The sequence below is a fragment of the Salvia hispanica genome, chromosome 6, assembly GCF_023119035.1.
Source record: "Salvia hispanica cultivar TCC Black 2014 chromosome 6, UniMelb_Shisp_WGS_1.0, whole genome shotgun sequence".
NCBI lineage: Eukaryota > Viridiplantae > Streptophyta > Magnoliopsida > Lamiales > Lamiaceae > Salvia > Salvia hispanica.
The window spans coordinates 23,643,750-23,715,838 of NC_062970.1; the positions used below are offsets into that span (position 1 = coordinate 23,643,750).

A 72,089-nucleotide genomic window follows, 5' to 3' on the forward strand; every position below is an offset into this window, starting at 1 on the left:
CAAAACCCGAGGGGAAAGAGGAAGACAAAACAACAAAATCCAAGGGGAAAGAGGAAGAATATGTATAAAATCAATCCAAAATCAATCGGATCATGGCTGCTGCTATCAAAATCTAAACGAGAAAAATGAAATGAGATTAGAAATTAAATTACATGTGTGTCCAAATACGATCTGCGAATTCCAGAAAGCGCGAGAGGAGAAAGTTGATGATCTGAGTATAGAGGTCGATCTGAGTACGGAGGTTCGGCGCCGGCAAGGGGCTGGATTTGACGGCGACGACGAATTTGAGGGGAGAAGTTGCTGGAGAAGTTGCTGCTCTTCGTTTTCAATTGGGGGTTTTCATTTGTTTCAACTGAAATTACCATTATGTCCTTTCATAATTAATTAATTCAAAAATAAATTTTATGTGACAAATTCTGGACCACTCATTTAATAAAAATGAGTGGCTGAAAATGAATCTCAATTCTCAATTAGGCTAAAAGTTCTCAATATATATATATATATATATATATAGAGTCCTATTATCCACAAATCCACTCTTAAAGACCGAACCACCGAACCCTACCAAATTAGGGCTTTTAGATCTAGTTTTTTATGAATAAAATACAGAAATTTATAAATTATTTTCGCCTTCATCACGAGCCTATTTTAATTCATCCGAAGGTAAATAAGTCATACTAACATGTTACGAAGATTTAACTTCGTTCCAGAATATATTACTTCATTCTAGTAGGTTTTTACTTCATTCTAGTAGAGTTTTTACTTCATTCCAGTAGGTTTTTACTTCATTTCAGTACGTAAATGTGGTTTTGCCGTCGCGTGTCGGTCTTTCTCTCTACAATATCTATCACCAACGCCATGGCGCTAATATGGTTTAATAAACACATTGAATAATGTAATAAATTGTTGGAATGAAGTATGTGTAGAAGCATTTGAAGTACAGAATGAAGTAATAAACCTATATAATGAAGTAACATGGGCTAGTAATGAAGAAGAAAAAAATTTCGCAGCAGCACATCTCATCAAAAAAACTAGATCTAATGGCCCAGATTTGGTCTCTAGTTCGGTCTTTAAAATTGGTTCGACATTGATCACAACTCTATATATATATATATATATAGGATTGTGATCAATTGAGATTATTTAGGCTAATTGAGAAATGAGATGTAATATCAGCCACTCATTTCTATTAAATGAGTGGTCCAGATTTTGCCACACAATAAATATTATTAGATTAATTTAATATGAAAGGGTATAAGGGTCTTTTCGCGTTTTAATTTAGGGTTCTTCATCATATTTCATCTTTGATCGGCGATTCTGGTGAGAATTTCATGATTCAATCCTATCATTGATTGAATCTATTTTAACGATTTATGATTCAATTGATTCGCAAAATTAGACTCAGCCGGTTTCAACGATTTCAACGATAGCAGATTTGCGATTCAATTTTCGAAAAATAGACGACCAGTTCGACTGATTTCTGTGTTGATTTTGAAGTTTTTCGGTCGATTTTTCCGACTTTGATTCTGTTTTTATGTTCTATTTGTTTATCTCCAGTCGAATTTGTTCCTAATCAATTTTTTCTTTTTTTGATTTTCTCATCTCTAGGTTCGATTTCAGTTCGTAATCAACCGCTAAGTGTTCTTTGATGGATTCTTCATCTTATTCCGAGTCTACGTCGACGAATGGTGGAGGTAGTCTGGTTTGATTTTCGTTAACATGAATTTTTTGTGTTATGTTGGTGATTTATGCTCTGTTGACATGATTTGAAAATCTGTTGACATGATTTATGTTACTTGGTAAATATTCTATGTTGTTGTTATGCTCTTTGTGGACATTCTGTTTGATTAACATTATTTTGTTGTGTTATGTTGGTGATTTATGCTCTGTTGACATGATTTATGTGTACTTGTTAAATATTCTGTTGACATCGTGTGTTTGAATTGGTGTATTCTAATTAAACTGGACATTTTGATCTGGTAATTTGAAGCATTTCTGATATTTTGCCTTACATAACTTATAACAATTGTCTAAGAATTTTACAAGAGTGGAGCCACCTCTTTAGATATAACTATAGGGGTAATTTTCTGTTTTAATTGAAGCTACTTGAGAAATCAGCTCATTAATTCTTGACCGAGGAAGTAAACGTTAGTCTAAGTGGATCAATGTTTTGTTGGATTTTCTTGAATGTAAAAGTCCATATGATATAACCATGATGAGAGTCCTTAATTTGACATAAAAAAATTGGTTAGTTATTGGCTAAGCAAATGATCACAAGGCCTGATAAGGTTAAGAATCATGGCTGAGTTTGGAATCCATGGATACTTTAGGTACAGACTGTTTAACCCTTTTTTCTTAATCAGTTCTGAGCTTTCAAGGGAGAAGTATGGGTTATGAGCTCTTTGTTGACATTCTGTTTCATGGGATGTAATTAATTGCTAACTAATTACCAATCCCAAATTGAGACCAATTTTCAACCATTAGATTAGAAGATCTTGTGGTTAATATAATGCCAAGTGTAATATATTTTAAATTTAAATAATTATTAATTAAATTAAAAGGGTATTAATGTCAAATCCTATATGTAGTAATTATAACTAACTACTTTCTCTCTCCTCAAAATCATCTCAAATCTTTAAATTTACGTAACTCTCTCAATTTAAATTATTTTTTCGCAAAAAATATATCAAATTAAAGATAATTTAATAAGGATTCCAACGAGATCTCAATTGCATATGTTCCGACGATGTTCGGGTGATGAAATTTGATAAATTATATTTCAATTTTCGTACATGTTGATAAGCAGCTATTTATCAACAAATGCAACAAAAAATCTCAATATATTGTAGGCAAAATCTCAATATTATGCATGTCCAATCTCAATAAAAATGTGTTGATATTCCAATGTCATATTGTTGATATTTGTAATACACAATGTTGATATAAAAAAAACACTCACGAAAATTATCATATGATAACATAATGACGATATTACCCTTTTGTTGATATTTTGTCTACTTTATACCTGCTGTCACTCCTCATAACTGCTTTCTCTCTCCATTTAACATACAAAATAAAGTTGCATAAAATCCGTCTTTGCTTGAAAATTAAATGCTTCATGGGACGTAGGGGCTCTGTTATTGAGATTTGTGACTTTAATCGCGCATTTTAAAATCGAGGGTGGAGATTTAGTCTTGATTTTGGATTAGGGTGCTATAAGCATTAAAAGCGGAATACTTTATAGGGTATATATATATATAAGTGGTGCGATCATATCATAATGCTTCATATTTATGTGATAGCACTGAATAACCTTATCGTTTTATGGGTCAAAAGTGATCATTATGACTAAAAATGATACTTATACATGATAAAATGATACTTTTTCAACATGCATAAAATGATACTTTTATTCCATAAAATGATATTCTGTTCCATAAAATGATATTTTTCATTCCATAAAATGAGGGTTATTAGGTTATCACCATAAATATGGGTTATGATATGATCACATCCCTATACAGAACAACATACCTATATTTTTGAAAATGTAGAGTCCTATTAACCACAAATCCACCCTTAAAGACCGAACTAGAGACCAAATTAGGGCCACTCATTTTTCTTAATCTTATGGTTATGATTAATTTATAATTAATTTAATATTTTATTAAATAAAAATATTTTTATTTAGATTTTTTTTAAATTTTTCATTTTTTTATTTTTTAAATTTTTTTTTGTTTTTAATTTTAATTTTTTTATTCGATAAAAACTTGTTGGAGTAAATAATGAACTATATTCACTACATAATGAACTAAATGAATGTATGTTATGAACTTATTACTTCATTCAGTCGTGTTATTACTTCATTACGTTAGTTTATTACTTCATTTATTCATGCTTATTACTTCATTCTATTAGTTTATTACTTCATTAGTTAGTTTATTACTACGTTCGATCGTGCTATTCTTACGTTAAATTAGTTTATTCTTTACCATAATGTGTTATGATATAATTATCTTTCAGTTGGGTTTGGGGTTATTACTTCATTCCGTTAGTTTATTACTTCATTCAGTCATGTTATTACTTCATTCTGTTAGTTTATTACTTCATTCAGTCATGTTATTGTTATGAGCTTATTACTTCATTCCGTTAGTTTATTACTTCATTTATTCATGCTATTACTTCATTCCGTTAGTTTATTACTTCATTCCGTTAGTTTATTACTTCATTCAATCATGTTATTACTTCATTCCATTAGTTTATTACTTCATAATGTGTTATGACATAATTATCTTTCAGTTGGGTTTAGGGTTATTATTTCATTCCGTTAGTTTATCACTTCATCCAATCATGTTATTACTTCATTCTATTAGTTTAGTACTTCATTCTGTTAGTTTATTACTTCATTCAGTCATGCTATTACTTCATTCCGTTAGTTTATTACTTCATTCAGTTATGTTATTACTTCATTTCATTAGTTTACTACTTCATTTCATTAGTTTACTACTTCATTTCATTAGTTTATTACTTCATTTTATTATTTTATTACTTCACAATGTGTTATGACATAATTATCTTTCAGTTGAAGTAAATTCAGTATATAATGAATGCGAAAAATTATTTCATAACATACATTCATTTAGTTCATTATGTAGTGAATATAGTTCATTATTTACTCCGGCAAGTTTTTATCGAATAAAAAATATTTCTAAAAAAAAATTAAAAATAAGAAAATTTTAAAAAATTAAAAAAATATATAAAATAAAATTTTAAAAAATTTTAAAAAAAATTTAAAAAAAATAATTTTTTTTAAAATTAAAAAAAAGTTAAAAAAAATAAATTAAAAACGTTTTTATTTATTAAAATATTAAATTAATTCTAAATTAATCACAACCATAAGATAAAGAAAAATGAGTGGCCCAAATTTGGTCTCTAGTTCGGTCTTTAAGAAGGGTTCGACATTGATCACAACCCTATATATATATATATATAGGGTCTCATTATCCACAAATCCACTCTTATATTCTAATGCTTATAGCACCCTAATCCAAAATCAAGACCAAATCTCCACCCTTAGATTTTAAAATGAGTGGATGAGATTAAATCTTACGAATCTCAATAAATAGTAGACAAAATATCAACAAAAGGGTAATATCGTCATTATGTTATCATATGATAATTTTCGTGAATGTTTTTTTATATCAACATAGTGTATTACAAATATCAACAATATGACATAAGAATATCAACACTAGTACAAGAAAATATCAACACATATTTATTGAGATTTTTACATGGTTTTATTGAGATTTTTTGATGTATTTGTTGATAAAAATCTGGTTATCAACATTTACGAAAACTAAAATAAAAAATATCAAATTTCATCATCCGAACGTCGTCGGAACATATGCAATTGAGATCTCGTTGGAATCCTTATAAAATTATCTTTAATTTGATATATTTTTTGCGAAAAAATAATTTAAATCGAGAGAGTTACGTAAATTTAAAGTTTTAAGATGATTTTAATGAGAGAGAATTGACATTAATACCCTCTAATTTTATTTATTAATTTTCTTAATTAAAAATATAATCCATGTGGCATTATTTCAACCACTAGATCTTCTAATCTAATGGCTAAGATTTAGTCTTAGTTTGGGATTGCTAATTAGTTAGCAATTGATCACTTTTATAAAACGAGTGCGCAAAAGTGATTGGAACTCCTAATGGCTGGCGGAGGGAGTAATTAAGAATTTGGCAGTTTGATCGATAATTAAACCATTATTGCTGATGAACAATTTGTTCAGAATCAACTCATCTCACTAATGAGCGGGCATATCTAGATTTTTAGCTCATGGGATTGGACGGTGGAGGTGGTTGATGACTCGAGACAAGTCCTACATGTCAAAGTCATGACTGCCATTTTCCCTTTCCCGCTCCACATTTCTATCGTTTATGGCAGACACACGAGCGAGACGAGACAGGAGCTATGGGAAAAGCTTGGGGACATCTCCCTGGCTGTGGAGGGGGGACCGTGGCTAGTGGGAGGTGACTTCAACATATTCCTTAATAATGAAGAGAGACAAGGAAGTGATACAAACAGATACAGAGATATGATGGAGTTTGCAGATACTATAGTTGATTGCCAGTTGATTGATCTGGGGTTCGATGGGCCAATGTTTACATGGTACAGGGCAGGGCTTTGGGAGAGGTTGGATAGGATCTTGATCGGGGAGCATTGGACATCGGTGTTTGCGACGACCAGAGTGACCCACTTAGCGAGATTCAGCTCTGATCATGCTCCCTTACTTGTGCAGTGTCAATTCTCTGTTCAGACCACAAGGCCGGCTTTCAGATTTCAGAACATGTGGGTGAGGCATGAGACCTACAAGACCGAGATTGCGAGAGTTGGGAGGCAGGAACAGGTTACAATGGTATGATGAACCTCCAGCTCAAGCTTATTAGAATTAAGAAGTTCTTAAAGGTGTGGAACAGAGCAGTTTTTGGAAATATACATCAGAACCTAAAGGCGGCCGAGGAGGCAGTCCTACACGCTCAGATGATGTTTGACAACACACCTACACCAGCACACAGGGCCAACTTGAACAAGGCCTCGGCGGAGCTCACAGTTGTGACAAAGATAGAAGAGGAGTTTTGGAGGCAGAAGACGGCTATTAGATGGGCAGCGGATGGAGAGAGGAATTCTAAGTTTTTTCATGGCTGGGTCAAGCAGAAGAGAGTCAAGTCGAGGATACACAGTATTGAGGCAGGAGGGCAGATCTTGACAAAGGAGACGGTGATTAGGGACTCTGCGGAAACCTTCTTCCAACAGCTCTTGACGTCTGATGTTGGATTCCTTGAGCAGCCAGATTTGACACTTATTCACAGCCTTCCAGAATCAGTGGACCAAGTGGCATTGTGCTTGGCACCACAGGAGAAGGAAGTTTGGGAGACAGTCTTTGGGATTAGTGGGGATAGCGTATCGGGACCGGATGGGTTCACCTCTTTGTTCTTCAAGCATTGTCGGGACATTGTAGGGGGCGATGTGATTGCAGCAGTTGGGGACTTTTTCAGTGGGGCTTTCATGCCTCGGAGCTTCACAGCGGCTATGATTATTCTCATACCGAAGACGCCAGATCCAGTCACGTGGGGGGATTATAGGCCGATAAGTCTCTGCAATGTCACGAATAAGATCATCACAAAGATCTTGGCATCTAGACTTGCACCTCTACTACCCCTCGTCATTGCACCGAATCAGAGTGGTTTTATTCAGGGGCGGTTACTTAGTGATAATGCCTTACTTGCCCAAGAGCTGATACATGATTTGGGGAAGGAGCTCAATAGCTGAGGTAGATCGCCTAACCTAGCTCTCAAGCTAGATATGGCGAAGGCATATGATAGAGTACAGTGGCCTTTTTTGCTGAAGATACTTGAGAAGATGGGGTTCTCACCGGCTTGGGTGGGAATGATTAGTAGATGTATTTCGTCATGCTGGTTTTCGGTCTTGGTGAATGGTGGCCCGGCAGGTTTCTTTCAATCCTCTAGGGGGTTGAGGCAGGGGGATCCATTATCACCTTCCCTTTTTGTGCTTGCAGTTGACTACCTATCGAGATGTCTGGATAGGTTGATCAAGGGGGATAAGGAGATGATATACAGATGTCGCAAGAAGGCACCGATCATCACTCACCTTTCTTATGCTGATGACATCATCATCTTTACCCGAGCTCACAGGGAGGCGATGGAGAAGATGGTGGGGTACTTGAACCATTATATTGCAGTGTCCGGTCAGATGGTGAATAATGGGAAGACACACTTTTATTTGGTTGATGAGCATATGGAGTTTGCGTCAATGGAGGAAGTTGGTGGCTTCCAGCGAGGAGAGATGCCCTTTACATACCTGGGAGTACCGATATTTAGAGGGGCGAGAAGAGCTGATCATCTTTTGCCACTCAGGCAACGGATGTTGGACAAGATACACACTTGGTCCCATCGTCACACTGGCAGCTATCCCACTTCATATTTTACAGATTATGAGTCCGCTGGTTGGGTTTCTTGATGAGTTGGAGCGGATTCTCGCCAGATATTTTTGGGGTAGGGGAGAAGAGAAAGCTACATTGGATCTCGTGGAAACAGATTTGTCTTCCTGTGGCGGAGGGGGGTTTGGGCATTCGCCGATTTCGGGAGGTAGCAGTGGCTTTTGGGTTCAAGCTGTGGTGGAGGCTCCTTGCGCAGGATTCTCTCTGGGCCCAGTTCATGACCCAGAAGTACAGTATACTTCCTTGTCATTTTCATACATATGCATGTTGGTCACATGATAGTCCTACTTGGCGTCGTTTGCGTCGTATTTGGTCATTTATGCATGATTATATTCGTTGGTCCTTGGGTAAGGGGAAGATCAGCTTCTGGGATGACGTCTGGCTTGGGGCGAGCTCCATCAAGAGTCTGTACGTCCTGGGATATGATCCTACTCAATCTCAGGCCGTTGCACCATACTGGCATGAGCATGCATGGGATGAGGATATGCTGCATGACTTGTATTTCGGGTTTGGCGTACCTCTCGACAAGACCGATCAGATCAGAGCCATGCCGATCGAGGTGGGGGCGAAGGATGTGAGGCGTTGGAGTCTGACTAGCCATGGCGAGTTCTCTATGACCTCTGCCTGGGAGAGCATCCGGACGAGACTGCCGAAGTATGAAATTTTGGGACTGATTTGGAACGAGGGGCTGACCCCCACCATCTCGATTTTTATTTGGAGGTTGTTGTATGGTAGGTTACCGGTGGATGAGAAGTTGCAGCATCGGGGTATTGAGTTAGCGTCTAGGTGTCAGTGTTGTCGGTCTCCTTCTCTTGAGTCTTTTAGTCATGTCTTTCTTTCGAGTCAGTCGGCGATTTCTGTGTGGGAGTATTTCAATGCCTGGTTCCCTCCCCCCCTCGCACACACCGATTCACACGCGCACCGATATTGCTCTTAGACTAGGTCACTGGCGGATGTCCTCTTTCTCTAGGGCTCCTGCCATGCACATTAGTTTTATTGTTCCGTGGTTGCCCTTTCCGTCACACTCATGTTATTTGGTAGGTCACTCATCATCTACATATGTTCGTGTTGGCCGGCAAGATCACCCCGTTACATTGGAGGGGTTGCTCGACGTTGGTGGATTTCATGCCTTCTTCTTCCAGACAGCATGTTCTGCGATCACTCATGGTCCTTTGGCATCCCCCCGATGCCCCTTGGGTGAAGCTGAATACAGATGGTGCCTTCTCCTCAGCGACTTTGGAGGCGGGAGAAGGAGGATTGGTTCGTGGTACTGATGGAGGCCTTCTGCGGTCCTTCTGTTCTCCGGTGGATGCATCTTCGAGCTTTGAGGCGGAGCTTATGGCTCTCATTCGAGGCTTAGAGATGGCCATGGAGTTATCTACACACATTTGGATAGAGCTTGACTCTGCGGCTCTGGTTACTTTACTCACATCTGGACGGCCTAGTTCTGCCGATTTTAGACATCATATGGCTTTGATCCGGAGGATGACATCTCAGCGGCATGTTCGATTCTCACACATCTACGGAGAAGGAAACCGCGCTGCCGACTTTCTTGCAGGTAGGGGGTTCAGACCCCTACTATGACATATTATGATTCTGTCTCTGCGCCTCGATGCCTGAAGGCGCTTGTTAGGATGGACCAGCTAGGATATCCTAACTTCCGTTTCCAACACAGAGATGTGGATTGATCCTGATTTTTTGATAGTTCTACTTTGTTTATTTCTTCTTTTTGTTCATTTGGCTACTAGTTTAGTTTTGATAGCATGGAGCATCCCGGCTTGTGGGAGCTCCAATCTGTTTCTCCTTCATGTTCTTGCTTTTGGAACATTATATTTTGATTTATTCACGGGTTGGGGGTCAGCCTAACCTCCCGCCCACTTTGGGCGTTTTAGATATATATATAAAAAAAAAAAAAACTCATCTTCACTAATCTATCTCCAAATATCTGTGGTCAAATAATTAAAATATAATTAGAATTAACAATAATTAAACACTAATTAATGAATAAAATGGTAAGACACTTGAAATTTGATGAATTCATGATTGGTAAATTGTCAAAATTTGTTTCTTGACATCTAATTACAAAATATTAATTAACTAAATAAATTGAAAAAACATTTAATTATAAAATTTCATATAACTATAAGGACAAAAAATGTCATTGCAAATCTTATCTATAATTCAGTCCAATCTATCAACCACTTTTATTATTTATTTTTTATATTTTATCTAACCTACCAAACAATAACACTAAATTCTTATCCAAATTTGTATATTAATTCTGATATCTTAACATCTCTACCAAACAAACACTCAGTATTTATATAATACGTTAGGGTTAATATCATCTTATTTTGATCAATTTACAGTAATTTTTAAAAATTTTGATATGGTTAAAAGGTTTTTAAGTTTTGAAGTAAAATAGTGTTAAAAGGGATAAAAGATGAAAATGCTCAAACCTGGAGTCTATAAAAGGAAGAGATGGTCGCATAGGTTGCGTGTGAGCAAACAGTGTCGCGCGAACCATTCTGATGGCATAGGTTGCGTGTGGAGCCAACAACTTCCGGCACATGCCGTGCAGTGGTACAGAGCCAGCTAGCGGGCCAATGCCGAGATTTTCGTGTGAGCTGCGCGATTCATTTTCTAGATGTGTGGCCCTTGCCTACATGTTGGGTTTTGATCTCTAGGTCCGTTTTTAGGAGGTCTAAAATATTTCTTAACGTTGCATTAGGATTTTGTAATTTTACTCTTGCAGAGTGAAAGCAATTGATTGGATAATTTAAAGAATATTAAGCAAAGCCAAGATTAATTCTCCGAGTATTGTCTAGTTTTTTAGATTGAATATGTTTTGCTTTATTTTATTTTTTAGTTTATCCATCTATAGTAAAAGTCTTACAATTTAAAGAATCGCAAATAATTCACTCATTTGTTTTACCGTTTAATGTTCAAACTCATTTTACTTTAATTATTTCTGAACTTGTACATGATAATTGGTTACAACTTTCATTGGTTTATATATAAGTTAGATGCAAAATTTGAGAGATTAGAATTGATACTCCCTTCGTCCCATAAAAGATGTCTCACTTCCTTTTTAGTTTGTCTCACTAAAGATGTCACATTTCCATTTTTAGAAAAAAAAGTTCTATCTCATAATAATATAAATATTATATTTTCTCTTTCCATCTACACCCAAAATAAAGCCTCCTAAAATCTCGTATCGTCCCACAAGTATGACATCTTTTGTGGGACGAAGGGAGTATATGTTAGGGGTAGCAAATCGTGCGTATTGGGTCGTTATCGGATCAACCTGTTAACGGCACAACACGACCCAATAAGGACAAACACGAGCATGACCTATTAAGGAAACCTCAAACCCGAACACGAACCCGACCTGCTATCCTCAAACTCGAACACAACACAAACTCATTAACGACACGAACCACATTGGGTCAACATGGCATGACACTATAACAACACGATCTGATAACACGATAAGAATCCGAAAATAACTAATTTTTGGGCATGGATCCCCTGCTGTGGCAAAATGCACGGCAGGGGAGGGATGTTGTGCTCATCCATACCACACATAATGTAAATAAATGAAAATAATCTAAGTGTATAAAATTAATGGAGGGTGTAGATGAGCACAACATCCCCTGCTGTGCATTTTGCTACAGGGGATCCTTGCCTCTTCTTTTGATTAACAAAAGTTACAGAACCTTGTCTTTAAGAGTCTAATTAAAAACCTAAAATTTGATTATACAATCTGATCTTTTGAACAATAACATCAATAGATGCTTAGTAACAAAATCCAATCAAATCCAACAAAAAAAAATATCATTTTTAAAATACTAAAAATTAATAATATTATAATATTACTTCTTAACGGGTAACCCGAACCCAACACGAACATGACACGATACGGAATTTTTGTGTTCTTAACGGGTCGATCCGATAAGGACACGAACCCAATAAGCTTTGACCTAAACCAATTAATTTCATGCGGATTCGTGTCAGGTTATCATTAATGGACGTGTATGCAACTTTAACACTCAAAACGAACCAAATAAAGGACTTAAAACAGTGCAAAAGCCCAGCGTATCAATATTATTGATTCAGATTTTATTGCATAAATAACTTCACTTTTCCATATTTTTTGTTGTTTCTCAATAAATTTCCTACATGATATAACTAGTATATTTTGACCACTAACTAGAAATAGAGGGATATAAGAAGTTTTTTTCAGTACAAATATTGACAAAACTTTAATCACGTATGAAGCACTAGAACTTGTAGGAAATCACATTAGAAGTTGATGACAAAAATATGACAGAATTCATATGTCAGCGAGTTTAGGAATTGTCAAAAATACCCTTCAAGATATTTGGGCATTTTCATTTGAAAGGTGGCTAGGAACTTTATTCGTAGTTATATTTAATGTTAGAATCCTCTTTTTGTTAAAGGTCAATGGTGTCACAACCCAAAAAGTTAGAGACTAACGATGAAATTCACTCTTTATTACACTTATAATAATATTGATAGATGTGCATAATAACAATTGAAATAATTAACAAAAGTTTGAATCAACGAGATATCAATATAATAATAAACATATATAAAATAATAATTATATTTTGACATATTAGATCCAAAGCAAATAATTGCCAATAATCTAAATCTAAAATATGTATTTATATATGAAATCATCCACTATTGTCATCTCATCCTTAAAAAAAAATTATTACAATTAAATTTATTGATTGAAATGAACTATAAATTATAGTTGATTGATCTATTTAGTAGTACTAATTAACTAAGCACAATATAATTAAAATCAATGATGATGAGTAGATATATATTAGTAGGGATGTCAGCTAATTTATTAGAGTTCAAGCCAATCATTCGGATTTTCAAACTATTTGAGTTATAGATTTTTCGGGTTATAAATTTTCAACCTTAACCTTAATTCATCAAATTTCGGGTTCTATCGAGCTATTCGGACCAAAAAGCTTTTGAAAATAAACCTATGTAATCAAAATTTTCATCAGTAAAGTTTCATGACTTAACTCAATAATAGTTGGAAAAGAAGTATTTTATCTTGATCAACTATAACATAAACAATAATAAATTAAAATTAGACCAATCAATTTCAAATTAAGCTTATGTTCGTGCCATTTTGGCATTATTATGTTATAACGATAAATATATTGGAGTTTTGATGGGCTAATCCTCAATTTTGTCCTGGTTGACCTTGGCGGTGGATAAACCAACAGTGACATATGACGGAACAACGGAATTAATGAGTTAAAAGTGGAACTTGAAAATAATGTGTTAAAGTGGAACTTGAAAGTTGGTAAAGTGGAACCCTATGGAAATGTGTAGAATAAAGATTGAGGAAAAACTAGTGAAAAACTAGTGGAACCAACGGAATAATGAGTTCACTGAAATGCGATGCATGAAATCCAAATTAAAAAAAAAACTCTCTAAAACTTTAAATTAGAGATGTCAGTGCAACCACCACATTTAACTTTTCATGCGAACTACCAAACTAGTCTATCTGAAAAATATACGAAATAGAACTCCCTTCGTCCACGAAAAATAGCCCAATTTGGCCATTTTGGTATGTCTACGAAAAATAGTCTCATTTCTAAAAACAGAAAGTTTCTCGATCATACTTTTCTTACTTTTTCCCCTCTCTCTTACTTATACTTTATCCATTTTTTCCTCACATCTCTTACTCTATCTATTTTTTCTCATCTTCACTCTTACTTTATCAATTAATACTCATTAAAAGACTATTTTTTATGGACGGAGGAAGTATTAGTTTTATTATGAATTCTTTCTCTGTTTAGTCTATTTTTTTTCTATGCCAGTCATTAAATATTTTTTACTAATAATTAATTTAATACTTCTATTGTTTTAAGTAAATAAATTTTATGCTTGTATACTTTTATTAATTTTATACTTTTATATTCAACTAATTTAATTCATTCATACTCCGTATTTTATTTTTATTAATACCATAAAAATAGGATTCGTATTTCATTATTTTTCTCCACTAACTTTGTTTTACAAATTTAAAACCTCGAAATCCCTAGGGTTTATCTCTCCCCCATTTTCCAGTGCACTCTTCCTTTTCTCAAATCTCAAGTTCAAGGTATGCATCGAATTCGCAAATGAAATTCGTCTCTTAATTTTCTGGATGATAATTGGAATTGAATTCCTAAATTGGAGCTAAGAATGGAGGGTGTGTGATAACAGTGGAAAGATGGGCGAAGTAAAAGACAACGAAGTGTACGAGGAAGAGCTTTTTGACTATGAGGAAGAAGACGAGAAAGCTCCCGACTCCGTCAACGGCAAGCCCGCTGGAGAAACCGTCAAAAAGTAATTGCTATTTTTACGCTGATTTGAATGTTTGATTCCTGTTTTGGTTGAGTAGGAGCTGTTTTTGCTGAATAATGGTTGTTGAATCTGTAACTGCATAACTTTCGAAGCTTTACTAGTTTGTGAAGGAGGTTGTTAATATTGCACGTCGAATTGAGTCGCTGTTTGAGGGAGATTTGAGAATTTTGAAACTAGAGCTTTCAGAAACTCCTTAGTTGCATTTCCTAACTGATGTATTAAATGTAGTGAATCCAGTGATAGACAGTCGGTTGAGATTTCGTACTTATGTTTCGGAAGATTGGCTCTGTAGAGTTTGTAGCTTTTTGATGATTCTGCATTCTTTGATGATTTCAGTAGCTCCGTACATCTATTTAGGAAATAAACAGAGTCTCTGTGTATGTGTCTCTGCACAGTATCTAATAACTTGAACTTATGTCTGGTTGGTGGTGGTGGGGTGTTATATATTTCCTTTCACGTCTGCCCTGATGTCTGGTCGGTGGTGGTTGGGGGGGGGGGATGTTATATATTTCCGTCCTCGTCTGCCCTTATTTTACTCGTTCCTTGCATTGTAACTGATAATTTTAATCATTTTATGACTTTCTTACTGTGTTTTGTTATATGTATCCTTTTGGTCAATGCAGGGGTTATGTGGGAATTCATAGCTCGGGTTTCAGAGATTTTTTGTTGAAGCCAGAGCTTCTTCGAGCTATTGTGGATTCAGGGTTTGAACATCCATCAGAAGGTAGAACACTTTGTCCATTGTATGAAGATGAAAAACATGACCTTGATTAGCTTTTGGAGCACTGGTATGTTTTGCACCGAACGGTTCACCAAAATTATCTTACCTTTGACCTGGTTGGTCGACCAAAAAATCCACATTTCAAAGCATCAAGATAACATCTCGAATACTTTTTTACACATTTTACCCATGCATTTGAAAATAATTTCTTAACATAGGGCATTGCAGGGTTAATCACTTTTAATCCTCCATAACAACCCAATGCTTTGGTTTCTGCTTTAAGTTTTTTCTTGTTGCAGTTTGTGACTTCCTTTTCCAGTTGTCCTTAATGGAAAATTCTTGTAAATATATTATGCGCATATAATCTTTGTACCTTATATATACCATTGAAGATTATATTTACATTAGAATTTTTGTAGCTGACAGACCATATGTTTATTTTTCTTTTTCAGGTAAAACATAATCTAACTGTCTTGATTTCCATCAGAAAATTGGTCTAGTTCACCACTTTCAGTTACACGACTCATGAAGAACATCTTAACTAATTGAGGATTCGTTCGGATTTTCCTTGTACGTACTTCTCAGTGCAACATGAATGTATACCTCAAGCTATCCTGGGAATGGATGTCATTTGTCAAGCGAAGTCTGGGATGGGAAAAACTGCGGTCTTTGTTCTCTCTACCTTACAACAGATTGAACCTGTTTCCGGCCAAGTAGCTGCCCTTGTTCTCTGCCATACAAGAGAGCTAGCATATCAGGTAACTATGAGAATGCATATTCATGTTTTTTGACATCGAGTTTGGCACATTATTATTTATATCTGTGAACACATGTAGATTCATATCTCGATGCTGAAGTCAAACTCCCTAATTTTCAAATCACTTATTTTTGGCAGATTTGCAATGAGTTTCAGCGATTTAGTACCTATTTGTCCGATCTAAAAGTTGCTGTGTTCTATGGTGGTGTCAACATTAAGACCCACAAGGATTTATTGAAAAATGAATGCCCCCATATTGTTGTCGGAACACCTGGAAGGATATTGTCTCTTGCTAGAGATAAGGATCTTTGTTTAAAAAATGTGAGGGCATTTCATTCTTGATGAGTGTGATAAGATGCTCGAGTCACTTGGTATGTTTGTTTTTATATTGAGTTATACTAAGTTCTAGAATAGTGACTATGATATCATACTGAAATAGTGACTTTTTATCGGACATGAGAAGAGATGTTCAAGAGATTTTCAAGATGACCCCACATGATAAGCAAGTGATGATGTTTTCAGCTACTCTGAGTAAAGAGATCCGCCCTATTTGCAAGAAGTTCATGCAAGATGTAATTTTCTTTAACCTTATTCTTCAGATATATAACTTACCTCTATTCGGGCAGCACTATTTAATGTTTTGTGATTTTAGTTGCCTCTGGGAATTGGTGGTGGTTGAGGCACGTGCATTTTAAAGAATTTGGGTTCTTGTTACTGAATGTAATTGGACATCCTTGAATCCTAAATCCAATCAGATGAGCAGATAGTTCAAGCATTTGCTGCTATGGTTGTTATCACTTATATGTTAAATGGACACATCATTCAACCCTATAAACCAATATGATGAGATAATGAGGCCACCATTAGATACTGCACAACTTACACTGATTGTACATGTAGTCTATGTAATTTTGGTTGGTACCCTGCTTACTCTTTACTTTTTCCACTACTTATGTACAACTTTGTGTGCACTCCTCTTTTCGCAGCCAATGGAAATTTATGTGGATGATGAGGCAAAATTGACTCTCCATGGGCTTGTACAGGTGCAGTGACTTGCATAGTTATGGAGCATATATGTTAATCGTTGCCCCTCTTAATGGAATTTTTAAATATGTTTCTTTTGTTTATTTTCCAGCATTACATCAAGCTGACAGATATGGAAAAGAACAGGAAGTTAAATGACCTTCTTGATGCCCTGGATTTCAACCAGGTTGTCATTTTTGTTAAAAGTGTCAGTCGGGCAGCCGAACTAAACAAGTTACTTGTAGAGTGCAACTTTCCATCTATATGCATACACTCTGGAATGTCGCAGGAAGAAAGGCAAGTTTATTTTTTAATACCAAAACAGACTTGCAATTACATATTTTTTGTCCTAATTTTTCTTACATGGAATTTGATCATAGATTTCTGTGCTTCCCCTTTCAGGTTAACACGTTACAAAGGTTTTAAAGAGGGTTTGAAGAGAATCTTAGTTGCAACTGATTTAGTTGGAAGAGGAATTGACATCGAGCGTGTAAACATTGTCATAAATTATGATATGCCTGATTCTGCAGATACCTACTTGCACAGGGTATGTCCATCTCTAAGACTTCACTAACATTATTGTGGACCCGATCACCTTATTGAATTTGCTGCTACTACAGGTGGGCCGAGCTGGTCGATTTGGTATCAAAGGACTTGCTATTACATTTGTATCATCCGCATCAGATTCTGATGTTCTCAATCAGGTATGATAAGAACATACCGTTCCCCAACTTCCATGGGTTCCTAGAGCTTCTGGGTTTGAAATGTGCTTTTTTTATGGAATAGGTTCAAGAGAGGTTTGAAGTTGATATAAAGGAGCTCCCTGAACAAATTGATACTGCTACATACAGTATGCCTTCATCTTACTCTATATTTTTTAATCATATGCTATTCCTTTTGTTGTCCCACTGTGCCTTCTGTTTTAATGTATATCAGTAGGACTTCTAATTAACTCTTAACATGATCAAATGCATTTTTTCACTTACTGGTGGATATGTTGCCAACTCCTTGAGTAGATATATCATAAGTTTGTGACCTTGAATTTAGGTTTGATATTAGTCTCTCAAGGGTGATTTTGTTCATAGTGACTGCATCATGTTACACAAATTGGAGATCTAGCTTGTAAATGTAGACATAATATATCGAAATTGCTATATTCACTAATTGTATTGTCATCTGGCATTCATTCATATTCATTCATTCTTTCTTTGATTTGAACCATTTAATCCATTGCACTTTTCTTACTTTGTTTTATTTGTTTCATCCAGTGCCGGCTTAATTGCTCAATCTTTTTAAGGAGACGGTTTTGCAGAATAGTTCCAGTTAGATTGTCGACACTCTGGTGGTCGTAACTGTACTATGAAGAAGGATGTTAGTGTAATTTCGAGAGCGACTGTGATTGGTTTCCCGTAATCTTTTGAGGGTAATCAATACTTAATTGTGTAGATTCTGTTGTAGCATTAGCAGTATCAGTACTAATCTTTTTTCTGTATGTTGCGCTTGGATTTTGTTCACGATGGATTAATGGTGCATTCAATTTATTTACATGTAATGAGAATTTTTTTAGGGTAGAGCTGATGGTAGATGAACTTGCTGGTGGGTACCCCACTGTGGCACCATGGAAATACACCGGATTTCTTTGACTTGGGGATTGTCCGGTGGACTTACACCATAAAGGTAACCTGCAACTTGCGTGCGAAGATCTGCTATGCATATGAACTTCTTTAATATATTCTTGGGCATAATGTATGTATATCCAGTTTCCTGCATACATTTTACCAAAATCTCATCAGCAAAATAGCTTTATATGAGCAGACTGATGTCATTCAGCAGAAAGTATATGTACCTTAATATCCTCGGAGTTAACATATATGTGATTGACCCGAAGATGGAGATTGGTAGCCGAAATAGCTCTGACCCGCCAGTCAGTTTTAGACCCAAATGCTGCTTGTTCATAAGGACTAGTAGTGGTCACAATTAATTCATCACCGTGCACGTTTGTGGTCCTTGTGGTTACTGCTGTGAGCTGACTGGAATCCTTTGCCTGAAGGAATACAAAAGTCACACAGTAAGCAGCTGGGTAAACAAATGACATAACACGAGGCCACAATCAGTTGCAATGAGGAGTGGGGTAGTCACCTGTTTCTCAATCTCGGCAATTTGTTGACGCTGTTGTGAGGGTGGAGTGATCTCAGCTCCAAGAATTATATCACGAATCTCAGAATTGGTCAATGCAGATGCGTTCACGTTGTTCTTTTTCGCGTAGTCAGAAAGTATCAGGTCTCTGAGTGCTATCTCGACCTAAACATTAAAACAGAAGAAAGGAAGTATGTGATTAGACAGAAAACAACTATATGCTTAAGAAAAGATCCCAACCGCAGTGTTCTCTCAATCAAACAAAAACTAGAAGATCAAGTTCAACAAGCTTACCTTCACCCACTGTTCATTTGTTAGACTTGGCCAGATATGATGGGGCTCAGTGACAAATGTCTTATCAGGCTTAAGCAGCATTTTTGCCTTCTCATTGTTCACATGAAGAGCTCGGAGAATCAATATCAGCCTCGAGAACGCTGTGTAGGATGAGACCGTCTTCAGCCAATCATCATATATGTTGAACAATACCATCTGTGGTTATGTCGCCTTCAGTATCAGATCACCAAATTTCTCAATCTTCAAGCAAGCCTGGAATGGCAACTGTAGCTCACTTCCTTTAATTACAATATTTGGAAAATCAAGTAAATGCACTTCAAGGGGATCCAACATTCCTTTGCGGGTCAGAGCAATGATCGGACCAGAGCAGCAACTTCTTCAGCAGTTTTCCACTTGGCAAGCTGACCAAGACGCTTTTGTCCAGCCCACACACTTGTGTGAATGACCTGTAACCAGAAAGGAGAGAGTGAATACATGCATAACCCTTGAACGTATAAAAAAGTGGATGACAAGGATATGAAAAAACCTTCAGAAACAGCTGGCCAGTCCTAGGGTTGAAGATGAAAATAGCACCATTAATGGGTTTTGTTGTGAGATTTCCCTCAAATGTCTTGTGGATAGTGACGCGATACACATTTGTGTCATCCACAAACCAGATGATCTGATTGCTGAAGATCTCCCCATAGTTCTGGGATGACAAATATGGCTCTGTAGGTTCCGAAGAGTACAACTGCAGCCCTTTTCTTATGCGTTCTCTTAGAACATATAATGCCGGATTCGACTGCAAGCAAAAGTTAATTAGTTTAGCCTTGCATAAACTAGAAAACAAGAAAATTGCACTCCTGTTTATACTACAGTATTTAAAAAGATTTACCTTCATGATCTTGTTCATTGCCTAGTGGCTTCGAACCAGGGAACCCATTTCCAAAAGCGGAATGGAGATTATAAGCAAGATCAAGTCCAATCATTACCCCTGAAAAAAGTATTATCCATGTTACTCGATTTGTAAAAAAAAACCAACTTAAACTGTTAAACATGTATAACCAACTATTAATGAACATACCAGTTGGTGATGGATAGATTGACATGTTGTCTGTCGTGTAATCCATAAACTTTGCTCTAGTGTACCGCTCAATGTTGTGGGAATCATAATCACCCTAGCGAAGCTGCACGTCAATCCAATATTTATTGCTGGCCTTCTGGTCAAAAACATCCTTCGACTCTGCCACAAGACTTGGTTTTGACATGGGCCATCTATGGGCAACAAACAAGAAGATATCAGCGCATGAGCTGTTCATTTTGTAACTCTTTCGAGGGTGAATTGTTTCCTTCTGAACAGTCTCAATTTCCAATGCATCCAGTTCTTGATCCAAAACTTGACAAAGATCCATAACTACACTCTCATGTATCTTCTGCCACAAATGTGCACGGAATATCTGGATCAGAGATATCTTCAGAGTTGGGATCTTCCCATGCATAAAGATCCCAGTGAGATCCAGCTGGACTTGAAAACCAACATACACATTTGCTCTGTTTATAGTCGGTGACCACCAAAGGGTAAATCTTCTGTTAGGAATTTGGTTGAGACCAGATCTTTGTGCATTAGTCAACTTCTTATACTTCATGGACTCCTCAAAACCAGAAGCTTTCTCCCAAAAAAGACCCTCCCATGTCGGGAAACTGAAAATTTAAGCAATCATAGTAAGACAGATTAGAATCATATTAAAAGAAAACAAATGCATGCATCAATGACGTTCCCTAATAATATAGAATCCAGATCGGTCAAGATGCAAATTCAGGCTAGTTGGCAACGCAATAACCAGCATGATGATAACAGACTTAGTTGCTGATGAAGGGAAACCATTAATTAGCTATTGAACCTTTGGGAGACAGTACTATATAGTATATACACGAACTACACTAACCAATTATGCTCATGACAATGGTATCTCATGTTATTATAAAAAACCAACATGAAGGCTCGGACTAATGAGTATTGATAAGATAGTCTTACTAGGTTCCTTTAAACAATATATGTTCAAGAATTCCTTCTACTCCTCCCAGAGCTTGAATAACATCTGTACGGTAGTTATTCAAATTCCATAGTTTCCCATCATGTCTCTGGTGTGTCCACCAAAATGGATTTTGCTTCAGGACCTGGTACTGCTTGAAATCTGTCCGAACTCGCCACCCTTTGTCATATGCAAGGGTATGCCTGTCCTTCTGGAAAAGAGTGTTGATACGAGGTATCCCACGATCCCATGAATCCTAAGGAGTAAAATTAACATGTAAGTTTGACAGCTACTTGAATAAATGTCAGTATTAAACAAGAAAGTGGAGAGTTACAGCTAATAATACTCAAAATATACAACAGTAAAGGGTTTTATCCCTCATCAGCACAACCCCAATTTCAACAGTCACCCAAGTAGACAGATATTGGATGAAAAGATACATAGCTCAAAAAAAAAATTCAACTTACTTCCAAATCCTCCAGGGTTAATCGCCTATTCTGTGCTTGAGCTTCCTGCCTTTTCAAAGCATACTCAGCCCAAACACGCTGAGAATCAATGAACTCGCTTTCCCATGGCTGTCACAGAGGCATAAAAAAAGGAATTGGTAAACACTAAACTGTGGTTTGAAAATGTGAAACAAAATCACATGAACAAACATACCTGTATGTAACGATACAGATTGGGAATCAGCTGGTCCTCTTCATGACTCATTCCACTCCTAAAATGAGTGACACCAACATCTGTCTGTTTACTATACCGGAGATCACTCTGAGGAATCAAGATGTGCCCCATTGACTACATTCCAAGTCCCCCGATTTCCTTTGGAGTGTAAAAGATGACAGGTGGGAACCTGACAACATATCAAAATCAGGAATCCTAAAGTTAAAAAAAAAAAAAAAAAACAGAGCAAAAGAGAGCACAAAATAAAGGAGTTAAAATGTATTTACCTGCTAGGCATCTTTGAATTTAGCCCAATCTTAGTACGAGTCTGTATCTTATTTTCACACTTTACCAGAAGATCCAACAACTCTTGCGTGTGTACAGTAGCTTCACGGAAATATGTCATGAGACCTGCATAAATAACATACAAGGTTTTAGCAACAAGAAAAGTAGAAGCTGGTTGTCTACCACAAAATGCATCTATTAAAAAAGCTATATATATTTATTACCTATTAGGGCAGTATTCCACTTGTTGACAATCTTTGTGAATGTTGTCGAACCTGAAGACATGAGAATCTGTCTGACCCGATTCTCGAACACCTTCATGTGTTCATCATCAACCCTTAAGAAAGCAACCGCAGTTCTTTCTTTCGTTTGCTCATTTTGCAGATTCCAAACACCATCTCTTGTGTTACTGAAAGCCTCTTGAGTCATTCTTATCTTGGGCAGTATACGAATTTCAAAACCAGACCTACAATACAATAAAGTAGTTAAATATTTTCAACATTCCTCAGGTATTCAACGAGGGATGGAAGAGGGAGGACACATACATGCTGAACAGCAGGTTAGGGTTGTCCTTGCTGTAGACAGAGACAAAGCTGTTCTCCCATTCAAGTGTGGTGGTACTTCTTGGAAGTCGATTCTTCATGTCCCAGAAAACACTTCTACCAAGATTAACTGAAAGAAAGTTGCCAACACATATTAGCAACCATAAATAGGTCATGAACGGCAATATTCAAATATAGTCACATATTTGAATCATGATAAAATAAAGAACCCTACCATCATGCTTCATGAGTCTCATTCTAGCATCTCTTGGCCAATACTTCTTATTATTATACCCAACCATATTTTCATTGTTGGGATCAGGATGTTCTGTAAGATACCGCTGGATAAGATCCCGAGCTTCCTCATGAGTGAAGCGGAACAGTATATGCACCTTGTCGATATACCTAGAATACAGTCTGATCGGGTGTCGGGTTTCCACTCTAGTGTCATGGTAAGTAATGAACTCGTTAGGCATCTGAGGTGGACCAGCTATCTCACTGGCTCGTGTCAGCCCAAGAAGCAGAAGATCCAGAACAAGCCCATAATACTGGACAATAAATGAAGCAAACTGAAGACCACGGATGAGACCATAAGAGTTTGTATGGCTCATGTCCTTGTACGATAGAACAACATTGTTCTTTGCAGTAACATAATCTGCAATATTATGGTCCAGAACCAAACGTAGAAGCCTGCAGATGTAAGATACAAATTCATTCAGTTTCTCAGGCAAATACCAATTTACTTGTTAAAGGAAAAAGGAAACATTTTTACTATAATACCTGTTAAGCATGGTTAAATCGATCTTCTCAAAAAACTTCTCGAATTTAGTTTGAAGCATCACAACACACTGCCCATCACTAGTGTCCCATACGCCTTGTAAATTGTTTATGCCTTGACACCATTTGTAAACTAACAGAGGTGGTGGTTCTGAATCTGCAGGTTTAATCCAATTTGGGAAAAGATGACGTTTATCGCCCTCGTACCACAGATACTGGTCCAGATATGCATCAGTAATCTTTTCAAGAGGTTCAATCTCATAAACAGGAATTAGATAGTTGTATAGGTCCATGAACTCGATACCGACCTGCAAAACATTTCATTTTTATAGCTTAACATTTCAAAAAGATATTAAAACAAAGCATTCAGCCATTTAATTAGAACTTCGCCAGGCATGTGGGCTTAACATTTACAGATATTCTATTAACTCAACCAAACAGGAAGTCTAAACCAGAACTTACTTCTTTGAAGGCACGTTGTGTGAGCAAATGACGTTTAATACGCGACAAAGCCTCATGAGGGTTATCATAAGCCTGCTCAATCAATCCCAATTCCTCTCTCTGTAGCTGGTTCAACCTTACAGCAACACTATACGACTCCTTCAATCTCTCCAGGGCAAGGATGAGGAGTTTAGTATCATGCTTGTAGGACAAAGGGGGGAAAGGAATTGGAGAGAATTTTCTGGACTCCAGTCAATGCACAGTTGTAGTGTATATGGCCACTGCTTCTTCAGGAGTGACATATGGACCATCTTTCAAGTAGTTGTGCTGCCGTTCCTGCAAAGTGTGTGATAAGAGAATATCAACATAAGCTGTAACGATAAAACAGAATTCAGATGAAAAACTTCAGGAAAATTCTTGAGTTTGGATGACACAAAGTTACAAACCTGTTCAGCTTTCAACCAGAGACGAGTTAATCTTCCAAGATTCTTTCGACAAACAGTCTTGTCTACCGTGGCTCCCCTTCTAATACGTTCTCGATTATAATGAGCAACATTGGTCCACCAATCAGCTTTTGATTTGACGTAACGTAATATCATGTTCTCAATTGGAACTGGCAAACCTGGCACCTTCCAAGGAATATTTGCTTTCCAGCAACGCCATGCCTCACTCAAATGCTGCAAAATAGTCCTAGCTTTATTTTGCTTAATACCCTCTGCAAGAAAAAAACATAAGCATTTTTATCGAATTACATAAAAATCACAGAATAGCAAAGGAAAGAGAAATGTCAATGGAAACAGATATCAGAAGCTTCTCACCTGACATGGCATCAAGGACATCGTGCATGACAGCAGCACGAAGCTCCAAATCAAAGTGGCTTTCAACACGCTGCTTAGTCACAGTTTTAGCTACTCCCTTAGAATGTCTTCCTTCAAATTGCCTAGCAAGTAGATTTCCAAGCCACCTTTCTAGGAGAGGAACTATACCACGAAGAAAAAACAACCACACTCTCCACATAGGTGCCCAAAAGCCACAACCAGGACCTTTTCCAACTGGCCCAGTATTGAATCGGTAGTAAATGAGATGCTTCAAGTCTTTACACATCCGAATCTGCCGCATGAGCCGATACTTGTACCGGTACATACCAGTCAATTGGCCAACATGTGAAAAAATGTATTGCAGGCCATTAGCCAGCTGAAATGCATCAACATTTCCCAACCGGAACTGGATATTTGCATCAACTACAAGCTTCGTCAAACGCAGGATTTCACGGCAAAGATGGAAGGCATTACCAAACCGCGACTTCTTGCGCTCCTTCGTGGTTAAAGTCTTTACAGGCTTCAAGTTGAAGTTATAGTCAAGATGAAGATAGTTCAAGTTTTTCCGATGAATGAGTAGGTTCAGCATGTTGTATCCTTGCTTGCAGACTTGAAGACCAGCTTCAGCCCAATCAAGTTCAGTAGTTTGGAAAAACTTTGTAGCTTGGAGGGACCTGAACAAGTGCTTCTTTTTCTGAGCCTTAGGTGGGCGATGATGCAGCTCATTCAACACAAAACATTTCAACAATTTCTGGTAGCTGACACGAACTTTGACAGGGTAAGACGGAGGGCTGCCAATAAAAAAGGGGGGGAAAATATCATATACATAAGCACATTTTTTAGAGCTAAGCCAATGTGTGAGACTTCGAGAGCATATCTTACCAGTGCTCCTTGAACCACTCAGATACAAAAGGTATATCTTCAGCACGCCTCATACGTCCAGATCGCATGTTAAAAGGACGAGGGGCAAACAGAAGAGATATACCAGCAGCAGTCGTGTCTGTATATATAGGAGTGCCAACAAGTAATGGCTCTACACCCTCAGGTAAAGCAAAATCATCATCATCATCTTCTTCATCATATACTTTCTTATCTCTCCTATCTTTACTTGTACTTGTTATGGGGTGTATTAGAGGATCATAGTAGAAAGCAGGTAAATCAGGATCCTCGGTTTTTATGAACATAATCATTGGAGTGTGATAGATACTAAGCTTTACTTTCCTCGGCCTATTGTTGTAGAGATGGGGGAAAGCAATCCTATATTTCGTCCTGAGAGGTGAGCGAATGATAAGTTTATTGATGTCATTAAACTCATTCCAGTCCTCGTCACCTTTCTCCATGTCACGGTACAAAGGCTCAAACTTCGGACCACCTGCAAAATTAACACCGGAATAATCATATTATGGTAATTCATATTAACTCAAACAACTTATCAAACTCAATCACAACAATTAAACCAAAAAGAAGAAAACATTATCTGCAAAAACTGAATACACCTGAATGACTTCTACAAACAAGCACAACCATATTGTAAAGATCTAACAAACACGAGAGTCACAGGAGAAGAAAATCAGGTGTAGCATCAGACATACCAGGTATACACATGTTGAGAGCCTTGGCAGTGAAGAATGACTCCATGTCAAAAAGGTAGAAATAATTACGATCAATCAAATCAGAGAGCAACTGGCCAGCAAGCCGGTGAAGTGTCGCCATGATTGGAAGTGAAAGATGCCATTTCCGGTAGCTAGGTCCATTTATAAGCTTCGTCTTCACAAGAGGCTTATGGTCATAGAACCATGTATGTGTTGGAATTTTAGTGTATTAGCACTTTAATTTTGGGGAATTAATTCGGTTGTTTCAATTGAAGCTTTTCCTATCCTATTTTGTTTTGGTGGTAACTGTTTTAGCAGTTTAAAACAGTTATTAACTGTTTTGGATCAGTTTTGGTTAATTAACTGCTTTGGCAGTTTAGTGGCAACGGTTTGGTTGTTGTTTTGGTTAAATACATGACAGAAATGAGTAACACAATCCAAGGAATTTAGTCTTATCCGATCATTGATTTTGATACACTTAAAATACTTGATCTGAAAGTGTACACACGATTCTAAGTTATCCAAGTCATTCTATAAGGATTTCCTAATCCTAAAGTATCCTACATATTTCCTAACAAAGATCAAGTATTTAAGAAAATGACTGGGCACAATTCTGTAAGAGATATGACTGCAAAATTCACAAAATTGGAGAAGTTTGAAGGAGTGGATTTTCGAAGATGGAGAAAGAAGATGCACTTTTTGCTTACCACCCTGAAGGTTGTTCATATACTCACCACCACCATGCCTGAGCCTGCAGAGGAGGAGTCTCTGGAACAGACAAGAAGAAGGTAGAAATGGGAAAATGATGACTATGTGTGCAGAGGGCACATCCTTAATGGTATGACTGATTCTCTTTTCGATATTTATCAAAATGCTGAATCATCCAAAGAACTTTGAGATTCTCTAGAGTCTAAATACATGGCAGAAGATGCCTCTAGCAAGAAATTCCTTGTTAGTAATTTCAATAATTATAAGATGCTAGACTCTAGACCAGTAATGGAACAATATAATGAATTGCTAAGGATTCTTGGACAATTTCAACAACACCATATGCATATGGATGAATCCATATCAGTTTCTAGTGTCATTGATAAATTGTCCCCCTCTTGGAAAGACTTCAAACACACTCTAAAGCATCAAAAGGAAGAACTTTCTTTGGTGCAACTTGGTTCTCATCTCCGGATAGAAGAGTCCTTAAGGATTCAGGAGATAGAAAAGAACAAGGAAAAGGATGTTGCTGGTTTATCTTCTATCAACATGATAGAAGGTGGAAAGAAGTTTAAAGGGAAAAGGAAGATGAATCAAGGAGAGTCCTTTGATAATAAGAAACAAAAGTTTGTCTGTTGGAAGTGTGGGAAACCAGGCCACTTCAAGAAAGATTGTAGATCTGGAAAGAAAGGATTCAAGACTGGGACAAGTACCAGTGGCTCAAATTCTGGACCTGGTGGATCTAAGGATCCAAATGTACCTCAAGGTATGAACATACTTAATTCTAACATTTCTATTCAGAATTATGTTTCTGATACACCAAGTTCATTCTATGTACAGGATGATGAACTCACTTGGTGGGTGGATTCTGGGGCTACAAATCATGTATGCAAGGATAAAAGATGGTTTACATCTTTGCAGATGATCTCTGATGGATCAGTGATCAGGATGGGGAATAGCTCTAGTGAATCAGTAGAAGGAATAGGAAATGTTAGCCTTGTTTTTACTTCTGGAAAACAATTGTTGCTATTAGATGTATTGTATGTTCCCACCATTAGAAAGAATCTAATGAGTGGTACTGTAATAAATAACCTAGGATACAAACAAGTAATTGAAGCAAATAAATATGTTTTATCTAAACATGGTGTGTTTGTTGGTTTTGGTTATCTATGTAATGGAATGTTAAGATTAAACATTGAATCATCATTTGAGGATAAATCTGCTTTTGTGATAACCACTAATGAACAATCAACTACAAATTTGTGGCATGAGAGGTTAGGACATGTTCATTATAAAAGACTTATTGAAATGTCTAAAAGTAGCCTAATCCCTGCCTTTAATGTTAGCAAAGATAAATGTAAAACATGTATGTTAACAAAGATAACAAGGCAACCATTCAGTAATGTTGTGAGAGAATCAAAACTGCTGGAGTTGGTTCACAGTGACCTCTGTGACTTTCATTCAACCCCATCAATTGGAAATAGAAAGTATGTCATTACTTTTATTGATGACTCAACTAGATTTTGTTATGTATACTTGCTGAATTCTAAGGATGAAGCCTTAGAGAAATTCAAAGTGTACAAAACAGAAGTTGAGGTACAAAAGGGTGAATGTATAAAAGTCTTTAGGTCAGATAGGGGAGGTGAGTATTATGATCCTCATTACTTTGAATCAGTGGGAATAATCCACCAAACTACTGCCCCTTATACCCCACAGCAGAATGAGATTTCAGAAAGAAAGAATAGAGTTTTGAAAGAAATGGTTAACTCTATGCTTTCATATTCTGGACTAAATGAGGGATTTTGGGGAGAAGCTATGTTAACTGCTTGTTACCTCTTGAATAGAGTCCCAAATAAGAAAAGTAAAACAACACCCTATGAGTTGTGGTTTGGAAAACCTCCAAATTTAAACTATCTTAAGGTGTGGGGCTGCAGAGCAGTGGTAAGACTCAATGATCCTAAACGAAGGACATTGGGTGAAAAAGGAATTGACTGCATTTTTATTGGATATGCAAATCAGTCCAAGGCTTATAGGTTTTATGTTCTAGAACCTAATAAGTCTGTTTCTGTGAACTCTGTAATAGAGTCAAGGGATGCAATCTTTGATGAGAATAGATTCTCATCTATCTCAAGGCCTAAGGATTTGTTTTCAAATTCTGAAAACAGACTGGTAATCTCTGAACAACAATCAGAGGAACCTTTAACCCAATATTGGGTTAGAAGGAGTGTTAGGCCAAGGAATCAAAGTAACCTGGATGAAGGATTTCAAATCCATCTCATTGAAGGATCAAGGGATGAGTTGCAATCCCAGTACCCATATTGTTTTATTATTGAAGAGGATCCTAAGACTTTCAAAGAAGCCATGTCATCTAGGGATGTCTCATTTTGGAAAGAGGCTATAGATGATGAAATGGATTCTATACTCCAAAATAACACTTGGGAATTAACTGATTTACCCCCTGGCTGCAAACCATTGGGGTGTAGATGGATCTTTAAAAGAAAGATGAAAGTTGATGGATCCATAGATAAGTTCAAAGCTAGGCTTGTCATTCAAGGATTTAGACAAAAAGAGGGCATAGACTATTTTGATACCTATGCACCTGTGGCTAGAATATCCACTATCAGATTGCTAGTGGCTATGGCTTCTATTCATAAACTCCTCATTCACCAAATGGATGTCAAGACAGCCTTCTTGAATGGTGATTTGAATGAGGAAATTTATATGAAACAGCCTGAGGGATACACCTTACCAGGAAATGAACACAAGGTGTGCAAGTTGATCAAGTCATTATATGGCTTGAAACAAGCACCCAAGCAATGGCATCAAAAGTTTGATGACATTATTTTATCAAATGGTTTTCTTCTAAATCAGGCTGATAAGTGTGTTTATTCAAAGTTTGACAAATCTGGTAAAGGAGTCATTATTTGTCTTTATGTGGATGATATGCTTATATTTGGTACTAGCCAAGACCAAATAGATAAAACAAAGGAGTTCTTATCATCTAAGTTTTCTATGAAAGACTTAGGTGAGGCTGAAGTCATATTGGGAATTAGGATAATAAGAGAAGCACCTAACAGAATTTCTATTACACAATCTCATTACATTGAGAAAGTGTTGAAGAAGTTCAATTATGGAAATTGTACTTCTGTTAGAACACCTATAGATCCTAATGTAAAACTCTTGCCTAATAAAGGGAAGACAGTTTCCCAATTGGAATATTCTAAAGCAATTGGATGCCTGATGTATGCAATGATCAGCACTAGGCCTGATATAGCTTTTGTTGTTGGAAGGTTAAGTAGGTTTACTCATAATCCTAGCATACATCACTGGCAGGCAGTGAGGAGGCTACTCAAGTACCTCAAAGGAACCATAAACTATGGTTTGTGTTATTCTGATTTTCCCTCAATTTTGGAAGGATATTCGGATGCAAGTTGGATAACCAATCTAGAGGATCATTCCTCTACTAGTGGTTGGATTTACTTGCTGGGAGGTGGAGCCATTTCTTGGGCTTCAAAGAAGCAAACTTGTATCACAAATTCTACAATGGAATCAGAATTTGTGGCACTTGCTGCAGCTGGAAAGGAGGCAGAATGGCTGAGGAATTTGATATATGAAATTCCTTTGTGGCCTAAGCCTATATCACCTATCTCAATGAGATGTGACAGTGCTGCAACTTTGGCTAAAGTGTATAGCCAAGTTTACAATGGGAAGTCTAGACATTTAGGTGTCAGACATAGCATGGTTAGGGAGCTGATCACTCATGGGGTCATTTCAGTTGAATTTGTCGGGACACAACAAAATCTGGCAGACCATCTAACCAAAGGCTTGGCAAAAGATTTAGTTATCAAATCTGCTAAAGGGGTGGGGCTCAAGTCCATCTAATCTTATCTGTTTGGGATACCCAATTTCCTTCTAATTTGATGTTAGATGTGGAATTCAATGTGGAAAGCCTAAACATGTGAGATTGACACATGTTCAAACCATCTGAGGTATGTGTATTATTCTGTCAGTTTAAAAGAGGTTGAAGTTTTGCTTCTTAATAGTTTTTTTGGCAAATTGTTTTTGACAGAACAAGATGAAAAGCTACCTATATAAACATGGAATCTAAGTTGTTCCAATAAAGCTCTGGACTTAGTTTTATAAATGTTTATTGAAGGATATGGACACTAGACTTGTTATTAAGGTGTCAGGTTTGGATTGATTAGTTGAAAATTATGTGTATCTTAAGACTGATATTCAAAGAAATTGTAAGAGTTCAAGTCTTAGACCACTCTTATAATTCGAATATTTGTACATTAATATACTAAAATGGAAATTCAATCCTTGTGATATTTTCATTTATGCATAATTTTGTTTTCTGTTTTGTTAATTTGATCATGCTTATATATACACTAAAATAGGGGAGGAATGTTGGAATTTTAGTGTATTAGCACTTTAATTTTGGGGAATTAATTCGGTTGTTTCAATTGAAGCTTTTCCTATCCTATTTTGTTTTGGTGGTAACTGTTTTAGCAGTTTAAAACAGTTATTAACTGTTTTGGATCAGTTTTGGTTAATTAACTGCTTTGGCAGTTTAGTGGCAATGGTTTGGTTGTTGTTTTGGTTAAATACATGACAGAAATGAGTAACACAATCCAAGGAATTTAGTCTTATCCGATCATTGATTTTGATACACTCAAAATACTTGATCTGAAAGTGTACACACGATTCTAAGTTATCCAAGTCATTCTATAAGGATTTCCTAATCCTAAAGTATCCTACATATTTCCTAACATCACGTACCTAAAGTCACAAATGGCACATATAGTTTCATTAGAAGCATAAAACACCAAAAGAAACCACACCTAAAATGCATGATTTATCTAGAATAATTACTTGTTCCCAAGGCATGGGCATATTTTCGAGAAGTTTGTACACAGCATGGGGCACAAACTTAAGAGCTCCCAAATACACTCGCTTATCGTGGCGATACTTCTTCGATGACATGTCACCATGGTCCCTGCCGCAAAGTAACAAAACATGAGTCAGTTTACAAAAAATATACTACTGCTCAATTACACAATGCCTAACCTTATCTCACTTTCACCTATTGATTAAAAAATGTATACACCATCTCCACATAACCATTGATTAGGTCACTCTCACGACTACAGATTTAATGAGCTATATTAGCATCAAAGGGAATTCTAAGTCGTATTTCGATAGATTTTCCTAATTGTACTAAATTGATTGAAAAGAGCAACATACCGGATGATTTTCCTGACATGTTCAGGAGGCATATCCTCCTTCTGAGTCTCAACGAATCCGAATTTTCGTTTTTCGCTGTAACGCTTGGTGTTCAGCTGCATCCACTTCCTCGCTCTCTCATCCAGCTGAGACTCGGTAGGCACGACACTGTACGAAGGCGGCAGCATCGGCGGCTGAGCTCCGCTGGTACCAGGCGGAGCCATCATTGGTGGCATAGCTCCCGCGCCGCTCGTCCCTGGCGGCGCCGGGTTGTTGCTCCACATATCCTGCCCGCTGTTGTACATCCCTCTATCCTGCTAAAAACCCTAGAAAAACACTCTGACCGCACGATTGCAGAGGTGGAGATTGAAATTGCAATGATTCATAGAGGTGGAGATTGAAATTACAGCAAGAGAGGGAAACGAATCCTCTCGGCCTCGAAATGAATCGGAGAGAGAGAGAGAGCTGAGCATTTTAGTGAGAGAAGTAAGTGTGGGTTTTATGCAAGTGATGGCAGTTGGGCCATTTTCGGGCTAATGAATGGGCTTTTATTTTTTGGTCACTAAATGCTTGGTATGATGGAATGGAATGAGGAGGGAATGGAATGGAGATGGGAATGGAATAAAGGTGGGAATGGAATGACAATTCCATTCCATTCTTGTGCTTGGTGAATGTAAGGTTTACAAATGGAATGGAATTGTTAATCTCATTCCATTCCATTCTTGTGCTTGGTGAATGTAAGGTTTACAAATGGAATGGAATTGTTATTCCTTGATTGGTTTCATTCCTATGCTTGGTAATTACAAAATAATATATGAATGGAATGGAATGAAATATGAATAATTAATGTTGATTCTATAAAAAAAATATTTATTCAAAAATATTTTAGTCAATATTTTGGATCATATAAATTTGTACGATACACGTAAATGAGTGTGTGCATATGTGGTGTATGTATTTATTGATGTGTGTGTGTATATGTGGTGGTGTGTGCGTATTTGTTGCTGTGTGTGTTGCTGCGTGTGCGTTGTGTGTTGTGTGTGTTGTTGTGTGTGTGTGTGTGTTTTGCTGTGTGTGTTGTGTGTGTTGTGTGAGTTGTTGTGTGTGAGTTGCGGTGTGTGTTTGTGTGAGTTGCTGTGTGTGTGTGTGTGTTTTTCAATTATTAAAAATTTTAAAATTTTAATTTATGCTAAAAATTTAAATATAATATTAAATACTATTTATATAATTTTGTTAAATTTTAAAATAAAAAGAAAGGAAAATGAAATGGAATGGAATGACCATTCCATAGCTAAATGGATGGAATGGGTATTCACATGTGGAATGGAATGACCATTCCTAATGGAATGGTGATTCCTAAGGAAAAAATTTACCAAGCAAAAGAATGGAATGGAGGTAGTAATGTCATTCCATTCCCCCATTCCATTCCATCATACCAAGCATGGCCTAAGAGTAAGAGCATTTGCATTGGAGAGTGAAGGGGAGTCGTGATGCACGGAGGGGTCGTGGCGGGTGTCCCCCTCCACGACGCCCATTGTTGGCTTCCATCTGCGACGGACAAGGGGGGTGGGGTGGTTTGCGAGGGCGGGTAGAATATTTTTTAATATTAATTTCAATTCTATAAGTATACATCCCTCAATGCCTAATTTTATTTTTTTTTATTCTAAGCGCTTATCTTTTAAGAATTTATCTCTTTACAAAATATATATCCGGAGTCCGATGAAAATGCTCTTCCTAGAATTTGATTGTAGATGCACCACCTGAGATCTCTCAAGAAATTTATGATATTACAAAGACGACTTATGGCTTTTTCAGAAGGCTGGTGCTCTAATTCCGGAAAACTCCAATTCCTGAAGCATACTCCTGCAAATGAAAAGACTCATCACATAGTAATTTGTAATGGTAAAACGGTACGGATGAACAGTTATGTATATGTTGTGAATAGTATGTACACTACCGTTAATAGAAACATAAATAGTGTGAATAGTGCTAAATACTGATATGAATAGTTTTCTTTGCATGGAAATAAGAAACGTGCGTTTTGATTTTAAAAGTATCGACAAATACATTTTGGACGAAAGCTTCACAATCATCGGTGGAAACGTCTATAAAACGAGACATTTGCTTACACTTAAGAATACATTTTTTAACTCCCACCCACCTACTTTCGCATCACACACACACAATTTTCCACCAAATTATCTCCATCAAAGTCTTAAGCACGAAAGGAAGGAGCCAATATATAATTGAAATTTTCATCACTCAGTCCAAAGTCCTTTTCTTTTTTCTTTGGGTAAGTCCCTTATAAAAAATTCATATTATTCTCCTGCAAGCATTTAGAAAAAGAGAAATTTGTAGCATGTTTTGTTGGAATATAATAATTTAAAAACAACAACCCCTTCGAAAATTAACAACGGTAGATCGAACCTATGAAATTTAATTTCCTATGATGAAAATTAAGTTGGATGAGTTGTTTACCTTCCTTTAAAGTTTCAAAATAATTGGATAACATTTGAACCTCCGATTGTGTAGAAACCTAATACTGCTACTGTTAAAAATGGCAACCACTTTGGAAATTAATAATGAACGATCTAATTGTTAAAATTTGATTTTCTTTGGTCAGAATGATACTTTATGAGTCATCTACCTTCGGTTAAAATTTTTGCACGATCAGATATTGTTTGGACCTCCAATGTGAGAAAAACTGAGACTGTCCTTCTAGCGAGAAAGAGAGAGAGGAAGAGAATACGTGTGTCTTACTAGAGCAGTATTGCAAAATAAGAAATGGGTAAGAACCAGCTGGGCTGGTTAGTAGGAACTTTGATTGTGCAATACTCCCTCTGTTCCACAAGAATATACACTCTTTCATTTTTAGTCCGTCACACACTAATAGTACTTTTTAATTTTGGTGACTTATTATCTCTAATGAGGTGAGACTCATTCTACACTAACAATACTTTAATTTCTTTTTCTTTCTACATCTCTCTTACTGTACAATTTTACAATAAAACTTGTGTCGAACCCAAAGTGTATATTCTTTTGGGACAGAGGTAGACCTGCCCAAGGTTTACCGAACCGGCGGTTAAAACCAAAACCGTAACCGCCGGTTACGGTTGCGAACCAAAACCGTGAGAATTTAGGTTCAAAAATTTTCGAACCGAAACTGTGCCGGAAAACCGTGAAACCAAGCCGGAACCGCAAAAAACCAGCGGTTCGGAAACAGGAAAAACCGTAAAAAACTGCTGAAAACTGTCGGTTCGGAACCGAAACTGAAACCGGCGGTTTTGGAACCGTAACTGCGAAACACTCTCGCGATTCGGTTCCGGTTCGACAATTTCCAAAACCAGAATCGGCGGCTCCGAACCGTAACTGCCGGTTCCGAATTTGTGGGCACCTCTAGACATAGGGAGTAGCTATTTGATGAACTCCTTTTATTAAATGTTTGGGCTTCAGTTACTAAGTTTTCGGGCCTTAGACTTTAAATTGTCAATTGTGATAACATATCCAGTTTATGTTGGACTAAAATAATTGATAGAGGTTCTTTAGTTATTTGGGCTGCAATTCATTAATTCCTGGGTTGAGATTATTTAATTAGAGAGCTTCGATTAAATTAATTAGTTGGGAAAAATTCCCCCTTGAATTAATTTAAGAAAGTAAGTTTGAATATTTTTTTATCAAAGTAAATCCTTGGATTTATTTAATTAATTAATTTTTAAGAATTAAATCTCTTAATTTAAGTTAAGTGAAAAGAATCCACGCCTGACAGATGGAGAAGATAGGATGCATATTCTAGGTTAATATCATCCGCTTTTATTATTTCTCGAAATTAAACAATTTATCTTTTATTGGATAAGATTTAACGTAAGGAATTTAACTCAAAGTGGGTTAATATTATTTTACTGAGTTTGGAAGCACACAAGGTGAACTTTATATCTTACATACAAATGTGGATAAAAACATGAAATATTTTTGAGATGATATTTATTTATGCAATGATGTTATCTTGCCATAAATAGTTTATTTTATGTATGATGCTTACCTGTTTTGGTTATATCGCAGATGATATGCTAAAAGTCATTAATCGAATTCGGGTTCCAACAAAGGGAGAGTCCCTACTTAGACTAGTGTACAAATAGACCATGATGTGACATTGTAAGGGTTGTCCCAATCGGTCCGATGTCCATAAAAAGTGGTCACCTTCTCGGCACAAAAAGAATACTTAGATATCGAAGTACATAAAGAACTTAGTCTGCAGATGAACCTTTAAGAAAGAAAATTTATTAAGATCGGACCTTTTAAGAAAATCCCTTACTGTGATGATAGCTTGACAATATTTTCAAATGTGTAACATGTTCACTGAGTATATTTGTGCTCAGCCCTGCATGTATGTATCTAAATGTGCATGTTGAGTTGTGATAGAGTGGGGGTGCTGATCCAAGTGGACTTGCTCACTCTTATGTTTATACAGTACTTTTGAAGGTTCATGTCTTCATACATGGAACCACGTTTAGTTGTTTTTGTTGTGCTATTCAAGCAAGTTAATTCTGCTTTCCCCTTAAAACTCTCATCAGTTTTACATTATTCCATCACCTACTTTACTTTATCTTATTTCTTTTATTTTTCTATCTCCTACTTTATTTTATTACTAGTATAACCCATGTGCGATGCACGATCCATTTTATTTTATTCATATTGAATATAAGGTGATATTGTAAGTGGAAACTAACCAATCCAATGCTTCAATAAATCATTTATTTTATAGAATGTTTTGCCAATCTTACAAAATAAGTTTATTTGGATTGAATTTTATATTTTATTATTAATCAAAGTATTAAAAATATGGAAAGACGCTAAAAATGAGAATGAAATTAAAAGATCGAAATATTTACTACATTATTAATTTTTTCACAAATTCCACGCTTCATTATTATCAGGAATTCAAATTCCATGCTTCAATTTAATTGTTTTATGAAATTCAAGTTTTTTCAATAGCCAATGAAATTCTAACATGCCTAAATTCAAACCCACTCAAAGAAATTGGCATCTCTGTTGATGCACAGAGTTCGCAATTGAGTTGTGCTTGAGCTCATTTAACATGTTCTTAGATTCCTAACTTAGGACTCTCAAGAATGACCTTGTTACAAAATGCATGTCAGTTCAAATTTAGGAGACAAACACACAACGTGGAGAAAAGAGTGATATGGCTAACGTAAATTAATTTCCGCTTTATAATGTTACTCTTGAAAGCAAGTATGAAAGCAGTAATGTGATTCTTGAAAGCAAGAATGAAAAGCAAGAGAGGTAATCCAATATGTCAATATCTTGAATTGTTTATAATTTCATGCATATTGAGAAATCGGTGATGCAATAATTCTATGAGTTAGTAAAGGTAAAACTGAATAGCCTCAAATCTCCAACTAAACGTAACTATGTCTTATGATATGATTAATATCTATTTTTTCAAACCAACAAGTCGTGGATTCATATTTTCGTGCAGAATTGTTACTTTTGAAGCTTTCTGCAATAGTATGCCTGCAAAAATAAATGAAGATTTTATAAAATCTTTGCCCATACATTTTTTTAATGGTTTATAATACGACAATTAAAATAAGAATAATATATTAATAAAAAGAAAGATAAGAAACTAAAATAAGACAAGCATAAATAGTATAATTAAAAACACAAATTAGATTAAATAGCTATGAGAGAAAGATAATACTCCATATGATTTGACGGACCTTTATCATAAGAAATGCTTTTGGAATCATCACTATCTGATGTTTTTGTTTGTTAAACTTGACTTAGTATAAAATGCCTAAAGTATTGTTGGATATTGGAAGGCACCCCACAAATAGAGAGGCTAGCAAAAAGTGATTTGTATTGAGAGTTAAGACAAATCTCCAAATTTACCTTTGAATCGGCATATTCTTTGGTAGATGCTTATTTATGGTTCCTTAAATGATAGGAACAATGTACATTAGTCGCTGCTGATGGTAAGTATATATACCAATTAAATGAATGAACTTCATTATATATTGTGTTAGTCCATGATAGCCTAGAGGAGGAGAGATAAGACGAACTAACCCATAAAAATAGTAATAATAAAAAAAAAATTCTCTGACACACAATGCTCCATTACTATCATAATATGAAATATAAATATCTCAATAAAAAGCAGAGTGATATTTACAGGTCATATCTTACTGGATGAGTTTGTCGCAATAGCCTTCTGCTCGAAGAGAAAGAAGCATTGTTGCTTGTCCGTATGCCATTCCACAATTCACAGTGTAGACATCGGCGTCTTTGTTTATTCAGGAAGCATTTCATCAACCTGCAATTACTTGAATAATGGTGGAATGAGGAGCATAACTGGCATGAATGAAAGAGGACCCTCTGGCTCTATGTATAGCATGAATGTAAGCATGTACCGCTGAGGGGTAGATTAACCACCCATTAACTTCCTATTAACATTAAATAACTCCCCACTAACTTCAAATAATTACCTACTTATTTAACCATTATGTAACCGTATGAATAATAAATTAAAATACTATTACAACTCAATCAAAAGAAAAAAACAATTTTATAATTTAATATAATTTTTTAAAAACTCTTCTTTTATTTATATATATTGTATAGATTATTTAACTCATTCAACCCAACTTTTGAATTTTTATGTTAAAAAGGAGTCATTCAATTTAATTGAAATAGATAGACTAATACAATCATAATTTATTTGTTCTAGAGCATTATGCAGTTGCCATCACCATAATTGGAAAGCCGCTGCAAACTGTAAAAGCAAATATGACAGGCAGAATTTGTTTCTTAAAATTTACTACTCCTATATAGTAACATGATACGAAAAGATTTATTAAATTTTTAACTCTAAATATGCTGATAGTTGAAGGCTCGGAGCCTGAAGGGCAAAAGCGGCAAATTTTGGAAACATGTGAATTAGAGCATCCGCAACGCTGACTCGATGCGGGCTCGGTCTCGTCTCGACGAGACGAAACATCTCGTCGCGCGACGCGACCCGGCAAGGCCGGCCTCAAGCTGGCGAGATGATGCGCGCGCCCACGTGGCGCGCGCTGGAGCATTGCGTGACGCCCACTCGCCGGCCCGCGAGTGGGCGTCGTAATTATGACGTAATAATTTTTTTAAAAAAAAATCAAAAAATTCGAATTTAATTAAAAAATAAAAATAAAAATAAAAAATTTCAAAATGGTCAAATACCGTTGGGAACAAAACGGTTGAATTTTTAATTTTTTTTTTTTCTTTTATTCTTCTATAAATATACTCCATACTCCATTCACTTTACACACAAACACTACTCTCATTCCTCTTCCATTTTACACACAAACACTACTCTCAAATTGTTGAAAAAATGTCCGGCGATGGAAACTCCAGCGGCGGCGGCTCCAAGAGGCGGCGCTCCGGCGGGTTCGACTTGAACTCGTTCGACGATTGGGCGAGCATGTACAACTGTTTGGGTACTCCCGGTTCGTCGCTGGGCACCCAAGGCTCAACCACCCCGCCGGCGTACTAAACACCACATTTTGATGTGGATGCATACTATCGTCCCTCCTCCCGCCAGAGGTACGAGCAATCGCCGGGATTATCCCAAATTCCGGAGAATTTTTTGGCGCCTGAACGCAGTTTGCCCGACTGGCCAATTGGTGGAGGCTCGGCTCCGGCTTCCGGCTCCAGCAGGATCGGCCTCGAGGCTCGGCGTCAATGCCGAGGAGGAAGAGGAGGAAGCGGATGCGAGAGGCTGTGGGAGACGGCAGCCGTCATCCATACAGCCAGGCCGAGACGTTGGCTGCTGCACGACGCTTGGATCAGCGTCTCGTACGATCCTGTCGTCGGGAATCAACAAACCCACAAGTGTTTTTGGCTAAAAGTCACCGAAGTTTACAACGCACGAAGGCCGAAGAATACCGTTCCCCGCAACGTGAAGATGCTCCGCAGTCATTGGGACCGATGCGACAAAGATGTCAAAAAATTTTGCGCGATATACAGGGGAGAAGAGGCGAATTATCAGAGCGGAGCCAGTGGAGCCGACATTCTGAGAGCGGCGTTGCGGGTCTTCAAAGACGACGTTGGCAAAGATTTCAAGCTTGTCGATGTTTGGTTGCAAGTCCACCACCTTGAAAGGTGGGCTAGCGGTGTCGAGTCGGGCTCGAAACGCACGAAGCGCACGGCGCGTGGCCACTACTCGTCTAGTGATGGCAGCGAAGGCAACACGTGACCAACCGATGATGCAGGGGGTCTTCTTCCGGTGCACGACGTCGGCCGCAAGGGACCAAGGAGGCGAAGGCGGCTAGAGCGAGGGGGAGAGCGAGAGGGAGAGGATGGGCGCGGCGGATCAAGCCGGGCGGGCGGGAAACTCGGGCACGGGCTCGCACACCCTAATGTCCATGTACCTGGTCGCCATGATGGCGGACCTTTCAAAAATGACTTCTAGCCAAGTTTCAGCCCATATGGCCCATGGAATTGAGTATATGAGAGCTCAACTTGGTATAGGTGCACCGCCGACTTCGGGGGATGATGATTCGCCGGCGGAGTAGTTTTTATAGTTTCATTTAGAGTATTTTAATTATGTATTTTTTTTTATTTTTTTAGGATTTTAAATTATGTATTTTTTTTTTATTTTTTAGGATTTTAAATTATGTATTTTTTTTATTTTTTAGGCTTTTAAATTGTAATATTTATTTTATTTTAATGAAGTGTGTTTTTATTAAAATTGAATTTGTTGGAATTAAAAATAAAAAATGAAATTGAATGAATAGCGAGATGGTTAAGAGATGGAGGGATACAGGTGTTATCTGATTATTACTTTAAAGAACCTACTGTAGCTTTGGAAAATTATTCATTTTAACTAATACTCCATATGGCCAACATCTAAGAGTGCATCAAAAACTACTTCCTCCATTCCATCAAAAACTACTCCATCCGTTTCATAATTATTCCATAACTATGTAGTTATTTTACAGTGTGTTTCAAGCGGAGTTATTTTCACTTTTGATAAAAGAATATATTTATTTTCACTTATTTTATTCTCTTTTATTTTATTTTATTTTTATTTATCTATTTTTTCATTTCATACTTTATTCTTCTTTTATTTAATTCACTTAAAACATTTTTTCTTAAATTACATGCCAAAAAGAAACGTCTCTACTAGCAATACGGAGGAAGTAGTACTTATTATTTTTAGTTATTTTATTTTTTTTATAAAAACAATAAGTACTACAGAGATGGTATATCAAACAAATAATTATTTGAAAATTGAAACTCTAAAGATGTTATATTCATGCTATGCATAATTATACATTGAAACTAAGGGGTGTGTTATATTAATAACTAACTCTTAAATTGCTAACTACAACTAAATAGTAGGCTTTGGATCATTAAATCAAGGCATAAGATTATATTGCCACAAGTGTCAATACAGTATTAAAAAAATATCAATTAGGATATCAATGTTAATTAACAAAAAGTTGGTTATAACTAACTTTTAAAAATATTTCAAAACTTTATATAATTATAGCTATCTTAATTTAAATTATTTTTTCACACAAAATATATCAAATTAAAGATAATTTTATAAGGATTCCAATGAGATCTTACATGCATATGTTTCTGATGTCAAAATTTAAAAAAAAAATCATAAATTTTCATATTTTCGGCAAACAGCTTTATATCAATATAGATAACATAATATGTGTACAATGTCAATATTAAATTGTATTGACATATTCAATGCTTATGTTGATATCTTTAATACACTATGTTGACATTGCACTTCAAAACCCTAAATGAAAGTAAATCTAAATTCAATTTTATTACTTTATAATATGAAAAAATTTCCAAAATATTTTGAGCCTTTCTTAAATACTCTCAACTGCATATTAAATCTAATGAAAGTAATATATGCGTACAATTATACTATATATGTCTTTGCTATTTTATTTTTTTATTTTTAAATTTCTTAAATTTCTCCATGCTATAATAAAGTTAAAATTGACATTAGTTAATTGTAAGCCACACTTCATTATTTATGTAGAATACATAAAATTTGGCTATTAATTTACATTTTGTTGATATATAATTAATTATTCTACTTTTTCTACGCATATAGTATTAATCTTATTATATAAATATAGAATTGGGATTATGCATATGATGTAAGTCCAAACATTTTGAAAAAGTTTCCATAATTAAAGTAATAATTTAATTTTGAATTTACATCCATTAATTTCAATGTACAATCATATATAGTTGGAACATGCTCTTTTTTAGAGTTTTATTTATTAAATAATTATTTGTTAGACGTATCAACTAGTTATATCAAATGATATGTTTAGATTAGGAAACTTTTTCTTCAAATTAGTTGAAATGGAGGGAGTGATTTTATATACTATCATTATCTATGAAAAGTAGCTTATTTTTGTTTTTTTAGACAATTTACTATAGTTAAGTTTATATCTATTTATAGTAAAATTTGGTGAGTTACATTTTCCACTGATATTGTTTTTACTACTTTAACTTATTTTATGGTAACTTTTATATTAAAACTTGTAATGTCTATAATTAATCTATAATTAAGACTATTCTATAGATAAATATATTTATCATTCAAATTAAAAACTAGATTATTCAGTATTTGAATTCTTATTATAAAAATTTCTTCAATCTCACTTTTACTTTTTCAGTAACATATGAATCTAAGTACAATTATCAATATACTCTTATCTTCAAAAAAGTTAAATGCTGTTTAAAAGAAAATATCGGAAATAAGATGGGCAGTGAGGCAACAATATGTGGCATCTAATTATAACTGAAGTAGTAATCATGTTAATTAGTGTTAACACTCGTGCTATGCACGGGTCATGTGATTTTCATTATTAAAGAATAGTAATAATTTTAGAAAGTGCAACATAAATAAGAATAATATCATATGTAATTTTAGAGAAAAAAAATATAATTCTCAAGTTTCATTCTAAGTAAAGCATTTTGTATTCCTGCATTAGATTTTATATTTTATGAGTTGAGAGGAGAAGGATAATGTATGAGATATGATATAGTGGAGATAATGATAGTTACATTATAAAAAAAAAAAACGATAATTAGGGTAAGAAATCCAATCCCTGACCCCCACCCTAAAAAAAAAAAAAAAAAAATTGTATCGCTTACAATGGGGCAGAGGGAGTAAATACTACTAATTCTTTATTCTCTTTGTCTCATTAAAAATGAAACGTTTTTCTTTTTTAGTTGTCTCATTAAAAAAGAAACGTTTCCTAAAATAGGTGTTCCTTATTGAGTGTTTCCTTATTACACTTAAAATTATTAATTAAATTACACTAATTACTCAATTCTTAATTTACGGTTCAAAAAGAAAATGTGCGAGTAGCATGGGATGGAAGGAGTACAATAATTGTGTTATCATTATAGTAATAATTATATTGTTTACAAAATAAAGAAGATTAAGTAATACAATTACTTTATTACGTGAAGTAGTGGAAATGAATTCTAAGTTTTAATAAAATAAAAATTGGAACTAAGCATTGTTGAATTTTTTGGCCTGATTAGCCCCAAACCCGAAGGGTTAGGGACGGAAATTGCAACCTGTCAGAATAACCCAACAACCCGAGCGGGTTGGCCCGATTGACATTTCTATTTTCGATATTAGACTGAGATAAAAATACTAAAGTAGATCTTTGAAAAACAATATCTTGGGGTGAGCATTCGGGTTTCGGTTTGATTTTTTGCCAAACCGAACCAAAACCAGAATAAAACCGAAAAAAAACATATATATAATATAAAATTAATAATATATATAATATATATTAGGGGAGTCATCAATTGCTAACTCATAATTTAATTGCTAACTACAACTAATTTAAGACCATAGGATTTTAGAAAACTTGTGGTCTACAATTTGCCAAGTGTAATTTCCGGTTTTATTAATTAAATCAAAAAAGATAAAAAAAAAAAAAACTAACAAATTAGGGTTCTGGATGAAAATGTCAATATAGTGCTTCGAAAATATCAACACAATGTTTTGAGAATGTTAACACAATACTTTGAGAATGTTAACACATTGCTTATATTGACATTCTTCATGTAATATAATTTATTAAATTAATAAATATAATAGAGGATTAAAACATTGATCTCTACGACAATTACAAAGAGAGCTAATATATTCTAAGAACATATAGGATTGAATAGTAAATTGCCATCACATCGAATAATTAATCTACACTTTATAATATTCAATTTTGATTTAATTAAAACTTCTTTTATCTTATTTAAATAAATACTACTACTAATTATTAGTTTATGTTTTCATAAAAAATATTTATATCTTATGTAATGTTAAAGCACTAATACGTTTTAACAAAAAAATTACATAATTTGTGCATGATAAAGTAATTATGTATATTATCCCAGTGGATAATCAAATGCTAACTAATTCCCAATCCAGAACCCAGAACTTCAACATTATGTTGGAAATTTCTCAACATATAGATATAACTTTATCAACATAATATGTAAATTTAAATCTCAACACAAAGATATAATTTTATCAACACAAATCTATTGAGAAAGTTTTGTCTTTGTATTGATAATTTTAATACATAATATTGAGATAGTTCTAGGTTCTAGATTAGAATGTTGATTTAATTTTAACGCGACCCTATTATCCCAAGCCTAATGAATTAAAACCCATATAAGAATCATTACTTAGTGTATTATGTTACAGCCCAACTCATAACCCTAAAAATACTAACCTTTTAAAGGAGAACACATAAAAAATTCATCTCCAATCCAATCGGCGCCTCCTAACCTAGTCAACACACCGCCGCCACGTCTATCTTACTCCATCTCCGATTCAACCTGTCTTGCTAGCACTCTCAATTCGGCCATCTCCAGTCTCGCCGACCTTCCCAAGACGATCCTCTGCCTCCCGACGCCACACTGTCAACGGCCCCATCCGCATGCAACCCAGAAACGCTCTTCTCTACCACTGTCAACGCCCCCATCACACTGTCCCGACTAAGATCTCGGCAGCACTCCGGCTCACCGTCATATATATGGATCCGTGCCCGTTTCCTGACCTATTCTTTCGACAATTTTTCTTACTCAGGTTCGGTTCGGAATTATTACCTTTTGCATACTTGGCTTGTTCAATTCTATTTTGACTAAGAGTAATGCCAATATGTTACTTGTTCAATTTCTAAATCCAGTTTCATGTTGTAATCTTCAATTATTTGTAAATGGCAATGTCGGATACAATTTCCAGTTGAGCTTGAATTTGGGCTTTCATAAAATCAGTCTATACAACAAATTTCGTCCAAGACGAAGAATTTATTAAAGAAAATAAGCTTATTTACCTCTTCACTTTATTCTCCATTTTTAGTTGTATTCAAAGTTGAATTTATGCTGCATTTTCCTTGTGAAACTGCATCTTTTTCTCTTCTACTCCTTTGTGCAAAAGATTTTTAATACTATATTCTTTTCAGCTTTTCGACATCAAGAATGAATTCTTCTCCTCCCTTGTTGTCTGAAATGATTTTAACTTTACTCCTTTATGCTTTTTCACTGCAATTCTTCAACTGGCTGAGAAGATGCTGTAGCAAAGCCAAGTATATGCACACTGTTTTCTTTGAAAATTAGAAAAATACTAATGCCATTCTCCTTTTTTGCAGTCTAACAGATCTTAGGACTCATGAAGAATGAGTTTATCCAGTGAAGAAAAATGGATACGACACAAATAATAGTATAATAATATTAAATAATATAGACAACAAAAAAACAACTGAAAAAAATAGCCAAAATCAGATACAAACGCAAGGGAGAAGCAGAAGTATGTAATTTTGGAGAAGAGAGTGAAAAGGACATGGAAAACTAATTGATGGTGATAGGTATTTATAGAAAAACTTAGTGCCTTTTGGCTCAGTTTTTAAATTTTAATCAAATAGTCACAGTTTTCTAAAATCGTAGCTTGTATGGTAGTAGTACTATGTAATCTTTCACACTTTCCCAACATCTGCACACAAGTGCTCCCAAAATAAAAAGCTTTCACAATAACCCATGCCATGCTCTGTCTTCTGGCGTGCGAGTAAATTTTTATTACTATCAACAGTTTCCGCCAAAAAGGGCAGAAGTAGTATTTCTAAAAAGTTTATCAAAACTGTCTCTTTATATATTGATAAATACTGGAGTTGTTGCAATGAAATAGTAGTAACTAACTTTTTTATTATTTTATTTTATTTTAGTTTGTTTATTTATTTTATTTTATTTTAGTTTGCTATGTTTTCTTTGATCTATTTGGTGTGGTGCAGCCGTGCAGGTGCTCCATTTATTATGGTTTCGACTTTCGACCTGCTAACCACCTTGATTTTCGACAACTAGCCATCTACATTATTTTATAGAAGTACTAATTAAAGTCGGTCGACTATTTCTTTTAAATTATACAAGAGTCCAGTCAACTCCTAGACTCCATTAAATGTCTAATATTTAATTGAAGGTTTTAAGAAATTATTATTTGACTATGTGAAAAAAAATGGGTAAAAAGTTGGTGGAATATGAACACCACTTTTATATATTAATTTTATAATAATTGTGAGTAACGAAAATGTGTTAGTGGAATATAAGGTTTATATATTAAAGGTGGTAAAAATGAAATGAGATATTTATTGAGAATCGTCTAAATAAAAAAAAATATGAGACATTTAATGAATACCGAAGGAAGTAATAACGCGAGACAATTCAGTTACTTTCATTAGGATTGTCAAATCGTACGGGTTGAGTCATTATCGTGTCAACCCGATAACGACTTGAATATGATATTACACGATAAAAACATGACATACATTGATATCGCACAATTAAAACCTGTTACAACATGATTTAAACTTTATCATGATTTAAATATAGATAATAAAATTGAAGTATACTTAAACAATAAAAATAATCAAAACAATATTTTTATTTCTTAATGGTAATTCGAGCCTAACCCGACTCCACCAGAATCCATCCCAAAATTCTTGGGTTCTTATTGGATTGATCCTATAAAGATCCAAATCCAATATTGATTTATCAAAACCCATAAACTCTCTGGGTGTTCGTATCAGATTTTCGTGTCGTGTTCAAAATTTTCAATCCTAAACTCCTAACTTATCAAAATTTACAAGAAATTGCCAATGGTGAATTGAATTAAAGTATGTATAATGGCAACATTTAAAACCAATTATCATTCAATATAGCGGCAAGGGATGTCAATCGGAACAATTGATGGGGTATGGTGCCCCTTCATAGCGGAAGACTTGTACAAAACAAATAAATCAGACACGGATCTATTTGACCGATTATGTGATTAATCAATTCACATGTTAAACAGATAATTGCATGCTAGAACGCAGATAATTCATGCTTAGAAAGTATAAATCCTAAAACATGATTTCTACGGTTTAGGGTTACCGATTTTGATTCTCCAAAGAATCGTCGATTGCTTGCGCCTTCTCCACGTGATGATCTTGTAACCACAGATCTTCTCTCTGGTTCCCGAACTGTATCTCCATATCAGGGTGAGCTGATCTCATCAAAATACTAGGACTCGAATAAAGAAGACAGAAAATTCCTCACGAAAGAGGAGCTGAAATTTTCACGGAGGAGAAAATCAAGAAAGATCGTCCCCTTCTTTTGAGAGAGAGGGACGTTATTTTCATTGTAATTAATGAATAATTATGTCTCCTTTATTCTCCTATTTATATTAAGTTCCTTTTGGGCCCAGACATGGATCTATGGAAGGTTTTTGATATGGGCTCCCCAAATTAGCTTTTTACTAATTAAATTGAACCCATAATTTAATACAAGCTTATATTGGAATATTACGAGCAGCCACTACAGAAGTAATATTGAACCCTCCCCATCCAAATCCGAAAATACAAGTAATCCTGGTTTCCACTTTGTTTATTATTTATTTCCCGCGCTTAAGATATAAATGCCCATTAATTAATTAATGTCTGCTATGGACTTAATTAATTAACATCTTATTAATTCCAATAGTAGACTTAGTAAGAAACACTTATTTATTATTCATAGAGTAATAAAACTCCAACTGACCAGTTTTCCGAATAATAAAACCTTGTTCAAGCTCCTCTTGAGGACATTATCAAACGAGACTCACCTCGCGCGCGATTCAACATAATAGCAATCCTAGCACCGCTAGATATTAATCACCACTACCCAATATATCGGGATTATTGGGTTGCGAAAAACCCGCACCATTTGATAAGTCAAAATAGTGCATAATCAATACCGTATGCTCAATGCTAACATATGTAGATTAAGAAATAATATTTTATCAAGACCTAGTCTTTCAAGTAGATAGCACAAAGACACGTCTTGCTCATTAGATCCGTTCAGTGCTATGTCACACCGGTGTCATCTTATTTCGGTAAGGCTTAGAAATATGCGGACTGACATTGCAACCTTTCACGATAGGTAGTCTAAGGCTATCTAGGTTGTGAAATTCTTCTTTTTCTTTTGCAAAGCATTGCATATATCTGACCGTGTTACCTTAAAGTGGACGACGCCCACAACCGGTCTACTAAGCAAAAGACTTAGACTTTGTTTGCTTCTTATACATTTAAATGTTTATAGAACATCTTATAAATGCACAAGCAAACACAATGTAATAATATACTGATTCTATTCGTGCAAAACTGCTCGAATAATACTGAATCGGGTTAAAAATGGATTGTAGAGTTTTTCATATACAAGCAAGATTCTATTCGCTCGAAACTGCTCGAAACATGTTTTTTAGTATACCAAACCTAACAACAATAGGCAATAATTGCACCTAGGTTAAACCCACCGAACCAACCTATATCGGGTTCGGGTCAGCCCTAACGTGTCAGATTAGAAATTTTCAACCCTAACTGATATGCTTAGTTTTGCACAAATTTAGAGATTAGATTTGCTCAACTTTGTTCATATTGGCCAAGAAATGACATGATTATATCCCGATCTCTACTTTTTTGGTATTATGACTGTTTTGATCAACTAAGATGCCACTAATTTACACAGAGTTTCTAGTAACTTGCTTGAATTTGTAATGCATCCTTTTTAGTGTTAGGTATAAAAGACCTAGGGCATGTTTTTCAAGATAGTCTTTAGCCTCTATATTGTAAGATTTTCGTCCAAGAGTAAGAAGAAGGTCATTAAGAACACTTTCATCAACAAGACAAAGAATTTCTACCGCTCAATTCATCTTAGGGACGCTAGTATCATCTTTGTCTATATTTCTTGTGTTTCCGATGAATTATATTTGTGATTCATTCCAAGCATGAGTAGCTGAACACTTTCATAGAGTTTTGGGTGATTCATTCACTGAAGACTACATTGAATACATGTTTGATTAATTGATTTGAACATCTTACATAGCTCTTGTGGTTATTTTTTATTTTCCTCGTGCTTTTATCCCGTTCTTGATTAGCTAACATTTAAAATGTGATAGATAAACTATAATAACTGAGAGATATATGACTTTTCGTGGATAAGGGAATAATCACCACTTAGATAATCTGTATTGAGAGAAGGGATATCTTAGTAAGGGCTTGGATCATTGGAGCGAGAAGAGTTAGATTCAAATTATTGGAAGAAGACTTTGATATTAGAATCTAATCAATGGGCTTGGATCATAGAAGCTAGAGGGCTTGGCTTATCCTATAGTAGCGACATTCCTAATAACTGACTATTATGGTAAAAGTTTTCATCGAATTAATTAACATAAAATCATTGTAGTCGGATCCTAAAATTTTGTATTTTCTCCATATTTTCTACACATTATTTCACCATTTTTATTATTTTAATTTACTTTGCAATAGTATAACATAGGATTTAGAAATCAAATCAAACTTGAATTGTTTAAATGGAGAATGATTATAATTTGAGGTACTCAAGTTATCAAAAGATCTCTGTAATACTCTTTATCTGTCATCACTACAATAGCTTCATACATTTGCTAGATATTTCTTATGTAAATAAAGAAGATTCACTAGCCATTTAAATTTAAAAGACTATTCGGGCTAGTCAACAGGCTGTGAATTGCACAGAAATCTTTAATAAACTTTTGAAATGATACGAAATTTAATACTCAAAACTAATAAACTAAGAAGAAATAAGACGAAAAGATATTTCAGTGGAAAAGTGTGTTTCAGCTATCATTCCTCTCTAATTACATACTTGTACTCCCTCCGTTCTACAATAATTGTCACTCTTTTCCATTTGGGTTAGTCCCACAATAATTGTCGCACTTCATTTTTATAATAAATGGTAAGCAGGTCTCACATTCTACTAAATCACTCTGCTCATATTTTATTATAAAACTAATATAAAAAGTGTGTCTCACATTCCACTAACTTTTCTAACTAATTTTTTTTTCGTTTCTTAAAATCCGTGCCCACAATAAGAGTCACAATTATTGAGACGGAGGGAGTATTATTTTGGATAATCTTGTAGAATATTTCAATCGACGGAGTACATACACTTTGTGGTAGAGTAGCATTTCCCTTGACAGCAACTGGATTTATAAATATCCTTCACCCGCCTTGCTCAAATTCGTTCAGTTCGCCGCTCTTTTTCTTTCAATTCTTTTTATTTATTTATTTAATTCTCCCGGTTTAATTCCGGCGAGCTAGCTACCTAGGGTTTCGCTCACAATGGCATTGCTCTCAGATCTGGGCACCGAGATTGTTGTGCCGGTATGCGCCTTCATCGGAATCATCTTCTCTCTCGTGCAGTGGCTCTTCGTCTCCCGCGTCAAGGTCTCGGCCGACCGCTCCGTAGACGCCGTGGCCAGAAACGGGAAGAATGGATGCGGTGACTACTTGATTGAGGAGGAGGAAGGCATTAATGACCACAGCGTCGTCGCCAGGTGTGCCGAGATCCAGAACGCCATTTCTGAGGGTTAGAGCTGTTTCAGATCTCTGTTGAATTCGCCTAGATCTGCGTTTTGGTTGTTTATATTCTTCTTTTTGTGTGTGAAGTGGTTGTCTCTCTGCTTGCTCGCGTCTTTATTTTGAGCTCTGTTTTTTTGCTGCTGAGTGCTGATATGCTTGTGCGGATAGTTGAATTTTATTTATTTTTAGCTTGTTTTGGATAATAATTTTCTGATTGAAACCGGATTTTTATTAGCTAGATGAATGCGTAAGAGTGTAGGCAGTTGCTTAGTAGAATGGCGTTGTCGATTTATCAGATGTTTGCTTATCAGTGAGTTCTGTTGTTGAAGTTGTCTTTTTATGGTTTAGGCTATTAGATTATTATCTGTAAGAACACTTTTTATGGTCAAATTGATAACAAAATTAAAATTTCACCCATGAAATTAAGTTTCGTGTTTGGCTTGTAACTTGAAAATTGGATCATTAATTTATGATCACCGACAGAGGTTATATGGTTTAATGGAGGTTTGAGGTTTATCCTTTTACTTTTACTTTTACTATTATTTAATTTATTATTATTATTATTATTATTATTATTATTATTATTATTATTATTATTATTATTATTATTATTATTATTATTATTATTATTATTATTTTGTTCCGGGTACCTTTTCTCAATTTGATTTATTGTCAATCTTAGGGTTTCATGCTCTCCCCGATTTATGGTTTCTGCGCTGTGGTTGAATCTGTCTCTAATATATTATATGCTATGTCATTGATAATTGAAATTGAAACGGATCTGATTTTCTTACGTGATTGCCTCTGCGGTGAATTTTATATCCCCATCTGGTACCAAAGATCTTGGGAAGGTAGTATAACACTCCTTACGTCCAAAAAAATGACATTAGGGATGCCATGAGAATTAATGCCTAATTGGTAAGTAAGTGAGATGAGGAGAAAAATAGTTAAAATAGTGTTAGAAGATAGGGGGATCCACATTATTATTATTAGTGTTTAATGATGGTCCCGTGGTATAAGTTGTAAATAAATTGATGGATATGGGTAATGAGTTTGGGAGAACTTTCCATAAATGGAAATGAGATATTTTTATCGGACGGACAGAAAAAGAAAGTGTCCTTATTTTATATAATTGCTGCACTCATCTTCAAGGGATAATAACTAGGGGAGTCGGCTTCCTATTGTCTTACACCAATAAAAAAATCAAGTGACACATCCTTAGTATTTAGTAAAAGAAGAATACTTTATAGTGGTACCTGTATTGAACGTTTGGTGCTTATGATCCTCAGATCTTCTCGAACACATTTTTCTCTGAGAAAATAGCTTAGTTCATGGCAGGAAAACATTTTTGTTTAATTCCTCGCACCACCTACATTGTTTAATTGACTTTGGTAAGTTCCTGTGCTCCAGTTAAAAGTGATAAATTTCCTTTAGGTGGGACTGATGTTATTTCTGGCTTTACAGGTGCTACATCTTTCTTGTTTACGGAGTACCAATATGTGGGAATTTTCATGGTTGTCTTTGCAATCCTTATCTTCCTTTTCCTGGGTTCAGTTGAGGGTTTCAGCACAAGTTTCCGGCCTTGTACTTATGATCAGGAGAAGCTTTGCAAGCCTGCTCTTGCAACTGCTATCTTCAGTACAGTTTCCTTCTTGCTTGGTGCCATCACCTCTGTCGTTTCTGGTTTCCTTGGGATGAAAATTGCAACCTATGCGAATGCAAGGACAACATTGGAAGCTAGGAAAGGTGTTGGGAAAGCTTTCATTGTTGCATTCAGATCTGGTGCAGTTATGGGTTTTCTGCTTGCTGCAAATGGCCTATTGGTTTTATACATTACCATCAATCTATTCAAGATCTACTACGGTGATGATTGGGAAGGACTTTTTGAGGCAATAACTGGATATGGTCTTGGTGGATCCTCCATGGCTTTGTTCGGAAGAGTTGGTGGTGGTATTTACACCAAGGCTGCTGATGTTGGTGCTGATCTTGTTGGAAAGGTTGAAAGGAATATTCCCGAAGATGATCCTAGGAACCCTGCTGTAAGCCCCTTATTCATCACTGAAGCTAATATTTTTAACAAGAATTTTATACTGATGTCCATTTTTTTCCTTAGGTGATTGCTGATAATGTGGGTGACAATGTTGGAGATATTGCTGGAATGGGGTCTGATCTTTTTGGTTCATATGCTGAAGCATCCTGTGCTGCTCTTGTTGTGGCTTCAATATCATCTTTTGGAATTGCACACGACTTCACTGGAATGTGCTATCCGTTGCTTATTAGTTCCATGGGCATCCTGGTCTGCTTAATTACTACTCTCTTTGCTACTGACTTTTTTGAGATAAAGGCTGTCAAGGAGATTGAACCAGCATTAAAGAAGCAACTTATCATATCTACTATTCTTATGACCGTGGGAATTGCAATTGTCACCTGGGTTTGCTTGCCATCATCTTTCACAATCTTCAATTTTGGTGTTCAGAAAGATGTGAAAAACTGGTAAAGAATACTTCTATTTTGCTATGGTACAATTGAATTTCTACTTCTCTAGTGCACAGTTACATTTCATTTTTCTAGGTCATCAACCTTTTCTGTTCTGTGTTGTGCATTAATTTTAATCTTGGCATTTGTCTGGCTTCAGTTGTGTACGAACTAACTCAACGTAACATTACAGGCAGCTATTCCTTTGCGTTTGTGTTGGACTTTGGGCTGGACTTATCATTGGATTCGTGACTGAATATTACACCAGCAATGCCTACAGGTGCAAATATGTCTATTTCTTGAGTTTTATTTTTAATTTCTTCTAAGATGGGTGTTTAAACTTAATTAATGTTTATGTGCAGCCCTGTCCAAGATGTTGCTGATTCCTGCAGAACCGGTGCTGCAACCAATGTTATATTTGGTCTTGCCTTGGGATATAAATCAGTCATTATTCCCATTTTTGCCATTGCAGTTAGCATCTTTGTTAGTTTCACATTTGCTGCTATGTATGGTATTGCTGTAGCAGCTCTGGGAATGCTAAGCACAATTGCTACTGGGTTAGCCATCGATGCTTATGGCCCCATCAGTGACAATGCGGGAGGTATCGCTGAGATGGCTGGCATGAGCCACAGGATTCGCGAGAGGACTGATGCCCTTGATGCTGCTGGGAACACCACTGCTGCTATTGGAAAGGTATTGAAATAATATTGTTGGGAATATGCTGCCAATTTCATTGCAGCATCATCATGCTCTCTACACGTGCACTTGCTGGATGTCGCTCATGTTACTAAATTTCTTAATTTTGTTCCCAGGGTTTTGCCATCGGGTCTGCTGCACTTGTGTCATTGGCACTTTTTGGTGCCTTTGTGAGCCGTGCAGGAATTTCTTCTGTTGATGTTCTGACCCCTAAAGTCTTCATCGGATTACTTGTTGGAGCTATGCTTCCGTACTGGTTCTCTGCCATGACCATGAAGAGTGTGGGAAGCGCAGCTCTGAAGATGGTTGAGGAAGTCCGCAGGCAATTCAACACCATCCCTGGTCTCATGGAGGGTATCGCCAAGCCTGACTATGCTACATGTGTTAAAATATCAACTGATGCTTCGATTAAGGAAATGATCCCCCCTGGTGCGTTAGTCATGCTCACACCCCTGATTATCGGCACCTTTTTTGGTGTCGAGACCCTCTCTGGTGTTCTTGCTGGCTCACTCGTTTCTGGTGTCCAGGTATGATTTATCCTTATCGTGTTGAAATTTAAGGTTATTTCCTTCAGACTCATCTCTTACCTTCATACAGATCGCGATCTCTGCATCCAACACCGGTGGTGCATGGGACAACGCAAAGAAGTACATCGAGGTAGCTTCCTGCTGTCACTAACCTTCCTCGTATCTCCAGTTTAGATTGGTAGTATATTTTAACACTCGGGTGGGTGTATGCATCTTGTAGGCCGGTGTTTCGGAGCATGCAAAAAGTCTGGGACCTAAGGGATCGGACCCACACAAGGCGGCTGTGATTGGTGACACAATCGGAGACCCTCTGAAGGACACTTCAGGTCCATCGCTGAACATCCTGATCAAGCTGATGGCAGTGGAGTCGCTCGTGTTTGCTCCCTTCTTCGCGGCTCATGGCGGTCTGCTGTTTAAACTCTTCTGAAGAATCAAATGGCAAATTGTACGAGATAGGTGGTAGTTAGGTGGTTTTGTTTTGATGATGATGATAAATGCGATGGAGGAGGTTATATCTAAATCCACGACATCCATTTGCTGGCATATTGATATAGCTTTCTAGTTTTTTTGGTTGATTGTAATGGGATTAATTTTGGCGGGCAACATGGATCCGTTGAGGTTCATCATTTTTCCTTTTTTCCAGATATGAATGTTCTTGAAATTTTTGAGCGTGAAGCATTGGTTCTGTTGTAACACCTCTTCTACCTTGTCTTGGGAGTTGTTTTTTATAAAAATGTATAAAGTTTTATGATCCTTACTTATAATGGTATTTAAAATGTTAGAATAACAATATTACTAAAAAGAAAAATGAAAATTATTGATGTTTGTTAATTGTGAATAGTGTTCATTGCTGGGTGGTGTTGTAAATGGTAAGTAGTACTAAGTAGCATATTGATACTACATAGAGTAAATGTACTATTTGAAGACAAACTGACAAATTATTACTCCCTTCATCCACAAATAAGAGTCTCGTTTCCATTTTGATCCGTTTGCAAATAGAAGTCACGGCTTATATTTATTATAAATGGTAAAGAGATCCTACATTTCACTAACTCGTTCCATTCACATATCATTTAAACCTAATATATACAGGTGGACAGGACCCATGTTCTATTAACTTTCTTCTACCTATTTTTATTAATATTTTTTAAAACTCGTGCGTGCGACAAATGAAGTTATAGATTCAAGTATTAAACACACTTAACACTAAAGTAATTAATTTGTGCAAGCTAAGAAGAAGAAGAAGAAGAAGAAGAAGAAGAAGAAGAAGGAGGAGGAGTCAGGAGGAGGGAGGAGGAGGAGGAGAAGAAGTAGAAAGAAGAAGAAGAAGAAGGAGGAGGAGGAGGGAGGAGGAGGAGGAGGAGTACAGTTAAGAAGAAGAAGGAGGAGAAGGAGGAGGAGGAGGAGGAGGAGGAGGAGGAGAAGTAGAAGAAGAAGAAGAAGAAGGAGGAGGAGGAGGAGGGAGGAGGAGGGAGGAGGAGGGAGAGGGAGAAGAAGAAGAAGGAGGAGGAGCAGGAGGAGGAGGAGAGAGTAAGAGGAGGAGAAGAAGAAGAAGTAGAAGGAGGAGGAGGAGAAGTGAGAGCCGAGGAAGAAGAAGAAGTAGAAGAAGAAGAAGAAGGAGAAGAAGAAGGAGGAGGAGGAGGAGGAGGAAGAAGAAGAAGTAGAAGAAGAAGAAGAAGGAGAAGAAGAAGGAGGAGGAGGAGGAGGAGGAGGAGGGAGGAGGAGGGAGAAGAAGAAGAGAGGAAGGAGAAGGAGTAAGGAAGCGGAGTAAGGAGGAGGAGGAGGAGAAGAAGAAGAAGAAGGAGGAGAAGAAGAAGCAGAAGAAGAATGGGGAGAGGAGGAGGGAGGAGGAGGAGGAGGAGGGAAGAAGAGAAGGAGAAGGAGGAGGAGGAGAAGAAGAAGAAGTTAAGAAGAAGGAGAAGGAGAAGGAGGAGGAGGAGAGAAGAAGGAGGAGGAGGAGGAGGAGGAGAAGAAGAAGAAAAGGAGGGAGGAGGAGAAGAAGGAGGAGAAGAAGGAGGAGGAGGAGGAGGAGGAAGAAGAAGGAGGGAGGAGGAGGAGGAGGAGGAGGAGGAGAAGAAGGAGAAGGAGAAGTAGAGGAGGAGGAGAAGGATAACCAGAGGAAGGAGGAGGAGGAGGAGAGGAAGAAGAAGAAGGAGGAGGAGGAGGAGAAGAAGAAGAAGAAGGAGGAGGAGGAGAAGGAGGAGGAGGAGAAGAAGGAGAAGGAGGAGGAGGAGAAGAAGCAGAAGGAGAAGAAGCAGAAGGAGAAGGAGCAGAAGAAGAAGAAGTACAGAAAAATAATATTAATCATGATGGAAAAATAAGTGCTATTCTATTTGGCCTTCGTTCGGTTGTTATAATTGATTGTGATTGAATATTATGAAGTTGACTAAAAATTTGATCCTACTAAAAATTTTATATATGAGTATTTTTGTTGAAATTTTCTAGTAAATTTTGATTGTTTTCAAATTAATAAACGAAAATTATATTAGTCTTACATTAGATGCATATTTATTTCAGAATAAATCGTGTTATATGATCTATTTATGATTAAAGCTATTAAAAATTGATTAAAACTAAGGCGTTGTCATACCTTATTGATTAAAAATTGATTAATAGTAATTTTTATAATTAAAAAAATTTATTGATATTTAAAAATTGAAATTTAAAATTTTGTAAAATTAAATCTAATATTGAAATAAAGAAACAAAGTGAAGGATGACAAAAGGTAAGAAGAATGATAATTTTGAAATATATCAGATTTAGTACATAACTGAAATAATATCATATTTAAAATATTAAAAGTGTAAAAAGATCAAACTAGAAACTAATAGGCACTTGAAAATTTAGTTGAACTTATCATTCGGGATGCGACAGCTTCTAGCTCGAGAGTATTTTCTTCAGTGTAACTTATTAAGACATATTTGCAAAGTAGAATAGGAGACGAATGGATGAACGATATCTTGATTGAATACATGAGAGAAATTTTCTTAGAATGAGACTATTATTCGACGGAGTCAATACAAAATAGTTATCATCTAGCATCTCATAAAAATTGTATAGACATTATAGGAAAAAATTGATTATTTTAATAATATTATTATGCTTTAAAATTTTAGTACCGCCGTATATGAATTTATGGATCCGTCACTAAACCTAGCGACCCGCTAAAATTGCATGGAGGACATAGACTTCCAGCAAGTCACTGAGTTCGAACTCAATGACTCGCTGGAATAGTCGAGGAGGAGAGAAAGAGAAAAGGTGGATAAAATATGATTAAGAATAGAAAAACTGGATAAAATATGGTACTGCAATAAATTGAGAGAAACTTTCCATTTTTTATATATGACTAATTTTGGTGGACCAGCCGAAATAGAAATATGAGATTATTTTTTATGGACAATTGTAATATATTTAAATTTTATTAATTAGAATTAAAGCAAGATAAAGTTTTATTCAAATTATACTCCCTCCGTCCCACAATAGGAGTCACATTTGGCGTGGGCATGAATTTTAAAAAATGTAAAAATAGTGTGTTGGAAAAATTAGTGGGATTTGAAGTCCACTTTTTTATATTAGTTTTATAATAGAACGTGAGTGAAGTGAGTTAGTAGAATGCGAGACCTATTTACTATTTATGGTAAAAGAAAAATGTGACTCTTATTGTGGGACGGACCGAAATGGCAAAATGTGACTCTTATTGTGAGATGGAGAGAATATCATGTATTAATTGTGTAATAGTATCAGATTTTATAGTGTAATATCATGTTTTAATGGTGTAATGTCAAGTTTGAGTCATAATTGTGTCAATTTGAATTGTATTGTTAACGATAGAGCTGGAAATATTCAATACAACTCGAAACCCCGACATGAACACGCTAGAAGTTATGGGTTTGGATCCAATCTTATTAAGTTTGGATCCTTATCGGGTTGATCTAATAAAGAACCCAGTGATTTCTGATTGAGTTTGACTTAGGCTTTATTGGTTTGGGCCGGATATCAAATTTACATGATAATAGCCCAACTCGCATGATTTGACAACCCCAGTCTACTTCATCCTCTTCCCTTCTTCACCTCCGCCGCTTCCTACACCCTCTCTTCCTCTTCCCTTTTCTTCAAATGGTAGAAGCTAGACGTGCCCGAGATACCTCCCCATCTTTAAAAATGACCAAGCAAGTCTTGAATTGATAAAAGTAATTTACTTTTCTCGCACTTGAAATTCCAAACATTCTAGTTATGCTAAGTAACACAAAAGGGTTTCATACCAAAATCCATGCTTAATACTCCATTTACTAAAGAATTATGTATCAATCTAAAATATATTAGTACTTCGTTTTTTATCTACAACTAAAGACCATTTCCAATGGTAAAACAAAAAATAAGTAAGCAATTAGCTATAAAGATATAGTTAAAAATCAATCTCATTTTAAGTTTTTGAATAAAATATCTTTTTGATTTACACTAAAACAAACTCAAATTACTTTTTCCAAATTTTATGAGTAAAAATAGATGGTATATAGAAAATAATATTTGAAGTTTAAGTCTAGTGTTAATTGTTTGAATAAAATCACTATTTGATGCGACATTTACACTAAATGTGTTTGAATTTAGCATAAATGGTTAGATATGCTGTAACAAAATATGATTAAAAGTTCGATATAATTAAACAACTCAATATAAACAACACCAATTCAATTAAAAGAAGGTAGTATCAAACAAAATTTGTTAGCATTTTCAGCCACATTATTCAAATCGTTTAAAGTTGGCACTATAATAGTAACGGAGCAATAAAAAATGCATGGGCATTATAATTATAAACATGAACTAGTTACGAGTCAGGAGCAGATTTTCTTGTGTTAAATAGGGAAACAGATTACTTCTACTTCGTGTGATCACATATATATTCTTACCCTAACTGTCTAAGTCTGTTCAAAATAAACCAGCAGTGTTGCAAAAAAGACAGATCTCACGTAGCGACCCTACAAATACTAGATTGAGGGCAGTTAAAGCTACGTGTGTATCATCGTTGAGGCTGATCTGAGGTTGAGGCCCCGACTGAAGGAGTGACAGGTGCATTGCTTGTGGAGCCATTTTCGGGTGGAGGCACGCCCCACTTGGCCTCAGATGCATGAGGTTCAATAACATGGACCGAGCCATCTGACAAACCTAATGCAAACTGATTCACTTCCTGTGGGTGTGCAGCTATCACCATTGGGTGAATGCTGGAGCTGCAAGAGTAGGGAATTAGCACACGATTTTCACAAGAAGACTTATTGCAATGAACATGTTACGAATGAAACATGACGCTGTTCTGTGAAACCGTATTATCATAAACTTCAAATATTTTTTTGCTTTTAACATGATTCTAAAATCGGTCGTATATAAACACACCACATTAACAAATTTTGGCAACTGCACCGCCACTTCGCAATTCGGCCAAGTTAACACCTCCATTTTCGTGGTAACTGTGATGTTTTTTATAGTCTATACTATCCATCTCTTTCAATTTTCTCTCAATTCTAAAAACTAGTCATATTATAAACCATGAAAAGTGGAGAGTCATGTTTTTAGATGCAATTAGCCCTTTGTAAATTGAGTTGTACTACAGTTGTTAAAACTGAGTCCCTCATACTCTCATTTAATATATTACTAGTATAATTTATTGTCCTCCATCCGTTCCATGTTAGTTGAGGCATTTCTTTTAGACACGGGATTTAAAAAATTGATGTTTAAAGGTTGAAATGAAGAATGAGAATAAAGTATAAGAAAGGAAGAGAGAGAATAAGGTACGAGAAAGAATAAAGTCATTTGCCAAAAAAGGAAACAACTCAACTAACTTGGGATGCTCAGAAAGGAATACAACTCAACTACCTTTGGACGGAAGGAGAATCAATTATATAAAGACCTAAAATCTGTTTCGTCTGACTTTCATCTCATAGACACTCTTAATTCCATTTATTATGATTAAAGATGACCTAAAGGTTAGAGGCAGATTGGAAGTTTCGAAAAACATAGTAGTATCATGTAAAAGATTACCTGACACTTGAAGGAAGGTAAGCAGAACGACTGATACGGCACCGCAAACGAAGGTGTGCAGCATTGAATATGCAGATGGTAGCGTCTACCAGACTAGCATAAACCAGCTGGCTGTCGCATGAGAATGTGGCATGAGATATCGGGGCAGCAGATTCGGGTGGTACCCACTGCAAGGAGCAATATAGATTACAGTTAAACAGAATATCACCCAGTAGATTTTCTTGATCAATGCCTTCTTGAGATTTCTTTTTACCTGATGTACGCAGTCTAATTTGGTTGTTTCGTATATGGCTAGTTGAGTCTCGTGTATGACAAGAAAGTGAGTCTGGTCATGATGGAATTGCACTCGTGTTTCAGATGGGGCCTCAGGCGACCTCCGGGGTGGCAGTTGCAAGGATCTGGACTTCTGCATTTCCCATCCGACAGAACTCCACACGCATAGCTAGATTGTGGCAACAAAATAAAATCAGTCAACACATACAAGAGATATCATTATATTCATGGAGAATCTTAACAATAAAATCATGCATTGTATCTGCAAAAGCATTACAGCATAAGAAAGAGTGTGCAAAAGTTGTCAACCTGAGCATCTGCACCAGATGAAACCAGCACATTCAATGTGTTTGAGAAAGCAAGGCCGGTGATACGTTTAGAATGGCCTTTAAGCTTGCTTTTGACCTGCAAGAAGTGGATATTACCGATAAGCTACCTCAATTGTGTGAACTGGCCAAAGGCACAGTGTATGCCGATACTATGTTCTTATGAAATACCTCATCTACCCTAACGTTGAATATCTGAATCGAGGAGTCATCCATCCCAATGGCGATTATGTTGTTATCTTGAGGATGGAAAGCTAAGGATGTTGCTGCTGGTGGCGGAGACATAAAAGTTGTCATGGTCTGCAATTACCCAGAAAGTCAAGAGGTGAAAATTCATGTGTGGGGCAGGATCACAATGAAACATAGTCTATTCCTGCAAGTTACCTTGAAAGTCATCATGTTAAACAGAGAGATCTTCCCTCCTGAGGCTGACATTACATAAGAGTCGTTTTTCGACAAGGCAAAGCAGGGAACAGCTTCCTCAGGATTCATATCGGGCATATCATTGGTCATCAAGATTCCACTTGATGGCTGCCATAATTGAGGTGAAACACTAGCAGTTGCCTACAGAGAGCTTCGTGTCATAATGACTAGTGATTCAAACTTATAGTTATGGAGGGAATAAGCTTCAGTTGCTTTTCTCACCTTTCCACTAAAATTAGGGTCACTTCGCGGCCATTTCCAGAGTAAATGGATTGCGTTTGAAGCTAATGCAAGTATGGCATTACCTGAATTTGTATATGTCAACCTCGATATCTTGCAACGAGACCAACAGCATGAATATGTTAGCACTCCAACACAAATGCATGACACATTTGCATAGAGTTTGCATAGAGTTTAATTAGTGAACGTTGTACCTTTGTTACTTTTGAATGTTCAGGAAGTTTTGAGGACCGGCACTGAGATGGTTCGTTAATTTCGCGAAGCTTCCAATTCTTTAATTTGTCGTTAGTGTCCTCTGCTGCTATTCTAGGTTTAACATCACCATGGTCTCTCGTATCCCGATTCTAACAAAAACCGAAGACTAACTTTCAATACCACAAATTGCAAATACTAAGGCCCGCAGACCATTAAAAAAGAACTTCAGAATGATAGGTGTGCAAAATTCCAATTCATGGTGCTAAATAATAGCACATCATTTGCAGCAGGGAAAACAAAAGGCGAGTAATACCAACCATTGCAGAGGCCACCCTGTCTTCCATGCTACTTGTAACTGCTGTAGATATCGGGTTTACAGCAGGCTGCAGGTTATAACAATATGAAAAGCTTTAGTAATTTTCCCATCTTTTTCATTCTTTCTTCATATCAATACTTTCACAAGAGGCAGTTACAAAGACGCCTGGGAAAGAATACTCCGAGTTGAAAAAATTACCTTGGCACCTTCAGATGTTCTTGAGGCATCAAAAGCAAGATTCTCAGAGGCACGTAATATGCGAAAACCGTCGGTGTTTGCTAATATCTTGATTCCATTTTCATTGGCAGAAACAGCTAGCAGTGTCCCATTCTTGTTGAAGCGGATTCGAGGACTTGCCTTACATTTGTGAAAAAGAAAAATTGCGGTTCAATGTGCAGTATTTTTTGCATGAAATATGTGGTGAGTGCACGGGCATGTGTGCTTGTTAAGATGTTATAATTGAAACTCACGGGAAGACCTCCATCAGTATCAATACATTGCAAAAGTTGAGTATTATCCATATCCCAGATTTTGATGGAAAAGTCATCACCAGCTGCCAAAAACCTGTTTTTAGCTGTGTCGAACTGCACAACTCCTAAAGATCGTTTTCGGAAGCCTTGATATATTCTCTTCACAGCTCCTTCACTTTCATTCCATTCCACAATGTGAGACTCTCCCTCTTTACTAGTCCCACAGGAAAAAAGCCTGAGCAAGAAATTACCAAATTATAATCTGGTTGACTAACAAATTCACAAAAAATCGAAATCCAGCAGCTGTTTAGAACCTTTTTCCATCAGCACTGTAGGCCAAAGTCGTACACCAACGACCAGGAGCATCATAATCAACTCGAGAACCCAGATTATCATATAGCCATGCCTTAATTTTTCCATCTAAAGCTGTAGAAAAGATAAACTGGAAAACGGCAAAAAAATCATAATCACCACATGATCTCGGTGAACCCTATAACTATAATTTTTACATACTTAGTCGCTAAGAGCTAAAACATTGTCATATTATGGAAAAGGAATCATATAATGCTTTGTTACCTGAATACTGTCTTTATTGTGAGGGCACACCGAATAGACCGGGGCTTCATGACCTTCAAAAGTATATTGTTTTGCACCAGTGGTGGCATCCCAAACCTAGGATCAAAGATAATGAGAATGATATCACATGTTGTTGTTTGATTTCTTTCAAGATAGTGCATCTTAAAAAACCTTGATAAGCTTGTCATCCCCACAGGTTATCACCGAAAGCTGCTTATTGGGATGGGAGAATGCAAGATCGTTTACTGCACCGACATGAGCATCAATCTGGAACAGAAGTACTCGGTTGCAATTAGTCAAATAACACATAAAGTTTCTAATAAGTAATAAGGGTTGAATGATAGTATAATACCTCCAAATGCTGACGGACATCATTTTTTCCATGATATGAATAAATTTGTACAATATGTCTTGAATATGCAACACCTATTAAGCAAAAAAATAAAGATATTAAACCAAATCAGTTCTTCTAGAATCTCTTTTAATGAAAAGATATATCATCTAAACTAAGTACTACCAAACAAAGATCCATCAGGGCTCCAAATAACTCGATTTATCGAGACAGCAGGATCTTTTGCCACACTAGCCTGAATTAAACAAAACAACAAAGACTCAAAAACATTTTCAAAACTAAATGAATTTAATAAACAGAATTGCCGTATTTTCATTTTTCAGTCAAGAAATATGAACCTGAAAAGTCATAGAACAATTGCTTAGATCCCAGACTTTGAAGTTTATCTGCATGAGCCTCTCCCTCGAACCAACCTCCCACAACCCGATATCTCCCACACTTGTGCCAACTGAGTTATAAATACACTGTTGAGTTCATAACTTTGACAAAAATATACCAATAAAGTATCAACTGTGTATCTTCTCAAACTAACTCAACCTAGAAGTAGTGTTTGCTGGGCAGGATGGAAATCCATGCTCATAGGGGACGATGCTTGGTTGAACGTCCATGCCACAGATTTTGGAAAGTCATCCAGAGCACTGAAAGTATGGCTATGAGCAATCCCAGGAAATGACAGAGGCTGTATATTCACAGGAAGACTTGCCTGACTTCCCTGCATATGAATAGGCAAATAAAAAATATAACCAGGTGAATGTACCAACAGAGAATTATCTCACTCATCTGAAGATTTTGATCTTCTTGACATCTATTTACCTCGTCGGAAATACCCAAAGGCCTGGTTCTTCTGTTCACATGATCAGAATCACCAGATAGGAAATCAATAGATGAGTTTGTCGGTGGAGTCCTAGGATACTTAAATCCAGCTGTACAAAAGCCAGTAACATATACACTTAGAGCTTGCAATTTGTGAGCACAATGGTTAAGGGATGTTCCACCTATGAATTAAATCATGAATGCACACGGCATAACTTAGGACACCTAATTATCTTGGCATGTCAGATCCATATATATCGTCAACAAAACTTGCATATCATATAACTCTAGCCAAGATGCTTCCACATCTCTCGATGTAAACCATTCTATTGCTGAACGTATTGAGAATTCATTGACACAATATGCATTACTAGTCCTTTAATCATTTTATCAGAATAATTAGTAGGCACAAAACTTGGCAAGAATCATTTTATCCCAATATTTGAATATCAGAAAACCTGAATCCTCATCACCGAGAAAGTGAGAGTGCTACCTGGAATTGGAGGAGAACCAAGAAGAGGTCCACCAGAAACTGCTGGATGAGTTCCAGCAGGTGGATTAGACATCCAACTAGCAAGAGGTGTTGGAACGGGTCCAGGCATAGGTTGGAACGGCTGTATTCATTAATCACGGGGCAGTAAGTGTAATGGGTCAAAGCAAGAAAAGTCATCAGTTAAGTAAGATATACAAATTCAAACCACATGTGCAGCTAAAGGAGGGAAGCCTCCAGGCTTTGGTACTGCTCCTCCGAGCAGGGGATTGTTTGATTGAGATGGTGTGCTTGCACCGTTTGGCTGTCCGCATGAATGATCCACAAAAAGTGTTTTAATATCCGGGTTTGGCTTTGGACTTTTACAAAGTTGGTGCTGCCAGTTCAAGCTACATATGTAAATTGTATTAGTCCCCTCAACCCAAACTGCTAATCCCCTACACACCATATATTTTAAGGTACCATAAGACAAAACTTGGAGCTTAGCAACTTAGCCATGTAAATACTAAACTAATTCAGAAACTATATGTAGTAAATTCTCAAGAGCTTGAACATATTAGTCCATCGCTAAACCTCTAGTGATGATGAAGAATATCATATAGTTATGATTGATTCAATGTGTCAATTGAAGTCTACCTTTGATTAATGAGCGTTCTGAGCCTTGAGTTCTTGAGGTTAGGGAACTGCAGCTTGTCACGAAACAGTGGATTTGCCTCAATAAGCTTCTTCAGTTCAACTAGCATAACAGCTCGTGCAGATCTTGTATCTCCATACTTGGAGAGCTGTTCGTTGTCCCTGAGACATATTCAGGTACAAACTTAAACTTCTTAAAAATCTACCAGAATGCTTGCCAACAAATCACAAAAGAACAAGTACCTGAAGTTCTCCAATGTCAACAGTTGAGTTATTTCCTTAAAAAGCTCTTCATTGAAAGACGAAAACACTTTAAGATCCTTAACAAGAACATCAACAGCTTTGGACAGATCATGCCTACACAAACACAGATACAATTGCAAAGTCTACCCACTTTACTCACTTATATCCAATTCAGATTCTAAATGATGAGTGTTAGAATCTCACTTATCCAATGCTTCAAGGTACTTCTGCTTTCTAATCTCAAAAAACAACTTCATTGAATAGCGATTGTCGTCCACTTTCGTGAAGCCAGAGAGGTATCTTTCAACCTCCTCCCAGTTCCCATTGTGTACCTCATCCTCAAAATGCTTCATGTTAAAGAAGAACCCTGATTCTTGCTCAAGCCTATTTTTAGAAAGGTCACAAAATGTCAAGTGTAGAATTTTCCTACAAAAACCAACCATAAAATATTTATATTCACTAGAAAAAGAAACCTACTTGTGAACAGTCTCCTTAAACTTCTCTTCATCCAGGAATTGTAAAATTAAGAACACAAGTTCTCTACTGAGAGAAGACATTTCAATCAACTCTTCTTACAGATAGAGATCTACAATATATCCAAAAAGCAAAATCAATATTGATTCACACGAGCTGCAAAAGAGCTAGTACTACAAAATAATGCAAAACAATAAAAAAAACGCAGTTATAAAAACGAAATCCCCAAAACTAACCTAGATCCTTTAAATAATTAAATTAAAGATTAGTGTGGAACAGAAGGCATTATTATATTATTATAATATTGTAGTATATAATTAGAAATAAACACAGAAGATGGAGAGATGGTTACAAATTGAAATGTTCAAGTGAAGAAGAGATGAGAGAACGACGAACTAAGGTGAAAGTAGGGTTCAAAGGAGTGAAATTGTTTAATACATTTATTCCCTCTTTATACCTATATCACGAAAATGATACACATACAAATAAGTTTCTCTCTATGGAGAAAGGGTTTTCCAGCTTTTATTGAAGCAACATGTAAATGAGTTTCTTTGTCGAAGATGATAAGTGGTATAGGTTATCACTGTTATTAGCAGGGCTGATCACAATAAGAACAATTGAAGGAGGGCCCAACTGAGCTGGCCTGATTTTTAGATTAAAAATTCAACGGTGTAGGGATACCAAATCGCAATATATTTTGACAAGTGAATCTCTCTTCCAAATAGAGGTCGGCGAGTGACCGACTAGCCGATTCTAGGCGCTGGCCGGTCCGCTCGCCGAACTATTGCAATCGGCGAGTGCCATTTCAGCGAGCGTTGGTCGATGCGCTCGCCGCCATTGTAGGCTGGAGATCGGCCAGTGCATTTCTTTTTAATTAAATTTTCGAAACACTATATATACGCGATTTTCACATCATTTTCATTCGCACCACTTGTTTTAGCGAGTTTTCTCTCTCTCTTAATTTCTGTACAAGAGCGCAACAACGCGAAATGAGTAACGCGGGTGGTAGTAGTGGTAGTAGTGATGAGGAGTACGAACGGCAAATGGACGAAGCATTGGAGGCCTATATGTCCGGTGAGATAGACCAGCTGCTACAAAGGGATTTGCAGTCGGCGGTACCTCGACCTCCGAGTTCGGGTTGAGTCCAAACAAAATCAGCCGGCCGCGGAGTTCGCCACCATAGTCAATAGGCGGGACTTTGAATTATTTTTAGTCCTTCTTCCATCTATAAATAGGGTCTTTGCTTCATTCGTAATAGATAGACTAGAAGTGAGTTTTGAGTGTCTGTCTTAGGAGAGTGCCTCCACATATTGGGTGAGATGAATGTTTGGAAATTTCATAACCAGGCTACGGTTGTTTTGTGATTAGTCTGAGGTGTGTCATTTAGTAAAAATGGTTGTTTGGATGAAAGCTGTCAAGGATTGTCATAATCTTTTAGAGTGTCCACAATAATATGACACAACCATGGAGGGCACAGCCACAAAAACTCTTCCACATCCACAAAAACTTGTCCAGCCCAATAGTGAACAAGCCACAGCCACAAATCATATTATTTTATTAATTGTTGGTATATTTTAATTGGATTGGAACAAAATTAATTGAACCGAAAAAAATAATTTGGGAATAACTATTTTATATATAAAGATTTTAAAACGTAAAAAAAAAAAATCAGCCGTCGGCGCTGCCACTGTTTGCGGCGCCGTACAATAGGGCGTCGCGATCAGCGCCGCCCCCGATCCCACCGCCGCGTATGCGGCTCATGGCCGTCTACCCCCACCGCCGTGCAATAGGGAACTGCGGCTCCGCCGAGGACGCGGCTGCCGCCGTGGCCTCCCTATTGTGGACACTCTTAGGTAGAGAGTCTTAGAGCATCCGCATCGATTTCTCGATGCGGGCTCGGTCTCGTCCCGGAGAGATGAGACGCCGATGCAAGGGCTAGGTCTCGTCGCGTAGCTCGGGGGTGGCGGGTTGTCTCGTCACGCGCCAGCGTTACGTGGTGAGCTCCAGCGGGTTGTCATGCTGCAATACATATTTTTTTTAAAAAAAATCTATTTTCTGAAAAAAAAAATTAAGAATTTAAAAAATTTTAACGGTAATATTACCGTTTGAACGGTATATTTTTTTTTTGTTTTTTTTTCTTTTTTTATTCTATAAATACTCCTATGCTCCTTCATTTTACACACAAACACACTATCTCTCGTCTTTTTTTCTTCTCATCACTATCATATCATCTCTCTTTCCTCTCCCATTTGAGCAAATGCGTTGAATAATGGAAGAATCGCTAGGAGAAGATCGACGTAGGGAGGAGGAGGAGGAAGCCACGACGCATCAAAAGCGACCCCAGAAATACTTCCATCGTGACTGGGAGGAAGCCGCCGCAAGGTTGGTACGAGATTACTTCTGTTAGAACCCGGTATGGGGAGATACCTACTTCCGTCGCCGTTTCCGCATGCGGCGGGAGCTATTTCTGCATATCACAAATACATTGGCGGCCCGGGAAGAGTACAGAGTACTTCCAAGAAGGGTTCAACGCTGCTGGCCGTCCCAGTCTCACGACGCTCTAGAAATGTACTGCAGCAATCTGTCAGCTTGCTACTGGACAAACGACGGATTTGTTCGACGAGTACCTTCACATTGGGGAAAGCACTGGGAGACTGTGTTTGATGAACTTCTGCAAAGGCGTCCGGGCAGCCTTCACCGACGAATTTCTCAAGAAGCCAAGTACCGCAGATTGTCAGTTTCTGCTCCGACTTCACGAAACAGTGCACGGCGGGATGCTCGGCAGCGTCGATTGCATGCATTGGCAATGGAAGAATTGCCTTGTGGCTTGGAGGGGATCATACACGAGCGGCCACAAAGGCGCACCCACCCCACCGTTATACTCGAGGCCGTTGCCGACTACCGGCTATAGATTTGGCATGCATTTTTCGGGGTCCCCGGATCGAACAACGACATCAACGTGCTCAACCAATCCGACCTCTCCAGCAAAGTTTTGAATGGTAAAGCACCGGCCATCAACTTCACCCGCCAGTATAAAATGGGGTACTATCTTGCCGACGGGCGACGGCATCTATCCGAAGTGGCCAAACTTCGTGAAGACGTTCAACGGGCCGATGAATGAAAAACAGACTCTTTCTGCGCAGGGGCAAGAGGCTACTCGCAAGGATGTGGAGAGAGCGTTCGGGGTTCTACAAGCTCGATTCAACGTTATCAAATCCCCGGCTCGTACGTGGTTTATGCAGAATATGGTCGACATCATGTATACGTGCATAATCTTGCACAACATGATTGTCGTCGTTTTCGTGATTTTTAATGATTTTATGAATTATTAGTATTAATTTAATATTTCAATGAAATATTAATTGAATTTGTTGGAAATAAAAATAAAAAATGAAATTGAATGAATAGTTAAGGGATTAGATGGTTAAGAGATTGATAGATGCATATGCTATCTCTTAGTTAAGAAATGGGGTAAAAAACGTAGTGGGACCCATGAATAGAGAAGGGATGAGACAGTATTGAGACATGGATGTGGATGGCCTTGACTAAGAAAAAGTTCTTGGGTATCCGAGTAATCATTTTCTCACACACACACGTTTCTTCTATTTCTGTTCTCCCAAGTCACATCTATTTAGTAGTACTCCCTCCGTCCCGACTAAGATGACATGTTCCTTGGCCGGCACGAGATTTTAGGAGTTATTGGTTAATGTGTTTAATTGGAGAGAGAAAACGTGGGTGTAAGTATTAAAATAGAGAGAGAAAGGAAAATGAATATTTTAATAGGAGTGAGAAAAAATAGTTGGATGTATTAATTGTAAAGAGAGAGTCTCAAAAAAAATTTGTCATCTTAGTTGGAACAAACTAAAAAAGAAAACGTGTCATTTTAAGTGGGACTGAGGGAGTACTATTTTGTTCGATTTTTTTGTGTGATTGAATCTCTATCCTTTTTATTTAGTACCCCATATTTTTTAATTTTAATTGAATTGTTATATTATGTTTTAATAGGAAAAGACTTATGCTAATTTTAAAGATTCTCATTATTTTTAAACTATGAGAGACGGTCCCTAAAAAATAATATGGTTAGAACCATGAACTAAACTATAAAATATGGGAAGAAGTCATTTTCACATCTGGGAAGAAGTCATTTTGTCGTTTCAACAATCTCCCCTCTTTTACACACTTCCCACTCTTCATGACACACTCTTGCTGCTACAAACTCCACGTTAATCCTATTATTTATTCATTTATTGCATTCCTCCCCTTCTCCCACAATAAGAAAGATCAATGCATAGCGAAACGAGTAGAATATATACGCAATAGATATATAAATGTAAATCCGATCTTCTAATACTCGGATAATAAAGTTCGTTTAATAATCTGGCAGTCGAATTAGCTTTCGACTGCAAGCTTATCAACTAGCAAAATAAGGGTTAAACTTAAACGCATCAGAGCAGTAAAAAGTCTATACCTGCATCTGCATAGCCTAAGAAAGTCATCTACTCTGATTCAATCAGCTATTATCTGTAATCTATAATCTAGAATGACTTATTCTGTAATCATTGGCCGGAGCTTTCAGGCAGACGGAACGAGCCTCCAGCATAAAGCATTCGGTAAACTGGTCGTATTCTTATGCTTAGCACTATGCTCAATGAAGTTCCCAAACCACAAATCCCGGCTAAAACAAGGAAAGTGAGCCGGAAGCAGCTTGGACCCACGCAAGAAGATCCCGTCTGCTTAGCTGCCTCAGATTCGTATACTTGACTAGCGAGCAGACTTGAGAAAACAAGCGCACCGACAGGATTTCCCAGCTGCATGAAATTGAAGATCACGCCAAAATCTTTCAATCCAAAAAGTTCGGAAGCAGTTGGAATCATGACACTAAACTGGGTGCCGTAACAGATTCCAAGCAACGCTGTGGCAGCGTAGAGAGTGCCACTTAGAGCTGAAGCGTATAGAAGAAATGACACGACCATGAGTGCTTGTGCGACAGCCAAGCAAAATGTTCGAGGAATCGTCTTTGACCTGCAAAACATAGAGGCTATATTGAGAGAAAGGATGTCAAGAAAAACCAAAATGCTGCCTATTTCAATGATACTAACAAATCTCTCTCTGCAGGTTTGCATAGAAACGGATTAT

The 72,089-nt window shown here is 36.5% G+C and overlaps 3 protein-coding genes and 2 pseudogenes across 4 annotated transcripts in view; 2 read left to right on the forward strand and 3 right to left on the reverse strand.

The window, feature by feature from the left end:
- The first annotated feature begins 14,095 nt into the window (after nucleotides 1-14,095).
- Nucleotides 14,096-18,488, forward strand: LOC125196112 (annotated as a pseudogene).
- Nucleotides 18,489-18,499: 11 nt separating this feature from the next.
- On the reverse strand, nucleotides 18,500-32,732 carry LOC125194968 (annotated as a pseudogene).
- Nucleotides 32,733-51,050: 18,318 nt separating this feature from the next.
- Nucleotides 51,051-55,771, forward strand: LOC125196924 (pyrophosphate-energized vacuolar membrane proton pump 1-like). The gene is made up of 8 exons (XM_048095590.1): nucleotides 51,051-51,405; nucleotides 52,863-53,437; nucleotides 53,512-53,891; nucleotides 54,067-54,153; nucleotides 54,236-54,566; nucleotides 54,686-55,096; nucleotides 55,167-55,226; nucleotides 55,317-55,771. Exons 1-8 carry the CDS (start codon nucleotides 51,159-51,161, stop codon nucleotides 55,521-55,523), a joined length of 2,298 nt encoding a protein of 765 aa, XP_047951547.1. The 5' UTR covers nucleotides 51,051-51,158; the 3' UTR covers nucleotides 55,524-55,771.
- A 4,099-nt stretch (nucleotides 55,772-59,870) lies between these two features.
- LOC125196923 (topless-related protein 1-like) lies at nucleotides 59,871-67,526 on the reverse strand. Of its 2 annotated transcripts, none has more exons than XM_048095588.1 (26): nucleotides 67,411-67,526; nucleotides 66,957-67,065; nucleotides 66,684-66,863; nucleotides 66,480-66,593; nucleotides 66,240-66,398; nucleotides 65,815-65,992; nucleotides 65,607-65,727; nucleotides 65,114-65,223; nucleotides 64,838-65,012; nucleotides 64,639-64,748; nucleotides 64,466-64,535; nucleotides 64,301-64,374; nucleotides 64,120-64,215; nucleotides 63,949-64,044; nucleotides 63,687-63,814; nucleotides 63,373-63,607; nucleotides 63,101-63,259; nucleotides 62,904-62,969; nucleotides 62,586-62,735; nucleotides 62,374-62,484; nucleotides 62,113-62,292; nucleotides 61,900-62,028; nucleotides 61,712-61,807; nucleotides 61,383-61,571; nucleotides 61,130-61,296; nucleotides 59,871-60,321 (listed from the first exon to the last, which is right to left on the reverse strand). In XM_048095588.1, the coding sequence occupies exons 2-26, from the start codon at nucleotides 67,034-67,036 to the stop codon at nucleotides 60,114-60,116; spliced, it is 3,381 nt and encodes a 1,126-aa protein (XP_047951545.1). In that variant the 5' UTR covers nucleotides 67,037-67,065; nucleotides 67,411-67,526; the 3' UTR covers nucleotides 59,871-60,113. The 2 variants fall into 2 exon arrangements, with proteins under 2 accessions (XP_047951545.1, XP_047951544.1); XM_048095587.1 differs by having other exon boundaries at nucleotides 65,812-65,992.
- Nucleotides 67,527-71,250: 3,724 nt separating this feature from the next.
- The window catches only part of LOC125193557 (protein NUCLEAR FUSION DEFECTIVE 4-like), a 3,728-nt gene continuing 2,889 nt past the window's right edge, over nucleotides 71,251-72,089 (reverse strand). The window contains exon 3 of the mRNA XM_048091381.1: nucleotides 71,251-71,975. Within this exon, the coding sequence (XP_047947338.1) occupies nucleotides 71,510-71,975 (466 nt within the window). The 3' untranslated portion in view covers nucleotides 71,251-71,509. The remainder of the gene's footprint in view (nucleotides 71,976-72,089) is intronic.

Coding starts and splice junctions, on each gene's coding strand:
- LOC125196924 (XM_048095590.1), top strand. CDS start 51,159: ATGGCATTGCTCTCAGATCTGGGCACCGAGATTGTTGTGCCGGTATGC. Junction 53,438..53,511: donor ATGATCCTAGGAACCCTGCT/GTAAGCCCCTTA, acceptor TTTTTTCCTTAG/GTGATTGCTGATAATGTGGG. Junction 54,154..54,235: donor TACACCAGCAATGCCTACAG/GTGCAAATATGT, acceptor GTTTATGTGCAG/CCCTGTCCAAGATGTTGCTG.
- LOC125196923 (XM_048095587.1), bottom strand. CDS start 67,036: ATGTCTTCTCTCAGTAGAGAACTTGTGTTCTTAATTTTACAATTCCTG. Junction 65,728..65,811: donor CTCCTTTAGCTGCACATGTG/GTTTGAATTTGT, acceptor TAATGAATACAG/CCGTTCCAACCTATGCCTGG. Junction 65,013..65,113: donor CTTTGGGTATTTCCGACGAG/GTAAATAGATGT, acceptor ATTCATATGCAG/GGAAGTCAGGCAAGTCTTCC.